This window comes from Opisthocomus hoazin, chromosome 4 (genome assembly GCF_030867145.1).
Source record: "Opisthocomus hoazin isolate bOpiHoa1 chromosome 4, bOpiHoa1.hap1, whole genome shotgun sequence".
NCBI classification, from domain to species: Eukaryota; Metazoa; Chordata; class Aves; order Opisthocomiformes; family Opisthocomidae; genus Opisthocomus; species Opisthocomus hoazin.
The window spans coordinates 80186009-80258097 of record NC_134417.1 but is presented as its reverse complement, the minus strand read 5'-3'; the positions used below and the strand labels follow the sequence as shown (position 1 = coordinate 80258097).

General features: G+C 38.9%; 1 long non-coding RNA gene and 1 other non-coding gene across 2 annotated transcripts; both read right to left on the bottom strand.

The window, feature by feature from the left end:
• Positions 1-11997: 11997 nt before the first annotated feature.
• Positions 11998-32626, bottom strand: LOC142361063 (uncharacterized). The gene is made up of 3 exons (XR_012763597.1): positions 32499-32626; positions 15420-15487; positions 11998-12268 (listed from the first exon to the last, which is right to left on the bottom strand). It is a non-coding gene; the product is annotated as an uncharacterized LOC142361063 (long non-coding RNA).
• Positions 32627-58451: 25825 nt separating this feature from the next.
• On the bottom strand, positions 58452-58523 carry TRNAG-UCC (transfer RNA glycine (anticodon UCC)). The gene has a single exon. It is a non-coding gene; the product is annotated as a tRNA-Gly (tRNA).
• Between the last annotated feature and the right edge of the window lie 13566 nt (positions 58524-72089).

Sequence of the window (72089 nt, the reverse complement as noted above, 5' to 3'; positions counted from 1 at the left end):
CAAGCTCACTGCTTTTTGTTGGCCCACAAGCCACAGCAAGTGTTGCTGTTTGCACAGTGATATGGCCCTGAGTGAGGAGGAGGAGGAAGAGCCCAACTGGAGCTTTCAGACAAAGTGCTGTCATTTACTTTTCCATGTAAGCTGTGCTTATAGTATGAAGACTCCAGAGAATTTTACAAATCTCAGTTAAATCTCAAATAACTTCTACTTAGGAACGCAGCTGTTTTTCATTGAGTATTGTACTCTTTGTGGGAAGAAAGTTACTGATCTCCTCTTCTGGAGACCTTGAAAAATGTGGAGGGAATATCCGTGATCCACATTGCATTGACCAAGAACAGTAGATGCGGTCAGCACGTTCCCAGGGTGGTCAGCCCTGCCCACGTTCGCAAAGTGGTGGGTTGCTTACAGCCCTTGATGGAAGTCAGGTTGCCTATTTCACCCTTGCTCCCCTCCTCCTTGCTGTATTTCCATGACATATTTCCATGCGCATAAAAAAGACCCTGCGGTAACCAATAGAGCTAGAAGTCTAGCTCTAAAAGCCAGTGATTCTTGATTTTCCTCCTCTTCCTCAGCAGCAGCTGATTATGCTCCTCATTTTAGTTGTGTTTACTACTTGTGATTGACCGTCATGAGTTTAAAGCCCCTGGCAGTATAATTCTTAGTTCAGTGTAGAACTGCTATCCAGTCATTAGTACAGTTCAAATACCTGTTTTGGATTTAGTGCTACCCACTTGAATATTCTGTAGCTTAAGGCAAGTTATTACCATTGTCCCCTGCTTGCAATAAACCTGTTCTGTCTCTCAGTTCGTACCCCATATAGATTTTGAGAATTACGTACAAAACTAGGCACTGGCTGTGCAATGCAGTTATGAGACTGGCCAAGGCTTGTACTTTCAATTAATCTAAAACAAAGAATGAGAAATGCTGCATCGGAGGGCAAGTGCTATTCCATTTCAGCAAAACCAAAATACTTTTATAGCTTTGTAGCCTGCTCAGATTTTTGGACTTCTAACTTCACACTATGAATTGGAGTGTGAAGCTGGAGGCAAACTTATGCTGAAGGCTTAAGGCAAGGCGACACGCAGACAGGGCACAGTTTTCTGCTGAGACAGATGGGTGTGAGGTAGCTCCAGTTTGGAGCCCATCCAGTCGTATTAGCTCATGCTGTGATTGAGCTAATTAGTTCTACTAAAAGCTTGAATCTGACAATGCCCAGCTTGGGAGGAATTGCCTGAGAAAGGTGAATCCAACTCAAACCCCAAAGTTGTACACCAATTCAAATGGGCATCATTTTTTTCTATAACATACAAACCCAGGGTTCATATCTGTAGTGGGGCATATTGATTGAAATCTGATGTCTGCTGGAATAAACAGATTGCTCCCAGAAGAGAATCTGGCCTTGTCTTTTCCTCTTTCCAAAAGTGAAAAATGTAAATGAAAACAATCAATTCCTGATGTGTGACTGACTAAAGGTATAAAAAGGATTTTTAGGATTTTTCTTCACCCATTTTCTTACTAGTTATCACTAGGTATCAGTGAATTATCTAATTTTGATATATGTGTGGTCTGTATCCATAGGCTGTGTCTGACATTTTAAAATGCTTTCGTTTTGTAACACATACTCTGGACAGGAATCATCCCATGTAACACACGGCTTACAGGAATACAGGAAAATAGTGGGTTTGCATGGGAGTTCTGTCTTAAAATCAGGAACTGCCTCCACCTCCCACACTGCCTTAAGTATATAATAGGTAGCCTGCTAGTTCTGTTTGTTAGTTAAGACTAAAAAAGATAAGCAATACACAAAAAATAAAGCTATCTCCACTTGGACGGTTGCCAGTTTATCTAGATACTTGCTTTACCTCTTGTCACTCACATATATGTGAAGGAAAAGGAATTTTGGAAATACAGTATCATGTAGATTATTGAAGTCCCTCAGTTTCTATCTTTTTCTCTGCCTAAGTAAGCACACATGCATATGTAGGTATTTTATGGGTAGCAGAAGTGGGAAAAGGGCAAGAAGGAGGACCCAGAGAACTACAGGCCAGTTAGCCTCACCTCCATCCCGGGAAAGATGATGGAGCAACTCATTCTAGAGGTCATCATCAAGCAAGTGGAGGAAAAGAAGGTTATCAGGAGTAGTCAGCATGGATTCACCAGGGGGAAATCACGTCTGACCAATCTGATAGCTTTCTACGATGGTGTGACTGGATGGGTCGATGAGGGGAGAGCCATGGATGTTGTCTACCTCAACTTCAGCAAGGCTTTCAACACTGTCTGCCATAACATCCTCCTAGGGAAGCTCAGGAAGTGTGGGCTGGATGAGTGGTCGGTGAGGTGGATTGAGCACTGGCTGAATGGCAGAACTCAGAGGGTTGTCATCAGCGGCGCTGAGTCTAGTTGGAGGCAGGTATCTAGTGGTGTCCCCCAGGGGTCAGTACTGGGCCCAGTCTTGTTCCAATTATTCATCAGTGACCTGGATGAAGAGTTAGAATGTACCCTCAGCAAGTTTGCTGATGACACCAAACTGGGAGGACTGGTGGATACACTAGAAGGCTGTGCTGCCATTCAGCAAGACCTGGACAGGCTGGAGAGTTGGGCAGAGAGGAACCTGATGAAATTCAACAAGGGCAAGTGCAGGGTCCTGCACTTGGGGAGGAACAACCCCAGGCATCAGTACAGGCTTGGGGCGGACCTGCTGGAGAGCAGCTCTGTGGAGAGGGACCGGGGTGTGCTGGTGGACAACAGGTTGACCATGAGCCAGCAGTGTGCCCTGGCTGCCAAGAAGGCCAATGGGATCTTGGGGTGCATCAAGAGGAGTGTGGCCAGTAGGTCGAGGGAGGTTCTCCTCCTCCTCTACTCTGCCCTAGTGAGGCCTCATCTGGAGTACTCTGTCCAGTTCTGGGCTCCCCAGTTCAAGAAAGATGAGGAACTACTGGAGAGAGTCCAGCGGAGGGCTACGAGGATGGTGAGGGGAGTGGAGCATCTCTCTTACGAGGAAAGGCTGAGGGAGCTGGGCTTGTTCAGCCTGAAGAAGAGAAGGCTGCGAGGGGACCTTATAAATGCTTATAAATACCTTAAGGGTGGGTGTCAGGAGGATGGGGCCAGACTCTTTTCAGTGGTGCCCAGCGACAGGACAAGGGGCAATGGGCACAAACTGAAGCAGAGGAAGTTCCATCTGAACATGAGGAAGAACTTCTTCCCTCTGAGGGTGACGGAGCCCTGGAACAGGCTGCCCAGGGAGGTTGTGAATTCTCCTTCTCTGGAGATATTCAAGACCTGCCTGGACAAGGCCCTGTGCAGCCTGCTGTAGGTGACCCTGCTTTGGCAGGGGGGTTGGACTAGATGATCCAGAGAGGTCCCTTCCCACCCCTACGATTCTGTGATTCTGTGAAAAAAGAGCTTTTAAGTAAAATTTGAGTTTGTTTTCTGTGTTTGCATCTGGAATTCATGTCTGAACCATAAAGATGTTTTTTTTCTTTAATTGATAAGCCTCATGTTTTGGTTCCAGGCAGATAGTTCAGATAATTGATCTTATTTTTTAGGAAATTTACATGATCTATAAAAATGTCTGAAGAAAAAGAAGATGCAAAGAAGACTTCATAAAGTAGTCTTGGCTATATCTGGAAGTCTGAAAAAGCAGGTCAGTCTTTGAATTTGGTAGAGACAACTTTGAATTAGAAACAAAAGGTTTATAATGGGACTGGGTGACATCAGTGCAGGTAAGTAATGGTTATTCTTAATTTATTGCTTGTTCAGAACAAAATGAGTTTCTTGTAATGAGATATGTGGGAATTTGAGAGTCTAATTTCAGTTAAACTTCTGCTGGACAAAAACTGTAAAATTTGAAGTTTAAAATTATAGGATAAAAATGCTTCTGTAGAGGCTGAATTTTATCTTGGAACTAATATGTGAAGTGCCCCAAAAAACCTGACATTTTGTATATACCTAATAATAAGCAGGAGTAATGATTCTTCAGCTAAAGATAAATTTCATCTTCCCATATGATTCCAAAGGTAAAATTCACCCTTCTAAAAGCAATAGGTACTTGAAAAGAACAAAATGCCCTTGAAATTTTCAGAACTCACATCTTCTATTAGAGTAGAAGATTCTTTTTTCTTTAAAACTTGAAGAAAGTAATGAAGGTATTGTAAAGGTATAAGACTAGGCCCTCATTGATGTGGTTTCTTGTAACTTCACTGACTCCAGGTAATCTGTATTAATTTACACTAGGAAATAATGTTTTCTGTGATATTTCAAATAATTTCTATGGCATGAACTTTAGAAGAGTCCATGGGTTCTTCTGGTCCTTAAAATAGTTTGCCCTTAAACCTCAAAACTATTTTATGTCAGAAAGGCTTATAAGAAGCCTATTATTCATCTTTGGTGTAATAATTTTTATATTTATTTTTTAAAGGAATCTTGAAATAAAAGTGTAATTATAACTGACTTAATGTTGGCATGTTCCATTTCACAGCTTCTAAAAACTCTTAAAGACAGTGTTAATAAGAAACAGCTGTAGACTTGATTTCTTTTTCATACTTTTCTCATGCCATCCAGAAACCTATTTTTCATTTTTTGGTGTATATAGCATTCCCAGAATTGACAAGAGAGTTACTCTTGAGAGTGGTTCCCCAACCATTTTGAAAAATTTCAGGCTCTGAATGGGATGCACTTCCAGACACTAAATGAACACCCAGGCTGTTCAGGCTGATTTCATGTAAAGTATGCATCTTGTGGTGTTCTGCTGAGGGGTGTATAAAATATACCAACCTATCCGCCGTGTGCAATTTTCTCCTCAAACCTGTTTATCTTGATTTGAAGACTTCTTTTTCAGAGACTTCTTTAGACATGTCTTTGTTTTCTACTTACTTATATTTTTAGTTTTTTCTTCTCACAGAACTATCACAGAAAAAGCAATGTGTTCTTTTTTTTAAGTATCTTTCCTATACAGACTTCAAAAAGCTCCTCTGTCTCAGCATCTGCCTCAGTGCTAGTGACCAGCTCACTTTCTTCTTCAACCCTGAGACAAGAGAAGAGAATGGCTCTCTCCAAGCCCCAGGGAGGGCCCCTCCCTCTGTGACTTCACCTTTACATTACAAATATGCTCAGTAACTTCCCACTGCCAAAAATCTTGTCCTTCTTTCCTTCCTAGCTGTTCTTTTCTCCATGTTTTCCTGCCAGAGGGAATTAATAGTAACCCATTCCGGTTCTTTCTATGTTTCACTGCATCAGTTTTTCCCAAACTGACCAAGTTTTCTTATCCAAACCTCACAACTGATATTGAGTTCACACTTTCCTTTAGACTTTGGTGACCTTGACACATGTTCTTCTTCCAAAAGTCTTCTTGGATTGTGATATCCTTAGCGTTGTGCTCCCCAGTGTCACCATCTGTGATTCTCCCCATGTGAACCTGGAATGCCTTAATTCCTCCCTTCAACTTCCACTACAAAATACCACACAGAACTCTGGTTATGGGCTCTTTCTTCTGCCACACACCTCCTTGGATTATTTTGTATACAAATTCAATTTCCGTTTCTGTCCTGATCATCTGTAAGGATACATCTCTCCTTCAGACTGCCTCCTGTTCAGTTTAAAGTCTCAGACTGTCTGTAACACCTCATCACAGCTATCTAACTATCCACAGAGGCACAGCAGGGCTAGAAAAGTCCTTCTCCAAACCCTCACTCTGACTCAGTTCTGCTTGATTATGTTAAACAGTAGTGAACTATCCTGCAAGTCACTGCAGTCACTTGTCTGGGAAACTTCTCAAGTAGATTTTCCGCTAGATTGTTTTACCAGGGTATGCTTAATTCTCAAATTTTTGTTTCTTCATAACTTCTTAAAGACACAGGATTTAATGTCCTCTCTCGCAACTAAATTTTCACCCAAGTTCTCACTATCTCACTTCTCAGTTACCCTGGCGTTTTCCTCAGATACTCACACATGGGCTCTGCTTCTGCACATCATTCTGGGATGACTACGCAAAGATGATTTTCCTGGTGTGCTGCTTTGATCCTGCCATCCTTTCTTCTTTACATCTACCAGTTTCTTAGCTTATTTTGCCTCAGCCATGAGCCATTTGTCGTGAAGTCCTCACAAAATATCAGTATTCTGAAAATATTTTTCAATTGTTAACCATAAAAACACTGTCCTGGCTTTGCAGCTTTGTGCAATTTTTTTGAAACGTCTTCCACATTATCTGGCCGACCTAACCGTATTTGTTTTGTGAGTGTAATGGTCTCATGACTTACACAGAGGTTGTGTAAGCATTACTGAGGTCACATGCTGACAGATTTTTATCTTTTGTGGATACATTTTTCATAAGCACTTGTTTTGAAGCTCCTATATCGCACAAAAAAGAGAGAGAAAAAAAGCACCTATGCTGACTGGTGCAGTTTACGTCTGTTTAGTTCTAGAGCAGGAACACCAAGTTTGTTCTGAAGATAGGTTTACTTGACCAGATAAAAGTATGTCAGCATACATTCAAACAGAGTAAACATTACAGTAATACACATTTATAGTTGATTATTTAACATATGCAGCATTTCCTCTCAAATTCTGTGTATGTAAAACAGCCTCCACAGTTTACAACTGCGATCAATCAAAGCTGATACAAAACCACCCTGCATCTGACATGAATTTAGGCACTTCACTGAAACACCTACATTTTGGCAATACTTACATTTGACCTTTTTCCTTGATGAAAGGAGAAAAGTAAGTGTCTGTACAGAGCGATTCAGTCACCTCCATTTTCACCATGGACACAGGCATTTTAGAAGGTCCCATGCCTCAGTTTCCTGGCTTAGATGAGTGCCTTCAATTACGGGAATAAGCTTGGATCTTATGGATTTCAGTAAAACTGCTGTCAAATATATTTTACTTTGCTTTTTGTGAAACAAACCAAATATTTTCTAAACAACTTCAGCAGTATTCAGATCTACTCTTTTTGGTTTTCCTAGGCAGAAGTCACTGCATACAGGACTCTCAGTAGTGCGTTGCCTGAGTTTTAATCAGACGTGGCTCAACGTGTACCTGGTGCTGCTTTTCCATCATATAAAGTTTATGCTGGGTTTGTGAATACCTGCATCTGTATAGCATTTTCTCTCTCTTTCTCTCTCTGTGTAAAACCATGATAGTTCTTTTTGCTGAGAAATTTTGGCCTTAGCTGAAGTCAAATTTATATGCCAATCTAAGTCTTGCAACATTCAGTTAATTGTATAATTCATCATTGTGAGTTTGGATGAAAAGCCTTGAAGAATAGCCTTTCTTTCTTAAAGAGTGCATATTTAGGAGTCTCCTGGCCTTGATAATTGATTTAACTTCAGTAATCAGATAGCCAAACATTAAGAGAATACTTGGAAAAGACACCAAAACTAATTATTTTCTCCCCTCTTCATCTCAAAATCTAAACTTATTTCTGTTTTTCATATTGCACATACCTGTGTATATGTATTTTAAATGTCATTTTGGAAAATGAAGGTTGCAGGCTTCTTCTTTAAATTTTCCACAACATTAATACTGTTAGACTAGAGATAAATGAATTATAAAAGACACATCAGCAATCTTTTTCAGAAGATTTTTTTTTTCCTGTGCATATATATCCTTTTTTTTGTTTTTCAACTGTGCCTCTACAGTTTCAGTCATGACTGAAAGTGCTGAATTACCTCAAGATACAAGAGCTTGCTTTGCAGTCATGACTAGAAGTGCTGAATTATCCCAGGAGAAGAAAGCTCATTGCTGTCAGGATTCCAGTCCAATTTTGCAGTCACGAAAGGAGACAATCACTCAAATTTGCATGTGTGCTTACTGGAACTGAGTCCAAACTCTGAACCTTTTGAGGTTTGCCTATCTGTAATACGGGCCTTATTAGTTAAAATTGCACATAGAAGCTTGAGAAAGCATTTTTATGTCCTCTGGCTAGCAGTATCTCAGTTAGCAGACACTCATATGACTAAGTAGTTACTGAAGTTGCAGGACTGCTAACCTTAGTGATTTTTTCATTAGGCATCCAGTTCTTCCAGTAAACACTCCCTTTTTATTTTTTTTTTTTACGGTTCTCTGCCTCATATGGCCATGAATGCAAAACCAGGACTGTTGTTATTATAGGAAATGTGCATTCCAAACAATATAAATCTCTTAAATTCTGTTTCTGCACTCTACTTTCCTAATAATTAGTCATGCTTACAGTTCAGTAAAGGCCACTTCAGTCAGCCAGTAAAACTACAACACTAAGTTTCCTGGCAATGGGTGACTAGATGGTAAATCACCATTAAAGTGAAATTTAGATCTGCACATAAGACCAATGGTAAGACTAAAATATCTTTAGTTTGGAACTGTAAGAATTAAAATTAAGAATGTTTACTACCATACGTTTTTGGAGCCTTTACACTGACAGTAATCTTCATTTCAAGCCAGCTTTCGTTATCCAGGACAGCGATGAATACAATCTTTTAAACACAGAATTTTATTCAGAGCGTGATAATTCACCTGCTAACTGAGCAACAGAAGAAAGATTATCCTGACCTGGGCAGGGGAACATAAACCTCTTCTACGTTTGTGACTCACAGAACTGGGAGACCAGCTACGGAGATTATTAACACTTTTTTTTGGTTTACATTAATCTCTAAGGCTGTACAGACACCTAATAAGGTCGAGTTCCTGCCCTGATGGCAGGCATTATGTTATTCTTCTGCACTTCTAGGTACAGGAATCGAGATCCAAGAAGGCCTTGCTTTGAAAATATTTCCTTTGAGCAATTATCATCCAGTGGAAAATAATGCTGGCCCCATCTCCTGGCAGTAGAACTTCCCATATGTTGATTACTCTTTCCTAGACTTTAGGGCCTGCCAAACTATTGCCAACCACAAAATTGTATCTTAGAACTTGAATACATCCACCCAGAAATGCAGCTTCTAATTTTCACCCTTGTACCTGGTTAAATAGGAGATAATTAATCATAAATAATTCTGACTTGAAGGATTAATTGGAAATTCTGCTTCTTTTAGAGCATGGGACTATATGAAGCATTATAAAATTTCTACCAGGTACATAACAGGTCATTTAATCAGGTACATCTGAAGGTTCCTGTAGTGTCATAATCTTGTGACATACAGGGCTTTTGCCAAAATATTTGAGAGATTTTGTCTTTGTATGTTTGTGGTGATCTGCTAGCATAAAACTATTCACAGGTTAGTCTTTGGATGCCCACAGGAAAACATTATTGAAACACTTAAAATTGACCAAAGGTTTACTCTTTGGTTTAGTCTGGGCTTCCAGATCCTTTTGAGTTGGACAGTTTTCTTAGCAAGTAGGGAAAAATAGTCCAAAATATTTATATCAAACAAATAGTTATATTTTTCTCTGACAATGGGAAAACTTGATATTTCTAGCACTGAGAAGATAATAATAACCACTGACTGTGGAGCTGGCCAAAATCAAGGAACAGCCGTAGTCCTTCTCTGTGTTACAATGAGACTGGAAATCTAATAGAAGTTTTCCAGTCTAACCAAAACTACTTTCACAAATATGTTACTCAAGGTTCACAGATCATCTTCGCCTTCATTTAAAAAAACCCACTATATAAATACTATATACTATATACTATATACTATGTACTATATATTTCCAATGAATTGCGCTATTTTTCTTCTCTTGCCCGGATACTTTGTCAATGAAAAGCTGTTATTTACTGATTTACATTGATGAGTTGCTTAACATAAGAAAGCAATTCTGTCTCTTATAAGACTGCCACATATTAAAAAAATTATTGTTCTGAATTATATTTTTTCTTTGTAATTCTGTCACTAGAAGCTAGTGGTTTCTGTTGGTTTTCTCTCTTTTCAAGTTGGGTTTTTTTGGGAGTGGGGTGGAGGGGAGTAAAAGTGCATGATAGTGCAAGAAGGATTAGTGTTTTGGGTGGGATTTTTTCATTTAAAAAAATTATACATTATATGTACTTAGCTTATTTTATTCACAATTATGTAAAGTTAATTTAGAAAGTTAAGAATGAGTAATTTCTACTTTTTATTTATTTTTTAAAGATTGCAATACTGAAACAGTTGAAAACTAAGAGTAAGACCTAATAAAATCATAAGATGGTTTTGAATATACACTGATTAAAATAATCATGAATTATATTTCACTCTTTTTCATTAGTTTTTTTCAGCCTTAGCGATAAATTTACTTTGTATTCATAAACAATTTACACTTGCGTGCTGTTTAAAACATAATATATTTTTGTTTAAAAAAGTGAGGAGTATCATGAAGTTGCACAGTTCCAAGAAATGATTGCTTAAGAGAAGCACTATAAACTCATGACAAAACCAGAAGAGTTAGCAGCAATACATACAAGTTCGCTTAACAAATCAGCTAAGCACCTCATTGCTTAAAACAACTGAAAACTTCTGTCTTTTCCTTGCATATAACTCAGAGGCTTAGAATAAAATAGAAATTATTTTATACACAACTTATCGTTTAACACTGAAAGGCAGCCACCAAGGTTTCTGTATCAAGAGTCAGCAAATGTTCAGACGGGGAGGTTTTTGACCTTTCTTCAAAGAAATTAAAAAGAAAGCTGTTCTTCTATAGTTGTAACATTTTCAATGGCAGACTAAAGTTGTCATTTGGTTTTCAATATTTAAACAGCAAATTTTTCAAACAGTTTATGCAAAAAACCTTTTTCAGTTCAAGAGGAACATTAACTTTCTGAGGAACTGTTAAAGAAGATAAGAATGTACCAAGTCCTTGCTCTCAAGCCTGATTTGAGATGTATGTGGGCACAGTTTCTATTCCATAGTGAAGGAGTTTGGCCTATATTTTTTAATGTATGCAAATGATAGTGGGAGAGTCAATACAGTATTTGGCAAGTTTCCCATGGACATGGAAACAGCTGAGGCTGAGGCTTTCAAGATAATTTTCACTACTAAACAGTAGAATCAAGCCGGTCTGCTCATTTACACTTACTTTTACTGCAGCAATAAACTTACACAACTTGTTCCTGTTGAAGAATTGAGCAGTGTCTGGGTTACCATGTTGTCTTGTAAACAGTGATGCAGACAGCAAAGCTTTCTTCTGAGAGACATGGCTGTTTGTAATGACGCATATACCACCTACGTGAGATAGGTAAAGCGACAAGAGTAGGAACTAAAGGATAACCTTTGTAGTTAGCGCTGTTGCAGTTTTTATACGTCAGTAGGCACAGACTCCAGAAGAATCAGCCAAGGTGCATGCACAACACCGTTACTCAGTGATTTCTCTATCCATATTTGTTGAGACTTTAAGCTGCTGTAATACTTTAAAGTGCTGCAGAAAAAATTAAGCCATGCAGAGCTGAAGTTCTGTAACTGCTTTAAGAGATCTCTCCCAGGAAAACCGTGAGGCCCTTCAAGCGGTCAGTGTGGTTGCTTCCTCACAGTGCGAGCAGAAAACCAGAACTCTGAGGGAAACGGGCCAGCGCGGGCAGTCCCGGTTTCCCCAGGCCCTCCCACCACCGGGGCTGCCGTGGCCAGTGCAGGTGGTCCGGGGGCCTGTTTTGGGGCACAGCGGCGCAGAACCAGAGAACGCAGCTCCACCTCTACCTGCCAGCCGTGCGGGGCTTCGTGCCGAAAACCGGATCCGCTGTTCACGCTTCTTTATTCATTCTGACAGTTTGCGGGCTGGAGGCAAATAACCAAAGACAAAGGGAGAGAGAGCCAGGTGCCCTTTTTACGCGCGAGTTGCTGGGGGGGGGAACAGAAGAGAGAAATGAGGACATAAGCGAAAACAAACAGCGAGAGCACAGCACACCCGCGGCCCCATCCCGGCGCAGCCCCGGACAACACCCCGCCTGCTGCCCGGTGTTTCCGGCGGCGGGCGGAGCTCGGCCCCGCGCTCGCTGGGCTGGGGGGCTGATCCGGCCGTCCCCACGCAGCGTCGCTGTTGAGCTGTCCCGCGCGGCCGCGGCGCTCCCGGCCCCCCCGGGAGAGAGAGGCGCCGCCATCACGCGTGTTTTCCGACGCGGAGGGCGAGCGGAACGGCTGCCGCTCGCCGCCCTGACGCCGCCGCTCTGTTTCGTTCGTGCGCCGTAGGGAAGAGCGGAGCGTGGCCGGGCGTGGTGTTCGCAGGCCCACCGAAGGGACGTGCCTGTGGGCTCCCTTGCTCCGGCGGGGTGTGGCGGCGCGGCCGGGCTGTGCGTTCCGCTGGGGGGGACAGCGAGGCGGAGTGCGGGCCTGGCTACGTGTCGCAAGGACGCTGGCGGGAGCCGCTGCTCGGAATCCCCTGCTCACTTCTGAATTCACACGGTGACATGGAGGGGAAGATAAAGATGTGTTGTAGTAGAATGGCTTAGTGGAAAAGAAATCAAATTTACCACGCACTTGGACAACATGTGGCCAGCACTAAAATCCAAGGTACAGGAGCCTATTTTTTTAAATCTGAAATATTTGCAAGAACTCCTGTTCCTAAGGTGTCTTAACTATACTTGCCTTGTGGAACTGGTCCTGTGACAAGAACTGTTTAACCTAAGTGTCTCAACAGTTTGTGAAAACAGTAAGAAGAGCGAGCCAGTTGCAGGTAATCTTTGGCCAAAGCAGTGGGGGTTCTTCAGGACTTACCTCCAGGTACCAAAGCGGCTCCACTTCGCTCAAACATTCATTTGGCTTCCACTTGCTAACTTGCTCTTTCTTCATCTGAGTATCTGGCTTATTGCCAGGGAGTCCCAAAATTTCAAACACATGAACAACAAATCTTGCAAAGTGACTACTCTTTTTTTTGTATTGATGCTGATAAAGTATTATGTGATTGAAGCCTTGAGATTTTAATGCACATCACACACCTTCAAGCAGCTGCAATGAAACCGGCACATGCCATCCCAAGCAGAGCCGTTCAGACAATTAATGCCGGTCTGGACAGTCTAGGGGATGTAGAAGGAGCCCCTCTGTATCAGCAAAGCAAGCTACAACCTCCTAGCTTTTGATACAGCTACTGTGACTTTCTCATTGTATTCTGAAAGTCGGTTTACAAGCCAAGTCAAGATGTAATGCTGTTCAAAATTAGACAAAATGAGTCCTCCTGACCACAGTAACATCCTTCCTGAAAATCAATTGTAAGAAGTTGTCCCTATTCTGAAGACTAGGGTACATCCCGCATTGGTTGAGAAATGAGACTAGCATCATTCCTATCTTTAGAAAAATAGTCTCCAATACTGAGGTATCTGATTGTAGCACTCAGTCTCGTATGGTTTTACCGGGACGATTAGACCCTAGGTCTTATAAGCAGCATCCTTACATCTTAAACCTAAAATTTTTTCAACCACAGTGTGTTCACATTGGAAGTAGCTTCTTTGTATATTGCAAGAAATAATGAATTAATTCTCCAGTGCTGTGAAAAATGCTCGTGCTTTCTTAGAAAGTTTTCTGAGAGGGTCTATAGTATAAATATTAAATCTTTCGTATTACTAACCAACCACTTTGGCTCAGTCTTGTCTTGGCTGCTGACTCCAGACCAGTCCATGTTTATTAAAATCAATGTATTTAATATTTCAGTCTTATCTAAAACTTCTTATTTCTTTTCATGACAATGTCCTTTCACTTCCGTTACGTACTTACATTACTCTATCAGGTCTGCTCACTATGTCTACTTTGGATGATTTTTTTCAAATAGTTTATAAGTCAATATTAAAGATTTTGCATTTTAGTTTCCTGTTAACGTTCCCTTTCTTTACTGAAGCTATTGCACAAGAGCTAATGTATTCCTTTACAGCAGTTCCTGATAGTACGCTTTTTAATGTAGTGTCTGTGTACTGTACCAAGCAATAAACTCCAAACTAAGCCAAACTGAAAAATCGGAATTAGTTAGATCTAATATTCATCTGTATTTGGTATCATTTCAAAAGCCATACATTTCCCACACTTCAGATCCTTGAAACTCAGGCTATTTTTTTCTCAACAGATTCACAAAAAATAGCAGATCATTATGAGCTTCACTTGAGTTTTGAATTTACAAGGAAACGTGAAACAGAAGAGTCATGGGTGGTTTCTTGTTTCACTGTGAATGTTTTACACAGCTGTAGGGGGTAAAAAGTTGATGAATAAGATCTACCAGTGCTGTGTCATTCCTCATTGTGACTCAGAGTCTGAGAACTCATGCAAAGGTTTCTGAATAGATAACCTACTGCATTTTGGTCACTATGTATGAGGCTGGCTTCATCTTCACAAAGCTGAGTGAAAGCATGCATCTACATAGACGCAGAACCACAGCCCCACCATGGTCCCTGAACTTCTGCCTGCATGCATTTCTCACTGGTTCTGTACAGCACAAGCAACATTCAGAAAGTCCCCTGCAGCCCATCAGTTCGGCTTCTCTCTCCATCTCTTTCTGACATTTTACAGCAGGCTTACAGTCTCAATCTGAGGACACAGGAATACTTACCCCGAAACTGAATAATTGCATTTAAGAAACTGCCCATAGAAATGGCAGAGGCATCGATTGCAATCTTCTGGAAAAACAATTTAAATTATTGGAAAGTGATGGCTTCGGTCTTTAAATACAATCCATCTCATGAAGTGTTATGCTCTCAGTGACATAGGGGAAAATCTTTACATAGAAAATGGAGATGCAATTGTTTTAAAGGAACATTTATTATTAGGGCAGAGGAAAGAGAGAAAAAAATCAAGAGCTGCTTTCTTAAGTGACAAGTGAATTCATAGCTGAGCATCTGCTCAGAGAGGAAAGTACTGAGGTCAGATCTTGGCCTTGGTTTTAAAGTGGGCCCAGGGAGTTATATATCTACTTCACAAGCAGCAAATATGTGTCTAGTGACAATATCTTCTGCCTTGTTTCTATTTTTTTCTTCAGAGTAGATTTTCAGCTGGTTTATATTAGAACCAGGATGAGGCTTAGGTCAGTCAAGAAAAAACCATCTGAGAATGATAGAGGGCTTGATAGTGAAAGATCCCCATCTCTACATATGTGTACCCAAACAAAAGGGGAGGAGGGAAGAAATAAACACCATTTTTCTATGGCTACTGCTTTCTTGTTGCTTTCTTATTAAAATTAGGACTAAAAATAAAATGATTCCTCGGTCATACGAGTCATCTTTGCTGTACAAAATACTTCTGTGTATAGAAATAAATCAGAAGTCCTTATTTTAATATGACTCAGACTACTGGTTTTGTAAACAGAGAAAAGATACTCCTGAAATGGGAACATTCAACAAACAATTGTACGTCCAGATGACCTGACAGCAGACTTCGATTCTGTGTGGGAATATACATTTGGAAAGAGATACTGGAATGACTGGACGACTGGAGTTGTTTTGGCTAGTGGATGATACACATCAGCTTCTCAGCTGCTGTAAATTGGTGTTGCTCCACAAGACCGATTTGCATCAGCTGTGCAACTGGCCCAATAACTGTCACATGAATGGTATGTTAACTCACCAATGGATATGTTGGTTGCAGTAATAATATTCCCGGCAGGCTGATCAGTACACTGATAGAGCTGTGACCTGTAGAGGAAGGCATGTCTGTCATTCTATCAAGAGTAAACAAGCCATGGTGGAAATGAAAAACAGAAACCAAGGCCCAAGGTCAGGCAACAAAATTGTCTATTAAAACTTGCTGAGGCCTGATCTGCTTAAGAATTTGGAGCTAAATTTGGAACACAGCACTTCGCTAGAGGCATGAAAATTTCTGTCTGTTCGCTGTTTTATTGGCATGCAAATGTGTTTCAATGATTTTAATGTAAATATAGCAAAAGCATAGAGGGTTTGTAGATAGAATTACAGCCTTCAGTTGTCTATGCTGTTTTTAGTAGATTTGCTACTTCCCTGATTTGCAACTTTTGCTGGGGCTTTTTTCCTCTCTTTGTTTCACTATGAAAATTAAAATGCTGTTCTGGAGAAACACTAGCTGCAAAATTGTCTGTTAAGATTCAGAATCATGTTCTTTTTTCCATTTTTACCTTCCTGGGTATTTCCAGAAGAGATCAAAAAGGAGAAAAGACAAGACTTGTATGTGTATGATGAAACTCTAGTATCAGAAAACCAGTTTTGCAAAGTGTATCATACACGAATGCACACTCTTTTTTTGGCAATGAAGACCGAAAGCCTTATAATACTTACTTGCTTTCAGGTTTCACTACAAAGCCAGCCAACCTTTCACCAAAAGCCCCTAAATTTTAAAGATCTGGCTAACACTTAAGCAAGACTGAACGCAGCTCTGAAGGGAAGGAGGCTAGTTTTTCTGCATTTCATAGACAGTGAGTAGAATTTTGTTGGTGGCAGTGAAAGAGTATCAAACATTTTGACTGAATTTTGTTCTGAAGTTTTGAATATTCTTGGATAAACGAGCTGAAACTGAAGAAAGTATCATTAGTATTCTACTTTCAAGGGATTGCACTGAGAAGATATCTAAGCAGAGCCCTGGCATGATAGAAACATGATGGGTAAGGAAGGGTAGACATGAGGAAGTGCTTTCTGTGAGCTGTTCGGATGTAGATTATGAAATAACTGGGAAATCTAGACACATCTGTTTCCCTGTCTAACTATATCAGCATTAGCCTTCCATAGGAATGTGTTTATCACAAGCTTGTGAGCACACTTATGTCCAGACTAGGCTGAAGGTGTTACGCCTCCAGGCTCTGACTTGGTTACCTCTTATGTGCATGCTTATCTCCATCCCTTTTCAACAATGCATATAGTAAAATCCAGGTTACGTGCTCTAAAATGAGCCTGAAAGACATACCAATAAGTTGCTCTCTGGAGTAGAGAACAACATATATTTGCATGTGACTGTACTAGTGTTCCAGTACCTTCTTCAATACAAAATTTGCCCTTGTTATATTCAGACAAGCATGCAATTCTGTCTTTACTCCACTTGCCCTCCTGTATTTTGAACACTGCATAATACAAACCAAAACCAGTGCAGACTGTAAAACAGAGAGGTAATATCTCTTTGTGAGGGGGGTTTCTAACTGAATTTATTAAAGCTTTCTAAATCATAGGAGGTGTCTAACTATGCTATCACACCTTAAAAGACAAAGTGGTGGGGAGTTGCAAAGCAAAATGATACTTGTGAAAAACTTTCATCCTGTCTTAAAGTCAGCAATGCAGCGCTACCCGAAAAATTTCAACATACCGTTCATTGATTTATTCTGAAGGGTGGTTAATCAATCTACCTCACTAGTGTCAGTCCAGGACTATAGGACTTAACATTTTTTAAAAGGGTTTAGATCTCTGAAAGTGCATTTTAAAGTAATATTCTGTCACTTCATAGAAAGAAAAGGAAGAATTTAATTAATAGCTTCACTGCTTATCACCAAAAAATTACCAAAAATTTATTTCAACAGGATTTTTAAAATTCTATACTGCTGTTAAAGTCTGATCCTGCTACAAAAAAAAAGAAAAAATATATTTGGTAGCTAGGTTTTAAAAACACTACTTTGCATTCAAAACTAGTCATTAAAAGTCTTTGGCTTTTCTTCATATGCTTAAAATAGGACAGATTGCTGTCATATTAGGTACATCACAAAACACTACAGCTCTGTCTGAGGCCTTGGCAAGGAGTGGTTGCTCCCATCTGAAAATTTTGTTTGCACATAACAGGTGACCAAGTCTGTAAGTACGATCACTTGAACCTAATAATAGAAAATATTTGCAAGTCAAAACACAATCATCGGCAAAACTTGAAAAGTGTTCACAAGCTTATTTTGTCCTTTTGTTTATCAACAAAGCAGTATCAAATGCTGTTTCTCACAGATAAAAAATGACAAGTCTAGTAACTCTGTGGAAGAAATTCTTAAAAGCTGAAGCATTCTTAACTGGAAAATGAATAAGTATAGTAAAAATGGATATTTATAGTAATTACTTCTGAAGGGTCATTTTGCATACATCAGTGGGACAAAAATACGGCTGCAATGAAGAATATTTCTCCTGAGTAGGAAGTATTTTACATAGATTGTTGGTTTTAATCATTTTCAAGTTTTAAGATAGAAACGGGAAAAATCAGTGAAAAACAGTTTAGCTTTAAAGATACTTTGCTGTTCTGCAGTATTTCCCTTTACATCTGCATGCTCAACATAAACTGCATGTGGCACAGAAAGTGAAATCATTAGCAGATCTGACACATTGTTGGTGCTTATGATGTCATGCTATAAATTACCAAATATGGAAGCTTTTTAACCATCCTGCCTCACGCTTAACTGAATATGGCAAAATTCAAGATGTGCATTGATTGGTTTTAAGCAAAGATAATACTCTTTACATGTCAAAATAAAAAGAATCACATGAAAAAAGGTCTCACTATCATTAAATCTAATGTGAATAATAATTTCCTTCCGGGCACTGACATTCTCAAAAGGTCCGTTGTTGTTTCTTAAGGTGACCTGAAAGTATTTGTCATGGCTTTTTCTATGGGACTTAAAACAATAACTTCAGAGACAGATGGAATGAGAGGCCTGGTCAAGAAAGCTGTCTTACTTGAAAAATACAGGAAGTTTCTTCTCACATTGAGAAAATCAAAATTATATCTCCTTGTAGGAAAAATATTTCCAAATGGAGAGCCAAAATCTACATAATTAGTAAAAAAAAAACCAAACTGCCATGTTTATTTCACTATTGATATAAAGTATAAATTAAGGCTTCAGAAGAAGAGGGAAAGTGCATCTTTCAATTCGGCAGCCTTGGCATCAGAAGAAAGTGCTATATTGTTCTTCACACAAACCGTCCCCATTAGAGCTCAAGATGTTCTTTTCCTTTTAATCCTCATTTGTACCCCTTAGCCATTTGTTTAGAATTAAATTAACTGCAATTTGGAAAATGTGGATGAAAGGTAGTGCATTGAGTAGATATCACATGTTTCCTGAATAGTGCCTGTTCTGCCTCTTTCACAGCCATTCATTGTGCCTGAAAGGGTGTAGTGTGTGAATTGTTGGACTGTCACTCTGCAGTGAAGTCTAGTAGCCAGTATCGCCATGGAAACAGCAGGAAAAAGACAATTAACAAAATGGTTCTGATTTTCCTTATTTCTTGGGGGAAGGGGTGTTCATTAGTGATTTTTTTGTTTTCCTTTGTTATTTTCCAAGAAGAAACACAGGGGAAGGAATCTTCTTGTTAAATTAGATATTGTCATTACTGCAAGCCTAGTAATACAACAGAAATGTGTGTTTGTGTAATAAAATCTGAGTTTTTAAGCATTGTCTAGTCTTATTCCTTTCTTTTCCATCACAGAAAAGAAATCTCTAAATATTCTTAGGTGAGTGACTGTTAATGAGCAGAGCCTGTGAGTTTAACCCTCACACATTCATTGGACTTTTAATTAGTCCCTCACAGAATCACTCCTATGACAGAAACACAATATAGGCCTGAGCGGGGTTTAAACCAAAAGGGGGCTCTCTTTAGATTTTTAGCATTAGTTTAAAATCAAATAAGTTGGAGGAAGGTGCTGAGGGCTTCTGCAAAAGGCAGATTTCTCTGCCTGAAGGACGTTCTAGCCCAGGGGTCTAACTATGATTTCAAGGCAGTCAAGTTCATATTCTACATCCAGAAGCATGTAATACAAAGGGGAGAAACTCAGGCTATTAAACACACATCTGCCTTTAAAACTGTTATTTCTACATAACAATACTACTAAACTTCACACATTGTAATTAAAGGAAAAAACAAGATGCATTTTCTATACTAACATTTTATGTCAAACATGCCCGAAAGACTGAACTCCAGGTTCTGTTCATGTCGCATGATCTAGGGACTTCGGAAACAAAAACAACTCTCCTCCCACTTAATACAGATGCAGTCGAGATCAGTACTAGGCTCATTTTCATTTATTGATCCTTTCCGTAGTAGGAGCAGTAGACGTAGCAGGAAAACTAGTGGAGAGCATTGTGATTAGAAAAACCCTAATTCTTTATGCTCGTTCAGGTATATGACAACATAACTTTGTATACTACTCGTAGGTTTCACCACTGATACGCTAAAAAAAGACACACAGTAGTCTAGGGTATTTGCCAAAAACACCCTGGTAAATGTATGTTGCGATATTACAAGCTTGTTGTTGGAATAGAGCTGTCCTATACTGTGTATTTGAGTAGTACCTATTCCTTTGGGAACAAGGGCTCGTCTGGATCTCTAGACTCTGCTGAAGTGCAATTAATAAACAATAAGAATAGCATTTTTTTTTAAGGAAGAATTTGCTATGAAGTCGTACATTTTCTCTCTGAATAGCAACATGGAAGAGAGATTTAACTGCTTTGCTGTCTAGCACACTGTAATGTCTCTCATATTCTCTTTATGCCAGAAATGGTATTTGTTTTCAGATCCTAATGCGTATCTCTTTTTCACTCTATTATGCTTTTGTTTTCAGATGTTGGTTTAAATAGAAGTGTCGATTCTTGAAAGAGTGATGGCTGCTGGTGAGTAATCTGCAGACAATTATTTACTGGAGTGTATTATATTGGAAGAAAGGTGAGCAGTGCAGGAATAAAATAACATAATATATACTAAGAATGTGGTGCAGAGATTTGGGATGGGTTAAAAGAGGAAAGGAGAACAACAAGTGGGAAAAAAATTAGATGGAAAGTCCTGACCACTATTGTCTGTCCTAGGTAAATGCAACAGTCCTCTGAAACAAATCACTAGAAAAGTACAGGGCAAGCCTAGGGAACATACGCTCAAGGCATAGCCTGACTGAAAGGATATACTCTAACAGTATTCAAGTAGATGGTTAACAGGTGAAAAGGAATAAAAAGGCAGTTTTAAAAACAGAAGTTGAGGCAGCCATTGGGTTATCTGATAACGAAAGGTGTACGGTCTCAATAAGTCTGTGAAGTAGAAAGAGGAAGGGGACTTGTGGACATTTCTTTGATCCACAGCGGTACAACTAATACCATGTTTTGCATTACTAGGGTACAGGACATGCAATGAGCAACTAACTGTAAGTGGAATTCAGCACTGAATAAGTACAAAATTATTTTTGGTGTCATATCATGGAGAAAACTAATTCATCTTTTTATTTTTTAGTCTCTAATTAAGGAATTTTCTGTAGTCCCTGAGCTCTGATCGAAGAGCCTTTTAGCACTGTTGTTAATACTAATTTCTGACAAATGTTCATTTCCAATCAACAAGCAATCTTTGCTATAATGTCACCTATTTGGCTTTATACTACAACGTAGATGCCAGCAGAAACCCAAGAAATGCAAAGAAGAGCAAACTGTTTACTTAGAGGTAAACCATCTTAAGGTAGGAGTTTTTTTCCACTTCCCTTCACTGTCATTATGATTTCAACAATGCTCCACTCAGTCCCACAGACTGTTTTACTTTTATTATTGGTGGAGGTAATTGGTGTTTTCATTGGGCTCAGCATGTTCCTTGCTTTACTTAGTCCTTAGCATTAACACTAATGCCCTTGGAATCCAACACTTTGTAGGTTTTCCTGGGGCTTAACTTCTGCAGCAGTGAAGTGTAGGCTCTGGCATCTTCCTTAAAGATCACACCAACTAGAGAAGAATTTTAATCCAAAAGATGAGAAAAAGGGGAAAAAAGCACCAGGTAAAAAACTGAAGAGGTTGTCGTAAGCTGACTTCAGCCCCAGTCAAATAAAGCGTGTTTATTTGTTTGCTAAGTATGCAAGGTAGTTAAGGCTGAAAGTAATTAATGAACTTCTCCAGGGCCAGTTACACCAAAGTACGTGCATGTTTTTTGCCTACTTGGATTGTGGACTCAAATATTGAAAGGATTCACAGAGGTCTGTTACTTGGGTGTGTGTGGAAAATCACATTATTCAAACTGGTATTCATGTATGTAGCTGTTCTTCTAATCAAATGTGGCAATTTATACAAGAAATTGCTTAAGCCTGACCTTATGAAAAGAGCCTTTAGATTTTTTGATAACTCTTCTTTGGAATCTGCAAATCTGACTAAGAAGTTTCCAGGAGCAACTTTTCTGGTGAAATTTCTCATTACTGACTGAGTTGGAGATACTGAAAGAGCCTTGTTATATTTGTGCATTTAATTTCTAGGCACAGACAAAGAGGAGAAGTGTAGTGTGGGAGAAATATTGTTGAGCTCTTGCTTTGCTAAATGCAAAAGTTAGTAGAACTTATACAAGCCTCCAGAACGGTTTGATACATGTTGGGCTTGACACTTATTTGGCTGAATTGTTCCATCCAACCCAACCTGCCTATAGAAGTAAAACCTGAGCTTTTTCAGATGTTTTGATTTCTGGGGACCCCATCTGAAGACTGAAAGTTTACGCAGAATTCATGTACAATGAAACTGGTAAACATGAGGAGTTACTTAGTACAAATACACTTTTTTCACTGTGCCCATCATCCATTAGGCAAGGTAGTAGGGCGTTATTATTACATTGACTGTAAAGGAAGCATGACATAAATCTTGGTCAGCTTGGCCATCATATGCTTCTGACAGCAGTCATAGTCACTTTCCAGATAAAAAAGAATACCAGAGGTTCTTTACTGATGAGACGAAAGAGGACTTTGAGTTTGCATTTCATTAGTACATCAGCTCGCAATACCGGCAGAGCTCTTTCCTGACATTATGTTGAGGCATTAGTTAAACATTGGCATTGATGAAAGATGGACATAAGCTTAACAGATTTCTGCATGTTTGCTTAGACTCTGATCTCTTCACAGAGCATGAAAGATTTGTAAGTTCAGTTCATCACGGAGGTTGAAGTAACATGACTGGCAGCTGACAAAATGATTTTACATATTTATCATTTGTTTTACAACCTATTGTGAGAACAATATGGTCAGCCAGCAGTTGCCTGTGTCCACAAGCATTAATCTCTCACTTAAAGCTGTTGTATTTTCAGTCAAGAAAACTATTAAGAAAATACAAATGCATCTGTGCATATATTTAGGCCAGAGAAGATCATTGATTTCAGCCCTAACCAGAAAATGCTCATAGCGTGTTCAATGTGCAGTGTTAAACAGCCGAGATGCCAGACACTAAAGCTTTAAAAAGACATGTGCATTGTGTGTGCTTTGAAATTCAGCAAGTGGTTAAGGACCGGGATTTGCTGTGCGACAGTGTCGTGTTAAAAGGGGTAAGGGAGTCTGATAAGCGGCAAAAGGAGAGCCCTCCCATTGGGTCATGAGGTTCAGAGCAGATCCCCTTGCATTCTAAACTCTCTCTCAGAGAAGAGTCTAGGTGCGGATGGATCTACTCCTAGTCCCAGACTTGCTCAACTGTTTATGTCTAAGGGGTTAAGTGTGTAGCCACTTCTCACATTCAACCTTTGCCTGTCAGAGCCCTTCCAAGGACTTTCACTGAAACAGTTTTGCAAAGTTGAAACAATAGGTAGTTTATTCAAGTGACAGGTATCACGGATTCGGGATTGCCGTTGATAAACATGCTGTCTACAAAAGTTGAGCTCAAAGTAATGGTTTAGCACTATAGTTAACAATGTGTTTCCAGGGATATGTTTGACAAAGTCAGAGGTGCAACTCTTACCAAAAAGGCGTCCCTTCTTGGGGGGGGGGGAAAGAGAGGTTCAGGCTTGTCAAGCCATCCGTCAGGTAAAGTTCTCGCTTGGCTCCTCCTCCCAAAGTGAGTTTTCAAGTGCCAGTTTTTATACATTTTAAAATCTTTTGGTAAGGTGGGACTAAGTCAATTATTATGCGTCAATTGGCTCTGGCATGGAATGTCGTGTCATTACAAGCGGGCTTCTTGGTATGTGCTCAAGGGGGCCAAATGTTTAAGCAACCTCTGGCTGCGCAGCCTCTGTTGCGTCCCAGAGATCACTTGATTTGCAGTGGTGGGCTATCCCCCTTTTCGTCTGTCTGATAAGATAAGCACAAGTCAATTGCTCCCTCTGTTAACTCCTCAGCCTGGAGAAGGCTGTGAGGGGACCTTACAAATGCTTATAAATATCTGAAGGATGGGTGCCAGGAGGATGGGGCCAAACTCTTTTCAGTGGTGCCCAGCGACAGGACAAGGGGCAACGGGCACAAACTGAAGCATAGAAAGTTCCAGCTGAACATGAGGAAGAACTTCTTCACTGTGAGGGTGACATAGCCCTGGAACAGGCTGCCCAGGGAGGTTGTGGAGTCTCCTTCTCTGGAGATATTCAAGACCCGCCTGGACAAGGTCCTGTGCAGCCTGCTGTAGGTGACCCTGTTTCGGCAGGAGGGTTGGACTAGATGACCCACAGAGGTCCCTTCCAACCCCTGACATTCTGTGATTCTGTGATTCTGTGTGATTCTGTGAGTCCTGGTGGATGACAGGTTGACCATGAGCCAGCAGTGTGCCCTGGTTGCCAGGAAGGCCAATGATATCCTGAGGTGCATCAAGAGGACAGTGGCCAGCAGGTCGAGGGAGGTTCTCCTTCCCCCTCTACTCAGCCCTAGTGAGGCCCCATCTGGAGTACTGCGTCCAATTCTGGGCTCCCCACTTCAAGAAAGAAGAGGAGCTACTGGAGAGAGTCCAGTGGAGGGCTACGAGGATGGTGAGGGGACTGGAGCATCTCTCCTACGAGGAGAGACTGAGGGAGCTGGGCTTGTTCAGCCTGAAGAAGGCTGCGAGGAGACCTTATAAATGCCTATAAATATCTTAAGGGTAGGTGTCAGGAGGATGGGGCCAGACTCTTTTCAGTGGTGCCCAGCAACAGGACAAGGAGCAACGGACACAAACTGAAGCATAGGAAGTTCCATCTGAACATGAGGAAGAACTTCTTCCCTCTGAGCGTGACAGAGCCCTGGAACAGGTTGCCCAGAGAGGTTGTGGAGTCTCCTTCTCTGGAGATATTCAACACCCGCCTGGACAAGGTCCTGTGCAGCCTGCTGTAGGTGACCCTGCTTAGGCAGGGGGATTGGACTAGATGATCCCCAGAGGTCCCTTCCAACCCCTACGATTCTGTGATTCTGTGATTCTTATTAGGTAACAGTACTCTTTTTCAGAGGATCTATTTCTCATCATGCCACATGATTTAATCAGATGATTGGAAGCAAATATCTGTAAGGGTTTCACAGAATCACAGAATCACAGAATAGTGATTACCTTGACTTCAGCAAGGCTTTCGACACAGTCTCCCATGATATCCTCCTAGGGAAGCTCAGGAAGTGTGGGCTGGATGAGTGGTCGGTGAAGTGGATAGAGAACTGGCTGAATGGCAGAACTCAGAGGGCTGTCATCGGCGGCGCTGAGTCTAGTTGGAGGCTGGTAACTAGTGGTGTCCCCCAGGGGTCAGTACTGGGCCCAGTCTTGTTTAACTTCTTCATCAACGACCTGGATGAAGAGTTAGAATGTACCCTCAGCAAGTTTGCTGATGACACCAAACTGGGAGGTGTGGTAGACACACCGGAAGGCTGTGCTGCCATTCAGCGTGACCTGGATAGGCTGGAAAGTTGGGCAGAGAGGAACCTGATGAGGTTCAACAAAGGCAAATGCAGGGTCCTGCACCTGGGGGGGAACAACCTCATGCACCAGTACAGGCTTGGGGTGGACCTGCTGGAGTGCAGCTCTGCGGAGAGGGACCTGGGTATCTAGTTTCTTGAAGCTATATGCTTCCCCTTCAGAGAGTGATTTCAAGCCATTCATACCCAGTTTTGCTTTAAGAACTTCATGTCATACAAAGTCACCATGCTCTTAGAGAAAAGATCTCTGCTGTCCCCTGGACCACAACATTAAAGAGGAAAAGCTGTGGGAAAAATCATACTTTTTTCTATCCATCATGGTGTTTGATAGCCTCAATTTTAACATTTTTTAACATTGTTTCGGACTCCAGTGAACTTTCAAGAGTCTCATCAGTAACATACTGGCTGAAAATAATGTTTAGGTAGTAATATCTTAGAATTCTTATTGTTTATAAAGCCCTGAAAGCAAAAAGATAGCTATACTAGAGGAGTGACTTAAAATATTCCCAGGAACAGTAAAATAACAAGAATCTTTAGTCTTCTATCATGACCTGTTATGCACAGCAGTAGGTAAAAAAATGTGTCAATTCTGACAACGCTTTCATTAATGCAAGCTTCATGAAACTCTCATCCTTCACGTAGATATCCTCTGCAGGAGGAAAACCTCAAGCCAGTTAGTTGGCATCAGGCAGTAAAAGATTAACTAGTGTCAGACAGCCTCCAAAGGAAACAGTAAACTTAAATCCGACTTGAAGCAATTGGTTTTTCCTTTTGTTTTCTTTTTCTTTTTTTTTTTTTTTTAAAAAAAAGACTGCCCACAAAATACTGTTTTACACACCTTCCTGTGGAAAAGAACGTTGCATTTTTACACGGAAACCTATGCAGTGATACCAGTGGTGTAAAAGTGATCTCTTACAGCATTAATTTGATCATTGTTATTGTGAATGAGGTGGCCTGTCTGCTTCCAGTGAGCGGGCATAGTGTGATTGCTACAGCTTTCTCAATTTGTTCCATAGGCGTGAAGGAACTTATTCCATTTTGCATGTGGTGGAGTAGACACATCCCAGGCCTATCCATGAATGTGTGGGAAAGGTTCCTCCCTAGTGTTTAAAATATAATTCTCATGCGCACTAATGCCATTTTTCACCATATAGACATAGGAAAGTATCATGACGAGTGATATTTTAAAGGTCCTTTATAATGCTACAGTGATGTAAAATAGCCATAATGTGAATGAGAGGTATTCCCCAAGGGTGTGGATGAAACATCAAACACTTAACAGAGATCTGGCAGAGGTCCAGGAGAGAAGCTGATTGTAGAAAGATCACAAAGGTAGTTTTTATGTGTCAGTAGCACATATGTAGGATTCTATGCTAGCAGAAGTCCCAAGACTTGCTGTCACAATTCTATTCATGCAAAAAAAGAAAAATTGAACTAATTGGAATTTCTCTAAAAATAGACTGCGTTATTCATTCACGTGGAGGCGTTGTGTTAACAGAAACCATTACCTGTTAAATGTGCTCCTACCATCCTGTAGATTTTTATTCTTTTCTCAAAAAGCAGTGCCACTCCAAAGCAACATTCCTATGTAATTATATATTCAATTAAAAAAAAGCTGCCTTGACAACAGCTGAATTCTCCGTAATTGTTTGATGTCACGAAAAACAAACAAGTCCCCAAAGAATAATGAGTCAACATCTGTTCTTTCCCCCTCTTTCACTCCTGGTTCTCCTGGTAGCTGAGGAAAACTTCATCTGGGGCTGCTCAAACAGCACTGGGCCAACTTTATCCTTGGTGTAATTTCAGTGGAGTCAGTGTAGCTGCATTAATCTCATCTTATTACTTAAAAGCAAAATTTAAATGTGCTAGAAAGAGTAATGTAAGAACCAATGTCTATAAAACTTTTATAAAACTGTTTTTGAGCCTCTCTGTAGTCAGAATGAAGTTTTAAATAACCACGATAGAATCCAGCAGAAACTTAGACCTTACACAACATTGCATTTAAAGAGTTTGTCTTCATTCAACGCTACATTTATGGGGATAAAAAAACCTCTGGTCATCCAAGCATACAAACGTTGTGAAATTAGTTTTTTGGACCAGTGTCAACATTTTAACCTTGAGGTAATGTCTGATACACTTAGATTAAGAGAGATTTGATTAAAGAACAGAAGACCAAGGCATTCTCCAAAATTCAAACAACTTAATATGGAGGTGTTGCTCTATTTTAAGGTTTTGTTAGCTGTTGTTATTCAGGGGAAAAGGAAATAATCTTTTTACACCTCTGTTCAACAAGAAATCAAAAGAAGAATTGTTAAATATGACCTTTTTACTGCATCTGGACCTGTATAAGGAAGCACTTGCAGTGCCATGCAAAAATGTGTCTTCAGTCCAGTTTTATAGACTTCAGTGTTGGAGACTCTACAGTTCTCTGCAGATGCTTTCCAGGCTTTCTACCATTTTGATATTTTTCTGACACCTACTATGTCTATTTCTTGATTCATTTTAAGTACATTTCATTCTGTCATGGGCTGAAGAAAAGGGTATTATTTTCCCCCCTGCAACAGTTTTTAATACAATTCTCCTTCTCTTTCTTCTTCACACTGGAACCGTTCTTCCACGAGTCTCATATTCAGCTCATGATTTAATCTTCCATCTCCTCTTCTGAAGAAGTAAATCAACCCTTGATTCTTCATTCCATGCTACACTGTGCAGCCAATAATTCCTAAACTGGGCACTTTCCATTGGGCTTTATTCCATTTTGTTCTACTTTTCTCCAGTCTGCTATTGAGGTTTTGAATTCCAGTCTTTTTTCCCAATGTATGTTAAAGTCCCTCTCACTTTCATGCCACTTGTGGGCTTAACACAAGTTTCTGTCTACTCAGGTCATTGCTAAAGGCCTGAGTAGAAACAGATCTGGACTGACCCCAGCAGAACACCAAATTGTGTGCTTTTGCTTGACAGTAATTCACTGTTATATGTTCTCTGAGCTAAAATCCTGACTTCTTTCTCTCAGTCGTGTGTATCTGAACACCTATGGTTCAGAATTGCTGACAATTTCCAGAAGGTTTAATGACCTGGATGCTTTTCATCTTCTAAAATCAGGCCTTATGTTTTCACTCTGGCAGTTACTGTATCTTTTCATATTCCATATTAATTACTACACATAGGCTGTCAGGCATAAATGTTCATCTTTTTTATTCATTGCTTTTGTTGAGTACAAGAGTCTGCTGCTTTACACAATTAAACTGCACCGGTACTTTATAGCCTTTAAAGAAGAGAGAAGTGTTTGCACTTTTTTTCCTTCTATTTTCCAGGGTTCCTACAGCCCGGTAGAGGACTTTAACTATAAACTGTTGCCCTATTTATGCTTGGTTTTTTAAGTTATTTGTGGAGAAAATTGCGTAATGTTGTCTCTAGGTAAATTAACATACAGTGAACATTTACCAGCATGGATTACTTGTTGGGCAGTGGAGGACTTTTTCAACATACGGCCAGAGCTTCACAAGGGACAAGAGTAAATGAAAAAGGAGGCAGCAACAATATGATTATGGAAATAATGTCAATTTGTAAATGAAAAGCTTTGAATCTTTTTTTTTTTTTTTTTTTTCCCCCTGAAGGCTAGTACCCATGGGTATGTCTGAGTAGATCTGGGCAGGCCTGCAAATAAATCAAAACTCCAGCAAGCCAAAGGCCTGGCTGTTCTCCATAAGGATAAATACAAGCCAAGCTGTTGAAGTTGGCTGCCCATTTAGCAAAAAACAAACAAAAAAAAAGAAATTCTGTGTAAAGAAAGATAAATAAATTCTGTGTGACCATAAAGAAATCATACCAAAGGGTTGTCTTTATTCACAGATCTGAAGCCAAGGCAAAGCTTGTAACTCAACAGGATCTCAAATTAAACTTTCTTTAAACTAAGTCTAAGTTGAAGTTCTGTGAATTTGTATAGTTAAAGTAGGATAACAGGTACTTTAATGCCAACATGATTAGGTCCGAGGAACAAGTAAATCGGCTCTTTATTGGTATAAATGATTCTTAAACAGTGTAGAATTACACCTTTTACAGAAAAGGAAGTTAGAGACACGGAAAGGATGAAAGAGGAGCCTATTAGAGAACTGATAATTAAAAGGGTCTTTTTCAAAAACAAGCAGAAGATTGTGACTTGAGTTAAAGAAGTGGAATGCTTATATAGGCACTTATTATCAACAAAGTTCCTTGCATTTAAGTAAAACAATGCTTGTGAAGAAAAATAAGATGAGCTATGAGAAGAAATGTTTTCAAAGCAGAATATGGTTCATGGATTTCCATAAAATAATAGTGACTGTTTAGAAGTGTCCCTTTAAAATTATCATGGACTGAATCAGAGACTAGAACTAAAATGTAGCCACCCTCTGAAAAATAATGGTAGTGAAGGCTGCTGTTCTTTATGCATGTTGTTCACATTTACTCTGCAAACATGTAGTTCAGTTTAATTAGCATGTGATTGAGAAGTGTTGACGTCTTGTGTTCTGTGTTGCTAAATGGATTTCCTCATGCTGAGGAATATGTAAATTCCTTGAAGAATCATTTATGCTACCAGGGCAGCTTTGAAATAATTTTGATGACAAGAATTAAAGTAGGCAGTCAACATAGTTATTCTGAGGATTTAATATATTTGTGAACACAAGAGTGTAAATAACTTTTTCAAGGAGCTGAAGCAGTCTGTGAAAACAGCTGTACAGATTTTTTTTGTTTTTCATTTCATGGAACAGTAGAGTTTAATTGCATCTTCTGTCCCTTCTCATTTCTGGCAGCCAAAACCAAGATGAATAAATGTGAAAAAAAAATACCTCTCATTCAAAGCACTGAATATCATTTAAAAAAAAAAAATGAAGTATTTCTGCATGATTCTTCTATGAGCTATAAAAACATTAAATGACTGTAGCTTCATTTATTTCACAAAGTATATTTCTGATTCACTGTGGTTATATAAGAGAAAAATATGAATTAAAGTGTAAATTACACTTCTTTGAAAGCTACATATTTTTAATTGCCAGAATGGCAGAGGCAAAATACTGTCAGAAGCTTGCATAGTTCAGACAAACCTAGAAGTATATGGGCACTGAAATTTCCACTCCACAGAGAGATTTACAGCTTCAGAATCAGTTTTATTCTGAACCAGAGAGAAAAAATAAAGAGCTTTCCAAGAAACGTAATTTCTGGGAATAAAAAAATCAGATTACTTTTTTTTAAGGAAAAATTTAAATGTTAGACTGCCATGTTTTTCTGGCTTATAATATTTTGAAAAACACTTAGAAAGGAAAGTTATTGCAAGATGAAAAACCTGAAAAACATTCCTGACATGAGAGTATCAAATGTCTTTACTATTTGTTTTTAGATTGGAAATGTTATAAGTGAAATCAAAAGAGATTGGAGAGTTCTTTAGTTCTGTCCTAATGTACTGATATTAATAATCATGAGCTGTATGGGAGCATGCAAGAGCAACTAGCAGCAGCAGCAGCCATCAATTTAAAACCACAGAGTTTTGGGAGGTTACCGGCAACCCTTCCTCATTCTTAAAGGTGACTTCTTTCATTGTCCCCAAAATTGACCTACCAGAGTCACATAAATATATTACCATTGGAGAGTCTTGTACCTTTATAGGCAGAAGATTATGCTGTAATAAAGATTAATCTAAACTGAAGTATTCACCTGACTTCAACCTTTTAAAGTTTCTAATCATGAGGTCTAAGATAGTTTCCTAAGCTCCCTTAGGACAATGCAAAGAGTAATGCGCTTCTATAGAATCTTTCACCTGTTGAAGCCAGATGCCTATAGTAGTAGAGATTTTTTTTTCCATTAGGTCTATCTATAGAGGGATATGGACCAATAGATGCTGTACTTTTATGTGGGTAAAGTTAGGTGGAGTTAGTGTCCCTTTAAATGTCAGAATAAACCATATAGAAGAGAAAATCCCATTTCGGTTTGTTAGCCAGATAATGCTTCTTTGAATCCATTGTGTTCATTGTGTCACATCACACTAATTGATGATAGTGTTGAACAAAAAATGTTTTTGCTCAAATCCAATGTTAACATACCTCAACAAAATGCACATTTAAACTAGGTAAGTACTATACTTGCCAGGCCCTGTTGTTTTCTTCGGAAATTCTGTGAAATTCCTTCTGCTTATGAGGTTGAATCCCTGCCACTGAGGTATGGTGAAGTGCAGGAGAGTGGAGTTGTGTCCCCAGCCTTGTCATCTATTCCCTTCATCATACACACTGGTGTATGTTCTTCAGTAATTCTTCTCACCAGACACATGGATTTAAATAAAACTTCAGTATTATCATAACTAGCAATATACTCTCTGAACAAAGGACAGTTCAAAGAGCGAGTGGAAAAAAATTAATACCATGATGCCTTATTATGAGAACATAAATCAGATTGTGATAAAGGAGAAGGAAAAAGACAAGGGAAGATAAGGGAAGCAGAGAAGACTGCATCAGCTCTCTCAACTAGTTCTAGAAAATGTGAACCCAGAAAACCAAGGAGATCCAGCTCATTAAAATCAGTGAAAAGTATATTGACTTAAGTTGTGCCACATCACAGGCTCTTTTTATCCTTAAACCTTAGGGAGATACCAGGAGAAGACAGCTGTCTAACCACATGAAACTAAACTCTGCTCTACTAAAACACAGATTAATTTAAAATTAAGGAGTTTCTGCAAATGCTTAAGTTGCCCTGTATCTCTTACCAGACAGATATATAATGAATGCAGGTGATAAGAAGTAGAACAAAGGATTAAAATCTATCCAAATGCAGACATCATTTTGTTTTAATGTTATCAATATCTTAGAAACAAACATAGACACAAGCAACCAGTCATGACACTAACAATAAAAAAACAAAATAGCATTCTTTGTCCTTGCAGCTAAACTTTCTTTTGTTCACGTAGAAAACTCTACTGTTTATGGATTGCAACATAGAAGTAATAAAATACTGTCTGACATTTTATGGACATTATGTTGGCTTCCAAAGGCATTTCTTAAAACTTCAAGCTTCTGATATTTCTGAGATTAACACATTATATAAAATGTACAGAACAATTTCTGATCTTTTCAATACCTATTGAATTAATGGGATTTGGAAAGAGAGGAATGAAAGAAATCCTACCATTAATCCTTTAGTGTTGATCATTCAGATACATCAGGTTTCAAATTTGGTAGAGGAAAATCCAGAAATGCTTTAAAAAGCAGGTTGACTTTTACTAATATGTTGAAGAAAGATAAATCTTCTGGATTTAGCTGTGGCCAGCATAATCAGCTGGTTTCTATTTCCTTCAACTATTTTAAGATACCAACTATGTCTCCTAGGTAACATAGTCACCCATACATAGGTTCCCGAAAGCAAGACAGAAGTCATGGAAGTTCAATGAAATTTCAGGGATCCGCTTGTTCTTGGCTACTTTAGTGACCCAAGCAAGACTTGTATTTATGACCGAACAAATCACAAATTTTTCCACTACAGAATTGTTCAGACTAACTACTGTTTCCTACTGCATAGAAGTAAATAAACTTTAGTTTTAGAGTCTTGTCTTTGCACAATATCAGCTTTTGTACCTGTACTACGAGAACAGATGGAGTATGGGAAAAATTTGAAGTGTTAATTGATTTTGTTTGAATCCTGTTACCCTCTGTTTGGTGTGAATTGTTAAGCTGTCAAAACATTGTTATATAAGGAATGGAGCAGAGAATAAACAAAAAGATAATTCTATTGATATCAGAGATGTATCTTCAGCTAACATACTGTATTCACACTGGTTATCCTGTTTCAGACTGCTGAAAAATAAGAGGAATATAGAAGAGCAATTAAAATTAAACAAAAAGCCTGTTCTCAAAAAATGAAAACTAGCCTTGGTTTCCCTGGAAAATAAATTAAAATGCAGCATTTCTGTTACAGGAAATTTGTAGAGTTCAAGAACTTCAGTACATTGAAGTAGAAAGAGAAAACAAACATGTACAGGAGTATCCAGAGTACCTTGGGTTATGATAATTATCCCCAAAAACATTAAAGGGAGCATTTATGTTTGTGCTTCACAAGTGTAACTGTTAGAATTTAAGATCTAATATGGGGGAACAGATTACTTGCTGCTGCTGTGAAGTCATGTCACCTTCCTCAGAAAAATCACGTATAGACAGTTGATATGGATAGTGTTTTGGAAAGATTGAGAAAGATCCGGTATAGCAATTCCTGCATTTATCAGGGGCACAGGTGGTGTTTTCCTCAATCCCATCAGTGGCAGGGAAGAACACTGAAAGGGTCAGGAAAGCTCACCTGATTAACAGGTGGCTCGGAAACCGGTGCCGTCGGTGGAATTATGGTTTCTTTGATCATGGGGAGGTTTACATGGCACCGGGCCCACTGGCAACAGATGGAGGCCAGCTGTCTCAAAGCGGAAAAAGGATTCTTGCCCACGAGCTGGCAGGGCTCATCGAGAAGGCTTTAAACTAGGGTCCAAGGGGGAAGGGGATATAACCAGGCTCACTAGAGATGAGCCCAGACGTGGCATGCCAGGGTTGGGGGTGTGTTCGATAGCCCAGCTCAAGTGCATCTACACCAATGAACGCAGCATGGGCAATAAACAGGAGGAACTGGAAGCCATTGTACAGCAGGACAGCTATGATTTGGTCGCCATCACAGAAATGTGGTGGGATGACTCTCACGACTGGAGTGCTGCAATGGATGGCTATGAGCTCTTCAGAAGGGACAGATGAGGAGAGAGAGGTGGTGGGGTGACTCTGTGTGTTAGGGACTGCTTCGATTGTATAGAACTCGATGATTGTGATGACAAGGTTGAATGCTTATGGGTGAAGATAAGAGGGAAAGCCAACAAGGCAGACATCCTGCTGGGAATCTGTTATAGACCACCCAACCAGGATGAAGAGGTAGATGAAATTGTCTACAAGAGTCTGGCAGAAGTCTCGCAATCGCTAGTCCTTGTTCTCGTGAGGGACTTTAACTTACTGGACATCTGCTGGAAATACAACACAGCAGAGAGGAAACAGTCTAGGAGGTTCCTGGAGTGTGTGGAAGATAAATTCCTGATGCAGCTGGTAAGTGAGCCTACCAGGGGAGGTGCCTTGTTAGACCTACTGTTTACTAACAGCGAATGATTGGTGGGAGATGTGGTGGTCAGAGGCCGTCTTGGGCTTAGCGACCATGAAATGATAGAGTTCTTGGTTCATGGTGAAGTAAAGAGGGGAGCCCAGCAAAACCACCACCATGGACTTCCGGAGGGCAGACTTTGGCCTGTTCAGGAGAGGGTCCCCTGGGAGAGAGTGCTGAAGGGCAAAGGGGTCCAGGCAGGCTGGGCATTCTTCAAGGAGGAAGTCTTAAAGGCACAAGAGCAGGCTGTCCCCATGTGCCGCAAGACAAACCAACTGGGAAGATGACCAGCCTGGCTGAAGAGGGAGATCTTGCTGGGACTCAGGAAAAAAAGGAGGGTCTACCAATTATGGAAGAAAGGGCAGGTGACTCAAGAGGAGTACAAGGGTCTTGTTAGGTCATGCAGAGAGGAAATTAAAAAGGCAAAAGCCCAGCTAGAACTCAGACTGGCCACTGTTGTAAGGGACAACAAAAAATATTTTTACAAATACGTCAGCAACAAAAAGAGAGCCAAGGAGAATCTCCATCCCTTATTGGATGTGGGGGAGAATATTCCCAACAAGGATGAGGAAAAGGCTGAGGTACTCCATGCCTTCTTTGCCTCAGTCTTTGATGGTCAGACTGGTTATTCCCAGGATAGTCAGCACCCAAGTGCTGAAGGATAGGGAAGGAGAGCAGAATAAACCTCCCATAGTCCAGGAGGAAGCAGTTAACAACCTGTTATGCCACCTGGACACTTATAAGTCTATGGGGCCGGATGGGATCCACCCAAGAGTGCTGAGGTAACTGGCGGAGGAGCTGGCCAAGGCACTCTACATCATCTATCAGCAGCCCTGGCTAACAGGGGAGGTCCCAGATGGCTGGAGGATTGCCAATGTAACACCCATCCACAAGAAGGGCCAGAAGAAGGATCCAGGGAGCTACAGGCCTGTCAGCCAGCCTGACCTCGGTGCCAGGCAAGATTATGGAGTGGTTCATCCTGAGTGCACTCACGGGGCATGTGAAGGACAACCAGGGAATCAGGCCTAGCCAGCATGGGTTCATGAAAGGCAGGTCCTGCTTGACCAACCTTATCTCCTTCTGTGACCAGGTGACCTGCCTAGTGGAAGAGGGAAAGGCTTTGGATGTTGTCTACCTGGATTTTAGTAAGGCCTTTGACACTGTTTCCCACTGCATCCTCCTGGAGAAACTAGCTGCCCGTGGTTTGGATGGGTGTACTCTTCACTGGATAAAGAACTGGCTGAATGGCCAAGCCCAGAGAATGGTGGTGAATGGAATTAAATCCAGCTGGTGGCCGGTCACGAGTGGTGTCTCCCAGGGCTCAGTTTTGGGTCTGTTCTTGTTTAACATCATTATCAGTGATCTGGATGAGGGGATTGAGTGGTCCCTCAGTAAGTCTGCAGATAACACCAAGTTCGGTGGGAGTGTCAATCTGCTTGAGGGTAGGAGGGCTCTGCAGAGGGATCTGGACAGACTGGATTGATGGGCGGAGGCCAACTGTATGAGTTTTGACAAGGCCAAGTGCCGGGTCCTGCACTTTGGTCAAAACAACGCCATGCAATGCTACAGGCTTGGGAAGGAGTGGCTGGAAAGCTGCCCGGTCAAAAGGAACTTGATTCTGTGACTCTACATGTACCAAGGAAAATATCAACAGAATAAAATAAAACACACGGAAATCTCCCAAAAGCTCTGACTAAATCCTATGGGTTAGGTGTTTGACCATGTGTAATTCAGATTATGGTCTAAAGCAAGAAATAATGTCTCCACAGGATTACATGGAGTTTTCTCTTGCCAAGCATTCATATTTTGAAGGCAGGAAGAACAAAAGAAAGTAATAATTGACCAGGTTGAGATGAATTCTTCTTCCATTGTCATGTTGGGTCTAGCTGCAATGCAATGCATCATTCTCATATCAAAGTACTAGAAAGCAAATTTTAGGCAACACTTTAGCTCAACTTTATTTCGGTTGTAAACAATTAGGTTTCCCTTTAGGAAGTTTGAAACTGAAGTTCTGTCCTGAACTTCTGTCTGAAGTTATTTCACCTCCCTAATAATAGCTTTGACCCATAAGAAAGATAAATGTTCTTTTACACAGTAAGAAATCAGACAGTAAGTATTGAAGGTAGAAATTAATAATGCTACTTGAGAAAAAACACACTTTGCCTTTGTAAGACAAGAACATATTACATCAATGCAGAGTAGTGTGTTAGTATTTAGAAATAGCCAGTTACACTGCTAGATGATAATATTGCAATAGATATAGACAAACATGTGGATTAAGAACTCACTGTTACAACCACCTCAAAATCAATTGCACAATGTAAAGCAGAACATTTTGCAAGATAGCAAGTCAGATGACTTCTACTGTAGCAAAATTGACCCAACAGGCAAACACAACTAATTGAACCTTACACATATAAACTCTTAAGGGGTGAATTATCACAAATTCAGAAATCTTTTTCTTTGTCTGGAATATTTCTTATTGTTTGCAGGCATTTAAACATAGAAATTTTCTGGAATTTTGTAATATTTCTTGAATGCATTCTTTCCATTAATATTTCAATAATATTTCCTTTTAACTTTAATGAGCAAAGAATGTGAAATCTGCTGGCAATTTGCTTGCTACTATGCCTGAGCCTATATATTGTAATTAACTTGTGTCTTGTTTATTTAAAATGTTTTCTTTGTGGATGCAAAATGAGTAACCTGTGGATCACAATTATGTGGGAAATTCCAACTTCAGGGACACTCGTTGGTTAGTAGAAATTTGTGGGAAAAAAGTTCCATTACAAATTAACCATTCTTTGATTGTCAGTTAACGTGGTTTTTAATCCTATTTCTGCATGTAGAAAATATGCATTCATTCGGTTGTAAGGACTGTTGATTTTCTCATTGTTTCTTCGTGTCTTTTATTTCTTGAATGTCCTTCTTTGCAAGGTTGCTTGCACTCCATAGTGATATCCAGAGCATGAATCAGCTGATGACAAGTGATACACATGAATGAAATAATCCTGGAATCTGCTGGATGCATTTAGGGCATTTCATAACTAAATGCATAAAAAATATACAAAATGTTTCCATTACAGTGACATTCTGAGTGAGAAGATGGACAGTCCAGAGAAGCAGATGATCATACAACAAAGCAGATGCCAGATACCTGTGTTAGATAATCTGCTGTTTATTAGCTTCTATTTTGCTACCTCTCTTCCAAAAGAAACACAGCTATTTTATGCCTCATGTACTTTCTCTAGTAGCAGATCTACACTGGACGTCAGAAAGTAAGCTACATCGGCTGTACAGCTCAAATACCATGAAGCAGATGTACAGGTAAGGGAGAAATATAATGATTTTATATTCCAATTTTTTATGAAAAGACAAGAAATTATTTTATTTGCCAAAGGAAGGAAGATAAACTATGCAATCTGTAGGCTTCTGTAAGAGTATCACCTAATATTGTGATAAAATAGTTAAAATAGTTATGTTTTTTGTTTGTAATGGCATAACAAAATTACCTAGTTTGAAATTTTCCTCTTTAAGCATCCGTTTACACAGTGGTATTTTATAAATTGACCTAACAGGTTTTTTTAGTATCTGTAATCTATTGCTGGATGAGAAAGACCATCACTACAATTTTAATGATATGGGGATTTGGCTTTTAGGTTAATTCTGACAACCATATATTATAGAAATAGAGTATGTTTCATCACACTTCTGATTACTTGACACTGGTAAAACTATTCATTTAAGAAAATGCTGAGCCTTTTTAAAGCTGTATTTTACTTGGCAATAATAGCTTTTAAAAGAAGCTGTACTGGCTGCAGACAGACAAGTGAGTTAAATTCATCTGTGTTGGTAAAGAGCTACTGATTTAACTGGATAGACCACAAAGATGAAGTTGGCCCAGAGTGCCGCAGACCAGTTGCTTGCTCTTTTTTTGCCAAGAGAATTTCAGTCCAAAAGAAAGAAAACATTCCCCTTGTGGTCTAGCCTGGAAATCTCCATAGAGTTAGAGAAGTGCTCAAGTATCTCACCTTGTCAATATTCCCTTTCTCCTGCCCTATGAGAAACCTGAAATATGTCAGGCAGAACAACTGTCAGATTACTGGTAGCAAAGTGAAGATTGTTCCTGACCTTAGTGCTATAAAGAGTCTTTACTTCAGTTTGTCTTTCAGATTTGGAATAGTGAAAGGATGAAAGTGTGCAGAATGAATCCCTGTGTAATCCATTTTGTAATCTGTTTTTATATCTGCCCGTTGATTGAGAGCATGTTTTCTCAGTCCGGGAAGATGAGTCAACTAATGTAGTTCATTCGTCTTTCTTCTCACCCTCACCTCCAAATGTACACAAGAGAGACTGATTCCTGTCCCAGCCATTACATAAGGATCACTGCACGCTTACCTAAATAGTCCTTACGTTGTTAAGCACTGTAAGAAAATTGTACGGGACAGGACATTATAAGGACTACAAGCATGTCTAAACGCTCGTGTAGTGTATGTCTTCATAATCTCTCCTGAACATTCAGACTGTACATGACCAAATTTGATCACTGGCAATCTGTAAAGTGATTATAACAAGCCTTCTTTGCAAGGTTTATAAGGTATATTTTTTCAAAGTGAAACATGAAACCCTGTTACTCATTTTGTGCATATAATTACCCATGCTTCTCATGTGTGCTTCATCAGCTCCGATTTCATAAAGGTAGCTTTAAAAGTAGTGAAACAGGAAGCAAAAGCAGGTTTTGGTCAGCCTGAGAAAACACCACACCTGCTGGATTACAATGCAAAGTGACAAGTGGAAAAACAGGTTTGCTAACAGAAAGTAATTGAGAAAAGCTTCTGCATGTATCTGAAAGAAACGGAGAACCAAAAATTATTTAATCCTGTAGAAAATCAGATTTCCTGTCTTTGATATTGTCCCTTTTAGAGAAGATATTAACAAGAATGAAGGAAACAAAATCCTGTAGTTCTACTGAAGCTGAACGAGGAGGTTACATTGTTTAGTAAAATGCCAGCCAGGTATTTTTCCCCACTTCTGAGGTTTGGTTCTCATGCAAAATACAAGAAACCAAGCAAATGAAAATGTGGAGGTGCCTTATCACTTTAGTTTCCCATTTCATAAGGAAATCTAAATTATACTGGTGAGAGAGAAGGATGCTAATTGAGCTGAATCATCTATGGTAACATATATGTTTTATACCAAGATCTGCAAACTTTCTTGCTGTTGTTCAAATGATGCACCTAAACTGCTCTTGGAGCTTCAGAAAATAATCATGCAATCATTCTTCAGACTGCACAAAGATGCATAATTGTAAAGTATGATCCTACTTCTATTGAATGAATGGGAAATGTTATCTGACTTTCAATGGGAACAGAGTCACACCTTTAATTACATGAATTGTCAGGCACTTTCTTCGAACTTTAGTAATTACATTAGTGATATCCAGGGAAATCTTCAGCATTTAGCTTGATAGTGAGGATGTAAAATTAGCAAGCTAGGTCTCAAAGGAAGTGCACGTACTTTTAACACTACGAAACATATTTTAGGGTTTCAAAAGCTCAGAAAAAAGAATTATTTATTTTCAGATAAGATAGGTGTGGTCATGCAAATCTTAACGTCCTGCTCAGAGAGCCAGAGGATACTTCAAGAACTACATCTTTCCAGAACCTGTCTTTCACCTGTACAAAATGGACTTTTCAGGGCTTCCTGTCAAGGGACGCCAAGTTGCTAATTTCCTATGGAAAAGCTGTGTCCAAACTGAAAACTAGGGAATGTTTGAACATAAAAATATGGATCAATCTTTAATTGTACATGAGCAAAGGACCATCCTGGGGACCGCTTTCTGGACCTCCTGCTTCATAAAGTATTTCAGCTGTGACTGAAGAAAGAGTGCAAAGTGTTTACAGTAGTCAATACAGTGTTGCGGTCAACCTAAAAACATGTCAGGAATTCTAAAAGAAATTAATGAGCAAAATGAGAAATTATCAATAATTGTAACATCATTTTTTTAAAGAGTAAAAGTAGTGCTTTTATAGCTCATTTTAAAGTGTAAAAAAAAATCCCTTGAGAGGGGAACATGGAGGGAGTGAAAAGCAAACATTTTCCAAGAAGCTAATTTTAATTTAATTACAATATTTTAGAGAAAAAATACTCATTATATTTGATTTGAATATATAGCATATATACTTTATGTTTAATAGTCACTTTCAGTAACAAAAATAAATTAGTATACAATATTACTTGAGTGTCCAATGCTTCATGAAGGGAAAATGAAAAGAGATTGTTGAAGATTTACATGAAAATATCTATAATAAACAGGAACAAAAATTAATACAATCATTTAGGGCTTCTTTTATACTACCTTCTGAATGTTCTTATCTTTTCAGATTACAGTAGCTGCAGAAGACTTCTCTGAGGGGCTTTACCACAGACCTGCTTCTGATGGATGAAGCACGTATTTAAAGATACACAACATGGCCTATAGATGAGTCTGCACTGCAGTCAGGTGTCATTTAAATCTTGGTAGCTTAGATATTCAGAGGAACAAAAGTGTGGGAAGTTGACTCCAGCATAAACTACAAAAAGTTCTCTTGAGATCCTAGGTGTGTATTTGGCAGCTAAAACCCTCGTTTAAATCTCTTCCTTATGGTATAGCCATGCCTTGGAGTAAAAATACATTGCATTCACAAACTGGAATCTACAGCAAAACAACTGCTAATCTCCTGTCTTTTCTATACTGAAAGGGCGAGCTACTACGAGAGCACATTGGGAAGTTTCTTTCACCTAATTTTAAATGTCTAAGCTGATCCCCTTAGACTCCCTGTACAGCCTAGGTACCTCCAGAGGTATGTCGCTTCACTCCTTTCACTCTCCTGTGTTGCAGTGATGAACAGAATCACACTCTGCAGATACATTCTTTTTTTCCCCCAATCAACCAAGAAGGAGTCTTGTTTCAGCCTTGGCTGTCTAAGTTAAGGCAAACTAACCCCACACAGTACAGCAGCATAAAGCTTTGATAATAGGAGTGTTCAGTAATGGTTGCAACAACTGGAAATTGGTGAGAGGGCATTTGGTTTTGGACTTAGTAAGGGTCAGGAATCTGTATAAAAGAGTTCAAATTATATTGTCACAAAAAATGCATCTGTTTAGTTACACATTTCATTTATTATGATTTGTATATAACTGAAATCAAATCTCTTTTCCTACAGCAACTCCTTCCTCTGCTGGGGTTTAATTATCTTATAATCATAGTACAAATTATCCAAGTGAGTGGCTGACATGTTTTACTTTATCAACTTCCTGACAAAGTCCCTGGGATGTAATCAATTTAACACAATGCCAGAGCAGTCTAGAGGATTACATCACTGATAGGTTTGACTCCTAACTGAAACCTCAGAAAAAAGTTTTTTTGGTGAATAAACCGTGACCTATTCAGATCGGATCTGTAGATGTTAAAAAAAATTAAAAAGCACAATGCATCTTAACCAGGTGGGGTGATAACAAGCAGACAGTTGTAAATGCTGGCTTTCACTTCCCAAAGCTGATGAGTTTCACATTCAAAATCTGTGTAGGAAGAGCAGGAGGTGGTCTAGGAAGTGTATGCAAAGAGATACAGATCAGTCTGAGGGGTCGTATGTACTTCAGACATGAAGAAAGACTGCATACCCCCAAACCTGTTAATTTTTACCAGCTATAAAAAGTGATCTAATAAAAAGATATTTGCTTCACCTGCAAATCCTGCCTTTCCTCTAGAAGTTTGTATACATATTATAAGCAGTTAGCTCTTGTAGTCATTGAGGGAACTTATCCACCTCACCTAACATTAGCTAGTAAAGAGCTATATATCTGCTCTAAACTGGTGTTTGTCCTAAACAAAACCTGGCAAAGTGGGGAAAAAAATAAGTAATATGATGACTGGTTAATTTTGGAGAGCAAATTCTTGACTTCCTATAATAAAGCACTCTATCTTCTCACTGATTTACAGAGAGATCAGTCTATTACACTGCTTGCATGAGAACATAGAGCAATCAGCAAGAAACATTTGGAAAAATCTTCATCTCCTATTTTTGACTTTATAATCTTAGTCACATATGCCCAGATATACTTATGAAACAATTCAGTCTCTAGTTTTGTGTAGTAACACACATGTTCTAGTCTACAATAAGTACAAGATATACCAAAATATAGAATTGTAGAGTTACAGCTACAAGAAGAGCCAATATTAAGTAGTAGAGCTGTGCACAGTAACAGTGTCATGAAGGAAAGAGGCAAAAGATTCACATCTTATTTCATTACAAAACCCCTCCAGCTGGGTTTCTTGGCAAGAAGCAGAAGAAGAAAAGCTACATGGAGGATGCAGCTTAAAGTGACAAACCTGAAAATGAAAATCCACTTGTAAGAAAATGCATAAACTCTATAGAAAAACTGGATTCGGCCGAGTGATTCATTATTTTAATGACTTCCTGCTTTAATGCACATCCTCTCTTGTCCTTCGTGCAAGCTACTTCAATCCCTGTCAAGGATTTAGCCTTACAATGAAGCTTTTGTAACTTTCTGGATCTTTGTCATGTTGGCATATAGGTCATTCCTTTATGTTAGCACAAGAAGAAGGTGGAGAACGGTTGTCCTATGGGATAAGGAAAAATTCAAACCTGAACTGGCCAAGTATTGCTCTGAAACAGAGTAAGTTGTTTTTTTCCGTTAGGAGCTAAATGCTGGCAGGTAGCAAGTGTGGAGGAAACCTGAACATGTTTCAATGCTACCTGTTCCAGCAGATGTCACTAAGAGGCAGCAGTGTTTATAGGATGGCCAAATTGGAGACAAGCAGATATTTTTAAATCACAAAAGTATGGAAAAGCTTTTCCTAGCTACCAAAGTAGTGTTTCACCACTGAAACATATTTTAGGTCCCAAATAGGACTTTACTTTGGATCCAGGTCTGGAAATAAACTCCTGTTTTCCACTGCATGTCAAAGGTTATGGTAATATATACTTTTTATAGGAAACTGTATGGAGATCAGGAGACAAGCTGAGTGCCATTGCTAAGGAAATAGTGAAGGTTCAGAAGAAACAGAGGTGTATTCAGCTGCATAAAATGTATATTTCTGAAGAAGGAAATGACAAGAATTTTTGAATGCTGCAAAAATTTAAACCTCTTAGAGTCAGACTTATTATTATTGCTATGACTATTAATATTACTGGTATTATTATTACTGGTGGTATTATTATAATAATAATTATTGGTATTATTTACAGTCTTCTGATTATTAATCTCAAAAAAACCCCCAAACATTTGGAGTGTGGAATAATAAAGAAAATTATGGATTCCGAGGTGAATATCATGCTTGTGTAAGCTCTCTGAGACAAGGAACACCTCTCTGCTGTGTGGCTGTGCAGCACCAAGCACGCTGAAGTCTCAGTCCATGGCAATTGCTCTGGTGTTGCTGTGATATCCATTAACAGAGTCAATTGCAAAACAAAGATGGACCATTACGTCAGGTCAGAGATTGATTCCCATATGGCTTTAATAAGAACAAAGCATAGGCTACATTTATATTTTCTGCTGTTCAATCTACTCTCTTTAGAAAACACACAATTTGCACGAATTTTTCTCATGTTTTTGTTAATGGGCAGAGCTTGAGGTCAGAGATGGGAGCAAGGTACGTAAGAAGAAAGAAAAGGAAACAGAGTAAAAAACTTCCGCTGCAATACTAACGCTTTCTCATCCAAACCAGGGGTGCAGCCTGTAAGCCCAGCACTACACCCAGATGTTTAGAGATATGCAATAGAAACACCCAGATGACAGTGCAAGAGCAGCATGAACAGATGGTGCTACAGCACTCTCACATTCGCTATTTCTCCACCCACCAGCACCTGCTATCTTATGCCCTTTCATTTTTCAGCTTTCTAGTAACAAATCATTACATTCTCCCCTTTCATTTGTTTTGATATCACATCAAGGCCATCTATCCTCACAGTCTGGATTTATACTACCAAACTATATGTCATTTTAGAACTCCTGATTTCTATAGTTGTGAGAGCAGAGGCAGGCCCTCAGCTTCATCAAAAATATATAATTCCACGTGCAAGAATTCTCTGCCCTTTTAAAAAACATACAAGCAAACACATACCACTAACTAGAAGGGAAACAGAAAGATGTTAAAAGTATGCTATGCAAGGGTAATAAACTTACTGTCTTGTTTGTGCTGTCTGTAGCCTCACAGAATCCTCAGCACAACTAGAAACGCCAAAACCCCTGAAGACGCCTTGAAGAACACAAATTCAGCTCCTTGGAGTTTTTTTAACAAGTGTATGGTCCTGACAAGCATCTGTGTCTCATCAAGAATTTGTGCTTATAAGAAGGTCCTTAGTAAGCCCCTAATTGTGGGTTATGACTGTCCAAATTTTGAAGATTGCGAATGTCAGTGGTTTGTAAAAGCATCATAGCCTCTCAATTTTGGAAAGGTCAGTAGGACCCTATTACAGTCAAATGTTCTCTGCAGGCTTCATAGTTCAAACCTCTATTATTTCTTTCTTTCTACTCTTCTTCCCTATTCCTTTTCCAAATACCCTGTATAAATAAAAGAATCATCATCTCAGTGCAATGGAGCTACCCCTTGGATGGAAGAAATCAGTTCTGGGCCAGTAGCACTACAGTACACAACAGTTTCCAGCAGCCAAAATCTGCCCTTGGACGCGAGTCAGTGGAAACGTGCACATTCAGTGGTAGACTCTGGCCCCAGAAGGAGAAGCAAAGAGTAACTAGAACAGCTGAAATTGCCAAAGGGATTTATGTTGGCAGAATTTATTTAACCTGATTTGGCATCTGGTCAGGACAAGAGAAGCTAATAGTTCATTGCTTTAAAAAGCTGGTTCTTCATTTAATACAAATGTTGGTATTGACTTCCTGTCTTATCTGTCAGCTTCAAAATAAAAAGAAATACCAGTTTACATAATGCTATTATGTGTGAACATTTGCTTTTTTGGCTTGTTGCAAATCATGACATCAATGAAACCACCAGCATGCAGGTTCTCCTTGAAGGTTCCTCACTTACTGGCCTGGCCTTCAGACCTGACCTTCCCTGTGGAAGCATTGGTACGATATGAGTGAGATGGATGTGGAACCTCGCAGGAGCCTGTGATTCTGCAAGGGCGCTGGAGAAGCACACACTTACAGAAGAAACTACTCACCACACCAAACATAAACACTAGATAACACAGTGTCAGAAAAAGACTGGAAATGTACATATTATCAAAATTGCGGAGTGTCTGTATCATAGAACCATGGAATCATAGAATACTTAGGTTTGGAAGGGACCTTTAAATGTCATTTAGTGCAACCCCCCTGCAATGAGCAGGGACATCTTCAGCTTTGAGAATGTAACATACATTACCAAAACCCTGTTAAATGAAATAAAACAGGTTTTTGAGTAATAATTTCATTTTTATATAATAATCAGGACATATATTAAGTCTGATTTCCATTATTTTACTTCTCCTCTCTTCAAAGCAGTCGTTACAATCCTCATTCAGTTTAAGTCTCTACCATGCCAATGCATTTACTCGTGTCTCTGCTTACATCTGTGAATAGTCCCACTGATGTCAAAAAGAAAGGATATAAATAATAAATGTGGAAATGCTTGACTAGGGTCTTCTGAGAAAGTGTAACATTTGGCTTCTGAAATATTTTTAACTGATCATAACTTATAATAAGAAAGCTGGACTTTCTGAATTGAGCAAAATTTTCCTGGTATATGAATATATATGTTTCTTTATTCTCCTTTGAAGAAGGTTTTTTATTTGGTGAATAAATATGACAGTATTGCAGTCATATTAGATTGTATGTTTTCAATTTGAAGGACCATAGAGTCCCTGCTACAAAAATTATTAGAAGTAATTACGGAAAGTACACTTCTTGCCTGTAAACTTAAAGTCTTTCTGCAGGAGTCTGTATTTTTAGTGGAAGATAGTCTCTAACAATCTTCAAATTTAAAAGTGATGATCTTAGATTAAGCTGCTAAGGCTGACTCGCAGAGGCAAATCAACTGTCTGAATCCCATGAAGACAGCCCGGTAGTAGAGGGCTGACCCTTTCCAGAGTGCTGCGCACAAGCTTTTCCACTTTTCTCTGTACCTAGTACTAGTGCATCTGCTTAGTGCATTGCCTTTGTGGATCCCATTTAGAAGTGTTTAATTCTCCCCACACAGACAACACAGAATTTAGAGAAGTAACCCAGAGTTGGATTTAAAAAAATGTCAGGGTGCCTATAAACTACATATAACCTACAGATTTCCCTGGTAACAGAAAGCAAAATTTAGCCTCTCCATTTTTAGTTTGAAAGACTCAGTTGATAATTTTATTTTTAAGTTGGTTTATATGAGGAAACATTTGGCCAATTTACCTTTAGTTTTGCTGAAAATTCCCCAGATGAAATCTGAAAATTTTGATGTGAAGAAATTTTATTCTTTAATTTAAAAGAGATCAGAGTAAATATTTTAAGAAACATAACATTGTGATATTAATACTTGATACAGAAATAACAAAACATCTGATACATAAATATACAGTTGGATAATTCTAAAGATGTACACTCTTAACTTCATAGATAAATTCCTAGATCTGCAACAAGAAATCTTAGAAGTCGAAATTCCACCTCTTCTTTTTAAGATACAGTATTTCAAGACCAAATCCATGTTAGAAGCCAATTCTAAATCTCACATTTTTCCTTACCAAGCACTTATCCTGACCTTGTTGTGCCTTGTCAAGGCTTGGCCTTGATATATTCTATTTAAAAAGCAAACAAAGAACAAGAACTTGTTCAAACTCTGGGAATATTTCAGCCTACAGCTCAGCAAAAAACCTTTATCTGAAACCAGTGAACTTCTCAGGACCATTGAGAATTGACCAGAGGGGCCAATTAGCTGCTGCACAGTCTCACTGATTCTGTGTCAACAATTTATAAATTTAGAAAGCAGGCAGGATTTTGCTGCTGGTTTAGAATTATAGTGTCAGTTCTCAGAAAGTCTGTGCCACTCAACTGAATTCAGTGGACTAGCACAGACCTAAACACACTGAGGATCTAACACAAATAGGTACTTCATATTTTCAAACTTATTACTTCCTTCCAAAGCCAAAATGTAGTTCAGCATTGAAAAAACATTAATTAGATATCCATACTCTATACATAGTGATATAACTACTTTGTTTTTCTTTTCTTTTCAGGTAGTGTAGGAAGATGGCAGCTAGCTGTCATTGGAAAGAGCACAGATCAGTTTTACAGCAAAGGTAGGCACCTAAAGGATCTGTTTTCTGCCTCATAACAGCAGCAACCAGTATCTTAAGGCATCTTTGGTCCCTTTCTGGTTGCACTCTGTGTTTTTTTCTGACTACCTAAGAAGCAAATTTCTTTCAGATGCAATAGACTGCTTTTGTGTTGGCTGAATACTATTTAATTGGGAATGTTTTATTACCCACAGAATGTATTGAACGAATGGATATGGTAGGTGACTGTCCACACAGGCAGAAGATAAGTATCATGGGTATCAGAGCCTTCATGGTCCGACTGAGGTCACTTATTTCTCGCCCCTGCTGAACCAACTGTTAATCTGCTTCTTTGCCAAAATTGGAGCATAGGTCCGTAAGGGTATCGAAACCAAAGTTTTTTAGGCTATGCTGCACAGAAAATTTGCTTTTTGGCTCCAGACCTGGCTGGGCACACACTGCTGCTCTTTCCAGCTGCTGCTGAAATCTCGAAGCTCATTTTTTGCCAGAGTATGCGTAAAAACTCCTCAGTCTTTCATGCTGATCACTTACAAACCAATTAAAGTGTACTCATGCATTCCAAACATTCATTTTGCTTATAGACAATTACTTTTTTTGCCACAGTTGAAGATTCTCTGCAGTGGCAAATATGACAGAGGTTCACCTTTATGTCCACGAAGAAAAAAAAAGGGTCAAGTGCCAGCTCCAATCCAGAAGCATCACCTAAGAATTAAGGTAAATAAGTCCCCTGACTATTGTTTATTAGTATTGCAAATCTGTGGTATCTTAAAAAGGCACTGCAGGCAACAGTTTTCAGGAGGCACAAGGAAGAGCATGCCCTGCTTTGGACATGCAGTTGATAGGGTCTGTTATAGTATAATTGTTTTCTGATAGAGCTTCCATTTAGTATCAGCCAAGAAATCTTGGGTTTCTTTAAATATGTGACCTAGGAGAAACTAATTTTGTTTGAAGGCACAGTAATCCTTTCCTGAAGCTACTGTATCTCGATATCTCTGGTGAACTCTATCTGGTTATTATGCTGTAGCCTAGGATGAGACCTGACTGAACTCATTTTCATTAAGTGTAAAAATAATGTATTAAGCTCATTGCACTGCTGAAATCCTGGTGTTGCTGACTCCACAAAGATTCTATTCATATTTTGCCATTAGAAGATAAATTTGCTTTAAAAAAAAAGTATTTGGCTTTTTTTGAAGAGAGCTTGACGGATTCAAGATGATGTCTTTTTCCATCAAAATCAAAAGTTAACTTGGAAATATATAAAAGAATGTAAATTAAATTTAGTGAATACCATTTTATGATCCATCCTGATGCATGTAGTTGCCATAGGTAGAAAATACATCTGTGGTGAAGAAGTGGAAAATTGGAACATTATGGAGTTTCCACCAGCCTCCCTTGTTAGTGAATCTAAAGTAATCTTTAGTGAATTCCTTCGAAAACATGAAGAGGTTTCTTCTCTGAAAAAAGGTGCTGAGCAAGTGAAAATGAAGCCAGAACAGACACTACCACTTTGCTTTAAGGATTTGGATATGTTATTCAATTTGATTTCTGCAAAGACAAAACTAAACAGTGATGGCAGCTGATTCTCCCTGGAGTATCTGGTAATCTATATTAAGTAAACCTAATATAGAATGTAAAACAAAAACCTTTGAATGAAAAGTTGTTCCATACTGGTGGTCAAACTGAATTATCTGGACAGACTCACAACACATAATGTGCTACTTAAACTATGGCAAAGTTTACTCTTCTGTAACAGCAGTATAGTATATTCATACGTGATACGATTTTAAATTAACGAGCCAAAAACCTGCAGCCAGTCATCTGTGGCAGCACAGAGCTCAGTGAAGTCTAATTGACCTAGGTATTTACCCAGATTTTTGGACAGATTTTTCAGTCTGCTTAATGCCATGCTACTAACTTCTTTTAACCCTTCTTTGATCAAGCTATACTATTGAGTCTCCTAGGTGGGTATTATTAATATAGAAGATGAGGAAGGGCTTCAGGAGGGCACAAACTGGATCGAGGCCTCACACAACAGTCGATGGAAAGGAGGACAGAGAAGGAAGATCTGCCCCACTCCTTGTGTCACCCAAGCCCCTCTCTGGCAGCACAATGCAAGACTGGGCTGACACCCAAATGACCTGCTCCACGTGGGCAGGGCGATCCTCTCTGGTGGGAAACCACCAGTGTCTGGAGAGGGTCACACATTACAAAAGTATTGTGACTCTAATGGGTTACTGGTTCTACCATTTCTACCATATACGAAGGATAACTGAAGGCTTTAAACACTGCAGTCAGCAAAATAATCTATACCTAATTAGAGAGCCAAGAGCTTGATGCTTCTAACCCTGTTTCCCCATGAAAATCTGTCATGGATTCACAGGGCTCTGTAGTGAATTTTTGTCTCTACCACAAAATTGCTGGAGAGATAACTGTTTCAGCATATTCATCCAAAGACATGAGACTTATAATTTTACACCAAATTGGCTCTAATTGCCAGAAAAAGCATTGCCTGTGCTGAAGCATTCTCTAAGTGCTTGCCTTCGCTGCACAGAAGGTCAGACCCTCCCACTGACCACAAAGCCAAGCCCTCTGACCTCTGGCTTTAAATATGGATTAATTTATCTGTCTAGGATTACCTGCTGAGAAAACCATTGAGAACTAATGATCTGTCCTTTCCTCTTCCCAACGTTGAAAGGCAGGATGGGAAGCACGGGACCAGGTTCCAGCTAGAACTGGGTAGAATGAAAGATGTGGAGGGAGGTGTCTACCAAGCCACAGGAGAAATTAAGATAATGGAGAGACGCACCAGAACACAACGTGCTGGTGGAAGCTGCTGAGGGGAAACTGCTCTGAAGCACCAAGAGGTGTATTAGCAGATTTAAGATACCTTTTCCAACTGCGAGAGAGGGAGAACAGTCCGCTGGACAGACCATTAGAAAACCTGGATTCACATAGCTGTTCTGCCACAGATTTTCCTGAGGCAGTCAGCTGCCTTTCTTTATGCCTCAGAGACACAAAATGTAGCTACATTGCCTTTTTTCCCTCATCTGCAAAACTGGGAATGACAGTTCTTCACTAGTCCACAGAATACATTAAAGACTTCGAATTGCTCTAATATTATGGTAATAGGAGCTGTAGAAGCACTTAAACCAACGTGCTTTTTTAGTTACTAATAAATGTAATTCTTTTAAGGAAGCAGGGTTTTTTTCCTATACATGACTCTCCAATGAGTAGAGATCTCAGTGTCCATTAAGACCTGCAGAGTACAAGTGTTTGTCATCAGCAATTTGTCCTAAAGTGTAACTGTAAAAATATGAAATTCTATGTTAATATAAGGAAGTTATAGAAACATCCTTTAAATATGACACAGACATCTTAATTTCACAACCTGGAGGAAAGAATTTCCAGATGACAACTTGCTGCTCTTAAGATACCTGTTTTCTCAATGGCAGCTACCAAGGATCACTGTCTTTACCAAGAATGCACAAAGAGAAATAAGAATGATTTGACAATAGCATTATTTATGCTTTTAGTTTTTCTGTGTAAGCACAGAAAAATCTCAGTTCCTATGAACTGACCAGAGAATGAGTAAAGGATCTAATGATTAATGGCTATGTTTGCTCTGGGACAATCTCTTGAGTGTCAGAGAAATATGTACAACAAAGCAGTGGTGTGACTGGGAATATTTCATGAGAAAAGGTTAAGCACACCGTGTTTCTTTTTTTTTTTTTTTTTTTTCCTCTAAAAAATGATCACATGCCATCCAGGGCACATAAATCCTTATTTCAGATTTCATTTTCTTAGTTGCTTGAAGACCTAATATGGGTCAGGAAAGAGTTACTGATGCTAGTTATTACACTGAAACTGTTGTGAAGCATGAGACAGAAATGTAGAGAAGATAATGTGAGAGGGATTTAGTTGTCTGATAAACCATTCAGACATACTAATCTGTTTATTTATCAAACAAGAACAAAACATTACTTTCTGGGATAGAGTGAAAAATAATTAATATGTAAATAATATGTTAAAGTGTCTCCCAAATGGAGATTTGTACCTGGGATTGCTGAACATTCTTGCAGCTAAAGGTGACAGCCAATTTCCAACGGAGTCAGTGACTGTGTCATTTCACTTGAAGCAGACTTGGATCAGGCCCTAGGCATCTGCATGGAAGTGGTCCATCAACAGTCAATTGTGTTCTTGTGCTATTGGAAACTGGATTATGCCATTTAACTTTAATAGCTCTGAAGTAGTTTGACAGCCACTGGTGAAAAGGAAATACATAAATGCAGAAACAGGACTAATAAGTGGAAACCTATTCAGGATTTCTGCTTTCTTTGTGCTACTGATTGTTTCTATCAGACAGTTGGTGATCCTTTATGCCCAGCTAAATCAGTGTTTAGCTTTGCATGACCATGAAAATGCCAGTCCCTAGGGTAACTTATGTAGAATAAAACATTAATGACTTTTTCCTTTTTCTGGATGGCCTTATACTCATATTACCATTGTTACATTGTAAATGTCTACAAGAAGAAGGGGAATAAATGAAAAACGTCTTTACGTTTTCACTTATTTTTCACCCCCTAAACTATAGATGAGACAAGGAAAGAGCAGAAGTCTGATTAAGTTTATTTCATCTAAAAAAAAAACCCTCAACTGATTTCAAGTCAAAAATGAACTACTGTATAGGTAAAATGGCAGGAGACTTAACCCCAGTCTTGTGCACATGGCCATTTGTAAAATAAATTACCTTCCTGATTCTGCATTTCTCATTCTGCACATCTTGATGTTGAACTGGCAAGAAAACGTGTCTCCCCAGCAAGCCAGATTCTAAAGGTGGGATCAGTTACTGAGTCAGCTGATGCTTCATGCCCTGGAGGAGAAGCTCCATGCTCCCTGGGGAGTACATTTCCTCAGCTGGGTCTCAGTTTAGGTAAGCTTACTTGGTTCTATCTTCAAGTGCATCCTGAAGCTCCGCAGAAATTAAAATATATATAAATATATTTCCAAGAGCATAAGACTAATTATGAAGATGAGCTGGTAGCGATAAATTAACAAGCAGTGTATGCTAGCTAGGAACACAAGATTCTTCTCCTCAAGATACAGAAAAGCAAACTGCTGTGTGAATTCCCAGCTGAGATGGTGGGTCCCTGCCCTTTCTCCCAGAATTACTGAAGCAAGACATTTCTCTGCAAGTATACTATGAGCATATCCTACTCATTCGCCTTTCCATTGGATTATTCTGCTTCCATCTTCACAGACAGGCCAGAAATACAGGATCAGACTTCTTTAATGGTAATTCTCTCATGTTTGTGACATTAAATTTTAGACCAGTTTCTGTCTGTGGTACAGCACAAAACCAAACCTCAGACCCTGGTGTCTGGCCCATATGCTATCAAATGTGTTGGAATTTGTCTAAGTGTGTAAGTATAAAATACGCTTCCATCTAGTCTTAAGCAAGACAGAGTCATAACTATAAAAGCTGAGTATTCTTCATTAGCATACAAAGGTAAAATAACTAATTATTCCAAAATATCCCAGATTACTTTTAGGATTACCATGCTATAAATATCCTTTTTTAACAATCTGTTGTTTGCTATTGATCACCTAGACATTGACCTTTAAAGGCTGAGTTTATATTAAATTCTAAGGGATTTTTATACAACAAACACAAGAAACTTGAAAAAAAGAAGAAAAATCCTTATCGTGACCATTTTCCTTTTCCATTTTCCCCTGCTTCATCCACTGGACTGCAGAGGAGATCACCCCCTTAACAGAAAGAAAAAGCGTATGTCATCTTGCCTCACCTACTGAGCCTTCAGGCAAAATACATCACTTTTTTGGGACTGTCAAGGACTGAATAAATCAGAGATAAGTGGGTTAAGATGTCAGCATCCACTGGGACCAACACAAATCTACCACATTTTTTCATCCAAGTGAAATCCTAACTGCAGTACCACCAGCACTTCATTGGTTCATTTAGGAAGACAACAGAAAACTCTTAATGATTAATTTCCATTTTTTAGAAAGAGAAAAAACCACAACAAGTTGTTGGCTTCCCCCCCCCCCCATTGTAATAAGCCTGTGGAAGTCATCTTGTGCAAAAAGGTCAGATAAGCATGATGTGAAAAATGGTGCTAAAAGGCTTTCAAACTTTGTTTATTAATAGATATAACCCCTTCACCTTTGCTGCATCTGTCACCGCTAGGTTAAATATCATCTATCTTACTGGTCATCTGACTTCTTGTTATTAGTACAGGAAAATGCCACAAAACCCACTGAACAGTCGCAAATCCATTACATAAAAATGCAAGAGAAGAATGTCCTGAGCCCTCCTAATAAAACATAACCTAACATGGAGTAACTAAAGGCACTGAGGGTAGCCTCTGACTTTAAAAGCATTTACTAGGCCATTGATCATTGAAGACATCACACTCTGACCTCACACAAACACAATGTAAACTCCCAAACTCATTGATGGCATTCCTAGAGCTCTGTCTGAATTTATGTTGCCTTTTTGTAAACTGTTTGACATAAGCAGTGAAAGATGGAAACAAAAAAGGGCCTCCTCTATACGATGAGCATACCACCAAATGCAGCTGGATGCAAGTGAATAAAGTTGTGGCTTACTTTGATGTTCAAAGAAATCTCAGGCCAAGATGTGATTTAACAGAGTTTTTGTAAGATTCTTGGAAGTACATTTTTCCTTCTGGATAGCCCAAATATATGCTGGAATATAAAACTTCCTGAGTCTTTTTTGAGGAGGTAAAGAAGTGGAAAAAATATGTTGTTTTATTATGCATTTATCAGGCAGAAAGTTATTGCTATGTAAGTCAATTCATGAACTCAGAAAGGCATGTGGGTGTATGTCTGTTGGTGTATATATGTGTTCCTCCTTTCTCTGCCTTTATCTCATTCCTTCTTTTCCTTCCTTCCTTCCTTCCTTCCTTCCTTCCTTCCTTCCTTCCTTCCTTCCTTCCTTCCTTCCTTCCTTCCTTCCTTCCTTCCTTCCTTCCTTCCTTCCTTCCTTCCTTCCTTCCTTCCTTCCTTCCTTCCTTCCTTCCTTCCTTCCTTCCTTTCTTTCCTCTTCCTATAAACACCCTCAGTATTTTTGCAGTTACTTTCACCAAGTGTGTCTCAAACACTCCAGCATTATATAAATTAATTGCAAGGCAAAAGCCAAAATGTGAATACATAGAAACAGAGTAGGAAACAGAAGGAAGGAGCAGAATGATACCAGTTATCATTTTAACTGTTTAAACAATTTATTTTTTTAAAAGAAGTTTCAATATTGGTGGAAATAATGGACCCTCTTGCTTGGATTATCTACATTGAAAAGCTCAAGAATTGCTCCTTTTGAAGAGGGATGCTGAGAAATTTTGTAGACACATTATTTTTGAAATTTTAGGCTTTGTGCTCTTGCAGTAAATGCACAGGAAGGAGATATTACTGGAAAGTTCTCTCTTCTGTTTCTTAACCCCAAAGCAGTGTTCTGAAGGAGGCTTACTAGGGATTTCTTCAACGGTGTTAAAATCAAAGCTGCTTGCTCTGCTTTAAATCGGAGTGACGGAAAAGTCCACTTTGTTTTTTTCCCTTCAATTTTTACATCAGCAGAGGACACTTCTGTCGGGGTTTCTCTTTGTGTACACCCCAGAAACGGCCTCCAGTTGCCTCAGGGGAGGGTTAGGTTGGATATTAGGAAAAAATTCTTCACTGAAAGAATTGTAAGGCATTGGAACAGGCTGCCCAGGAAGTGGTAGAGGCATCATCCCAGGAGGTGTTTCAAAGACATATAGATGCGGAGCTCAGGGACACGGTTTAGTGGTGGAACTGACAGTGTTAGGTTAATGGTTGGACTCGATGATCCTGAAGGTCTCCTCCAACCTAAACATTTCTATGATTCTAAGCTATCCATACTAGCGATAGGTAAGTTCTTTCCCTGTTCACAAAAGAAGGAAGAAATCAAAGAGAAATAATGAAGTTGCATCTGAATGTGGTTTTTACTCTGCTCACGGAATGACAAATGCACCTTTCTTGGGAGCTGATTGCAAAGTTAGATTACAGCTTATTGCTAATGGACTGTAAGCTGCTACTATCTGATTATGTCTAGCATAGACTGCTATCATTATGCACAACACAGGAACAGTTATACATCTTATGACTTTATACTATTCTAACTGAAGTGTCAAAATAAAAACAAACAACAAAAGGCAACATTGCCTTCCTGTGCAGTAAAATGTAAAGAATCCAAAAGCATCTTATAGCTTAGAGGTTTTCAGCAAAGTTACTGCTTTTAAGCTATGAGAAAATACCTAGATTGGCATTCCCATTAACTACAGAAGACCACAGCTATAAGGAACTGTAAGGAGCACATCTGGGAAGAACAGATGTATCTATGAGAACAACTGCTACAAAGACAGGTACTGTCTTAGAATTTGAAGCTGAAATAACAGACAATTTTCTCTCTGTATTGAGCATGTAGGACACTGAGACTAAATCTCTCTTGCAGTTTCTTATTGTTGTTGTCTTCCTCTTCACCCCTCATCTGAGAGCTCAGCCTAAAGCCTGAAGCTGATAGGAGTGGCTATGAATGGACCTTGAGTAGCCCATGTACTATGCAGCGTGATGCTTTGGTTGGTCCAACCAGCCACTGGCCTTACTCTGAAGTGAAGCACGCCTTGTGTTCCTCTGCGTCTAGATGTCTCAGCAACCCTTTTTGGAGCATTTTCCAGGCTTTCATGTGAAGATTTTCACTGTAGTGTGATCCAGGCTGCAGCAGAAAAAGAAAATAAACAACTTAATTTTTTTTTTTCCCAACTACAGTCTAATTTCATTCAAGTAGAGTGGCTAATAATTTTAACCCATCAGCTTAGGTTTAGGAACATACAAGTTTCATTGAGAATCTGGGCAGGTAAAACCCCTCTGGTTTGATTTTCAATCCATTGCCTCCTGCTGGCATAGAACCCATCCACTGCATCCAGAATCTCTTCTCTTCCAGAAGCACATAAAATTTGATCCTCTTTCAAATATCAGCCTTTTGTAAATCTATCTATCTAGTTTATTTTAACTATGCAGCCTATATCTCCCTTTCTCTACTCCTCCTAGGAACTCTAATCATTGCCCATTCTAAGTTAGCTATGAAGTGCAAATGGATAGAACTTCTCCCTGGGCTAGCTCAGTTCCTTTAGCCTTTTCCTTCTTTTGATTGCTATAAACTTATGAATGTGTTTTCTCCCTCTTGAGAAAAAAAAAAAAAAAAAAAGAGAAGTGACTGAAACAAAAGAAGCAAACATTCAGTATAATCAAATATTCTTCCATATTCTGCAGCCTGTCATGTGAGTAGGTCCTGTCTGCAATTGTCATATAAACAGGCTTTGGAAATATAATACAAATTATTTTCAAAATTACTTTGGGATAGAAAATTTTCTCTAAAAGAGTTGTTAAGGGTCAAATTTCAGGTACAACAGGATTCTGAGCCAGGGACTTGACAGTGATTAATTACATCACCAAAACTGGTTGGCACTCTCAGAGACCTGGAGGGGCACTCGAACAGTGGGACGTTCTGGGAGGTACTTAAGCCTAGACTTTGATGTATCTGTTGACTCCTGAAAGCACTAGCTATTGGTTCCATAGTGAACCATAGCTTGTGTGCATTCCTCTAGCTCTACTGCAGTAACACTGCTTCCTTGGGCTGCCCTGCCTCTCAACCCAGCTCCTGGTGCCCTGCCCACTCCTAGAGAAATTGCTAACATCTCGTACTGGTCCTCTGCCCTCAGTTTTTACCCTGGTTTGACTCCTTGGCTTGACCCACAGAATCACTGAATCACAGAACGGATGCAGTTGGAAGGAGCCGCTGGAGGCCATCTGGTCCAATCCCCCTGCTCTAACGGGTGTCCTGGAGCTAGTTGTCCAGGACCAAATTCAGACAGCTTTTGAATATCTCCAAAGATGGAGACTCCAGAACTCACCTGGGTGACTTGTGCCAGTTCTTGGTGACCTTCACAGTAAAAAAGAGTTTCCTGATGTTCAGAGGGAACCTCCTGTGTTTCAGTTTGTGCCCATTGCCCCTGATCCTGTCACTGGGCATCACTGAAAATAGCCTGACTCCATCCTCTCTACACACTCTCTGCAGGTATTCATATATATTAAGAAAATCACCCCTGAGCCTTCTCTTCTCTGGGCTAAACAGCTCTCTCAACCTTTCCTCATAGCAGAGATGCTCCAGCACTTTAACCATCCACTGCAACCTCTCTAGTACATCCATGCCTCTCCCATAATGGAGAGCCCAGCACTACGCACAGTCAGTGATCCAGGTGTGGCCTCACTGGTGCCTAGCAGGGGGGAAGGGTCACCTCCCTCGACCTACTGGCTATACTTGTCCTTGTGAAGCCCAGGACAGATGGCCATTCTTTGCCACAACGGCACATTGCTGGCTCATGTTCAGCCGGCTGTCCACTAGATTCCCAAGGTCCATCACTGCCAATCTGCTCTCCAGCTGGGTGGCCCCCCACTTGTAGGTCTTGTTCCTCCCCAGCTCCGCCGCTGCAGAACTTCGGACTTCTCTGCTTGTTAAACTGCGCGAGCCTCCCGTTGACTGGTATGGCCAACCTGTGGAGGTCCCTCTGCGTGTCAGCACCACCGGCCACCGTAGGAACCGCTCCGCTGAGGAAGGCATCAAAACGCATGCTGCGTTGGCCGGGAATCGAACCCGGGTCAACTGCTTGGAAGGCAGCTATGCTCACCACTATACCACCAACGCCGTGTTGATTTTAGTGCTCTGGTTGCATTCCTCCTGCTCTTCCAGTTTCCGTCCTTTCCTGGTTGTAACCACAAGGTTTACTAACTGCTTGCCACAGGCACAAAAAGGGGCTACTCAGGCAAACTTTCAAGTTTTCTCCGCAGCTGCCAAGACTACTAGAAAACTTTTTTCTTTTTTTCTTTTTTCTTTTCTTTTCTTTTCTTTTCTTTTCTTTTCTTTTCTTTTCTTTTCTTTTCTTTTCTTTTCTTTTCTTTTCTTTTCTTTTCTTTTCTTTTCTTTTCTTTTCTTTTCTTTTCTTTTCTTTTCTTTTCTCAATGAAAAAAAAAGTATCATTCACTGAAATATTTCCAATGTCATGGTTTGTTTAAAAGAAATTCCAAATAAAAGGACTAAAACCTTCAGAAATGGCATTGTAGATAACAGCACAACTGGAAAAAACGTGACAGCTCCCATCTGATGAAATGAACACTCTCATTTCACCATCTTTGGTAAAAGAAATACTCTTGCCAGCATTAATGTTGAACTGTAATGAGCTTCTTAGTTCATATTTGAAAGGTTAAGTAGGAAAAAATTGTAATGAATGACATATGTTGTCCTTTCCCTCAGCTACTGCTTTTCTCAGTATCATCTAAAGAAACTCAAGACCTCGTGGAAAATGTAGCTGAAAATAAACTGAATAGATTTACATATATATGTATTTATAACTAAGACTTAACAGAACTAGCTAAGATTTGCAAAAGGTTGATATTTGAAAGAGGATTATCTGGAACACAAGTATGACATTTTTTATCTCAAACTTAAGCATGTTTTTATCACATAATGTATAATGAAAGGTTTTCTATTACAGAGGATAGAGCCAACAAACTGCTTTAGAGAGACAAATTCTCAAAACTCACATGCTGTGAGCACATCCTATGAGTAACCCAACACGTTCTAGGACATTTGTGATTTCTCTTCTGAGAATGTCCCATTTACAGACAGATCTGGTTCTTAACATGCAGGAACGTATTGCTCTTCTCAGTAAACTGATGGATGAAAACATTGTGTGCCAGCTCTCAGTTCCTTAGCAAACAGACCTTCAGGTCTTTTTCAGTCTCAAGTCTTCAGTCTGAAGCTTACTGCAATGGTTGTCAGAAAAGCTGGAAGACCTAGTATTGGTTAGACATTCATTGGTCTCCTGATTCCTGACCCTTTCTGCCACTTTGACTGCATCCAAGGAATGAATAGGTCCATAGCAGGTCCCCTAGTCCTGTGCATAGTCTGGCCATTTTACCTAGAATTGTCTAGTGTTTGTATTGGTGAAATTTTATGCACAACCTTAGAGAAAAGTCTATGGAGCACAGCTACACCATAGTAAGGATATCAAGTCTTCTCTCATTTTCTACTCACAATTTACTTTAAAAAATGGCAAAATCAGCCAAATCCTATTTCGAAGGCTCTGCAAATAGGTTGTGAGTGCATACTGTCGAATGTATTTATAACTAAGACTTAACAGAACTAGCTAAGAGGGCTCTGCTGAATGATATAGAGTCTATTTTCACTTTACATGCCATGCACTGTGCATGTATTGCTTTGCAAACGCACACTTCAGTTACATGGTTCATGCACAGCAAACCATTCCTTTTGCCATCAGATTTTCTGTTGTGGAACGCTTTTACATGGGGCCTTGGCCCTGAGCCAGCAGGCTAAGGATTTAGGAAGATGATACCATGGGACACATCAAACTCACTAATCATAATCACTTCTTAAAAATGCATATCTTATTGTAATGATTTTCGTGCTCATCTTCTAATCTGTAGACACCATAAATATTTTCTAGTAAAACTGCAAAGGTGTGAATAATAAATTTAAGCCCAGCAACAGTTGTTTCCAACATTACTGAAGAGTGTGGTTTAGCAATCATCACAAAAGGCTGTTCTTGACACACTTCCCCACAGAAATTTTCCATGGACCCTGAAAGTGTGCGCTACCATTTGAAAATCATTACCTTACCTTTTAGGAAATTTGAGTAACTTTAGTAAAGAAGTCAGTCTGGAGGAAGTGTAGATGTCTTTCTTGCTAAGAATGATGTTTCTCTTTCTTAAAGTTGAAGCCTTAACTACGTCTTCTTTGTGATCTCACCATTCCATATTTTAAGGCAATACAGAATGAAGAGGATGATTTAAAAAATGTGTGGTAGAACTGGAAAGAGAGATGGGTCCCTATTAACTAGAGAAAAGTGCTGGATGAGGATTACCTGCTCTGAGGAATCTGGAAGCTGAAGTGGTTGAGCAGAATGGGACAGGGCAGCGGGACAGGCTGAGGGGAGCTTTGTGAACCGTAGTCTCCACAGTCTCAGTTCACAATGCTGCTTAAACACCCGTGAGATTCCTAAAGAATTTAAGCACCCAGCGTTGCAGATAAACTCAGAGGGCCACGTTCCCAAAATCAAGGTAGTCTTATCCTGCTTAAAGAATTCTAGAAACACTTCTGAACATCTGTAGGCACCTGGAAATCCATTGAAACCTGAGCCCAGTGTTCCAGCCCTGAATGCAAAGCCTTCTTAACTTCAGCAAAACTTGTACGTTCAGACAACATGACACACACTGCCAAATCAAGGGCTCTGCATGAAATTTGTCCTGATTATTTCTTGTTTTCCTTCTCTCTCTCTCACACACACATATGTACACAGATTCCAGTAGCACTTGAGGAACAAGCAGATGAAATTAATCCTTATTATGTCTTATCAGAACAAGATGAGCATGCAGTGGTAGCCTTTCCTAATCTGGTTTTCATTCACTAAGCAACAAATCTGTTGACTGTGAGTCTACTGCATATAGCAGAGAGGAAGTATTTTACTATGGCATAATTAAAAGAATTCCTACCACACACGTAATGACATGCTCTCTGCTGTCTTATTAAAGGTTTCCTTTGTTTAGGTTTACACCAAATTAGTTGCATATGTGACTGTTTTTGCTGCAAGATCATCTTCAACTACTTAGTGCATCATCATGCTAACCTCTCAACCCTTGTTTCAAAGACTGCTCAGTGCAGGTGCAGCAAGATTTCTTTTCTGGCAAAGGACATGCCTTGCTCACTGCTAGTGACCCCTGTTATTGTTGAGGATCTGGGCATGCTACATATGCTTTTTGTTTACAATGCAAGGCCTCAGCTAATTGTGTAATTGAGGTGCTGCAGATCCACAGCCTGTAGATATCTAGAAGCTATTCAAACATGAAAAACAAAACCTAGATCTAACCAAACACTGAATTCATCGAGTTTTCTGGCAATAAGATTCTCCCCAAAGTATAGATCTCACTTTAGTTGATCTGGAAGGCTAATATGCTTATACTGTAGGTCAGATGGACTCCTTAGTCCATATCACAGCAAATGTTTAAAACAATAAGAACAGATCCCAAAATTTTTGAGAACACTTTAGCGCTACCTTCTGAACAGAAGCTATTACCCGTGACAAGTTTTATGAACATCTCCGGTAAAGAAACAGCATCAAATCTTCAAAATAAAGCACATCTATGTTTCACAAAGTAAAACTGCCTAAAATATGTTAGGCAAATAGTGGTGTAATAATATCAATTACAGAAACATGATTATTTTGAAGCTATTTGACAACTTTACGCATTTAGATCTAATACAACAAAAGAAAACAAAAAATGTTTTTATAATTCTTTTACTTAGGATAAGCCAAGTATAAATTAAATTCTAGAAAAAAACAATAACACCACTTTATGAGGCTCTTGCTTGAAAATCTTATCTACTTTTTTAATAACCTGATTGTCTTAGCTACTGACTTCATTTTGACAAATCTGTTCTCCAGTCCAATTATTCGCATAGTTACATACTTTGATGTATCAAAGTCAGTCTCCTTGAGTGTTCAGTCCTTAATAAACAGTAAAGATAACACACACATAGACACAGGTTTACTTTTGGCAAAGAAGATAACAACTCAAATTTAGTAATACTTTAAAAGGGACTATAAGGATGTCATCAAGAAGTCTTGCAAATATTTTTTAAGATTTGTAACACTTTTTAGCTTGCTTGCTCTTGTCATTTCTAACAATCACAAATTATATTTTCTTTAGTTAATAAAATTATAAGATTCCAGATTTAATGGAAAATATTAGTAATTCTATAATTTCTCGTGATGATTACTAAATCTTTTTTATTAACATCAATAATAATGTTTGATTTTTCAAAAAGAAATTAAATATTCATTTCTCCACCAATAACTAACAAAATTAATGGCAAGCAATAAAATTCTTTCTCTGGTGTATGTAAAATTTGTAACGCTATAATTGATAGTAAGATGTTAACTTGAAAAAATAAAATCAACCTTCCTGAGAAATACAGTTCTTAGTGGAAGTAGAGCTCACTGTCCCAGATGCAGTGGAGCCCTGACGAGGCTGGTATAGTACAAGTAAAGTAAAGAACTCGCCAGTCAGCTTCTTTCTAGCCATCCTGATGACGAAATCAACTGAAAGCCAGGCAACTGTCCCCCCAAAAATAAAAAATTGTTTAAAAAAATCTTAATTCCTAAGCCATTATTGTTTTTGTTCTTTAGCTTTTCTTTGAAGTATCAGGGGATAGAAAGTTAAATGAAAATCTGAACTGAGATTTTTTTCATGCATTCAGTTGGCTTCAGAAGCTGGGATGCTATGTAGAAATGTGCATGGGCACCTTCAGAGGGTGATTCATGTCAGCCTAGGATAAGAGTCTGAAATAAGCTGGTGAATCACTTTCTGGAGGCACATTTTTTTCTGTTGATGTTAAAAATATGAAGAGTTTAGCACAAACTTATAAGTTTTACACAAAGTGTCATTCATCTAGCCTAAACTTTTTTAAGATTAATGATAAATCACAAACTGTCAACTCCCATTTTCTCTAAGTTGTTCTTACTGGCACTTATGTTATTTTCAGAACGGGAGTATCCTCTGAGAAGACGAAATTTGAGGTTCTTTAATGTATGGATACTGATAATTTTTTGTGCAGACCAGATACAAGATATTCAACAGTGGTTTTGATGTTTTCAGGATGAGCACAGTGAATGCCTCAGAAATTGTTTAATGTTTGGAAATGAGGTACTCAATCAGCAAGAACTTGACTGTCTCTCTATGGTGCCTCAAGGAAACAGAAGTCACAGAATTTGTTCTGTTTGATGAGAACACAAACAAACATTAACAACCAACCCCAAGCAAAGAGAATTATGAAAAAAACCTGTTTTTTCTTTGTATTTGTGTTGCTGATTCAAGAAATCTGCTGCATAGCCTTCGGTTACAATTCCAGATTTATTAGCCAGATCTGACATCTTTAAGCAGGTACCTTCAGACACTTTAACCCTTATACTTGTACCACTTTCCAAAACAATGCATTCTAGATTATAAGATTTCTAGGTATAGCAACAGAAAAGAGTAGTAAATGGACCTCTTTCTTTCCAGAGATGGAAAATGTAAAAGTCAGGTACAGAGTTTAGCATCATATATGATTAAAGAAGCCCAAACATTCAGTAGAGTGTTTTTCCTTGCTTTTAACCTCCAGCACGCTCCTGTTCTTCATTCCCATTCCTCCTTGCTTCAAAACTGCTTTCTTGTATGTTTTTAAGCAAGGCAAGGCACACCCACAGCCTACATCTAATGTCAGAAGATGTCTCTGGAAGATTTGAATGTGAAGGCTGAATATGAAGACCTGACTGAGAATAGGAGTTTATTTTTTAGTAGACGAAGGACTCAGACTTCATGGACAAAGATTCAGATTTATTTTGTCAGTTCGTTTTATCTTTCTCTCTTACTATCACTTCTAAGGAAAAGTTTCTGCTTTTGCTTTTAAGTAGGTTATCCTGACAGATTTTGGCCACAGAAATAATTTATCTTTAAATTTTCATCCTGGCTATGTAATTTGTCTTTGCTGTATAATATTGGACATGTGTACAGTGATCTGGAGTCTAAGATTCTACTTTACTCCATCTCCATCTTTCTGGGAGTTGAAAGGGAATAATAGGGAATTACTGAATAAGTTCTGCCTCTTTAGCAAAATACGCACATGGAAATATGTATAACATGGTACTTGTGTTTAGCTGTGTAGGGATTTCTTTCTTCCCATCACCTTCTGAAAAATTTGGCATATTTCATTTGTTATGGTCAGTCCAAAAGATTACGCTTTCCAGAACCCTGTCAAGTGAATATGATTAATGCACCAGTGGAAAATAAATATGGGGGAAATTACTCCAGAGTATTTATGCATTAAATAAACTAACATTCTCTATCCCAGAGGCTTACAGACAAATGAGCAATTAAGCCACTTGATTCCTGCACTTCGATGCAGAAATTGACTTCTATGGAAATGGAGTGCACTATTTAAGGTGATTGTGGGTATTTCTCTGTGCTAGGTCTTTTTAATGACTTATGTTCTGAGGTTTGACATGTTCATTGGATCATATGACCCATTCCTGATCAGAACTGTCAGTTTTAATAATTTTACCGTGGAAAATTTCTAAAAAAAATTTAGGTTTCAGAATAAGTATTTATTTTGGAGGGAAAAATTTTATTGTTTCTAATTCTGGCTGCAATTCAAGAAAGCCTCTTGCAGTTCTGTCTTGACACTGTTATTTATGACAGACTAAGGCTGAATTTATAAAAATATGTGCACAGTGATAATTTTATCACTTATAATTAATGTCTTTTATTCTCTCAGTGTCAATTTCTGTGCTAGTTAATTTGGAATTAAAGTTTTCATCTGTCAGTACTCTGCATCTGAAGAATGGCAGAGCTGTTCTAATATTCGAGTAAACTAATGTAGCTTTGTATACCGATAATGACATTATTTTAGTCAAAACTTTCTGAGGCTCTTGTATAGTTCGTAGATATAAATTAAATTACATTAAAAGTCACACCAACATTACACTGGATTAACTGTAAATGCTTTTTAGAACAGATTTAGTACATTGGATGCCTTTTATTATCTTCTCTTTCTTATGATTTGGTCTAGAATTTAATTATTTTGATAACTAATCCTCCAACTACTGTAATTCACCACGCTATCAGACATCAGCTGAGCTGTAGAATTGTTAGTTTGTTCTTCATGCATTGGCCATGATCTGCAAAAGCAGATCACACCATGGAGTATAATTCACATTCACTGCAGATCAAGTTGACCTGCATTTGCTCTGGCTGAAAGAAGATATAGAGAGTTTCAACAGATCAGATGTTCTACAGTAAATTTAAGTTATCATTATCTAATTTTTAATTTGTTACTTTCTAACTCTGCTTATGGGTAAAAAGGGGAGAACACCATACACCTTAAGCCTAGAATTATTTTTAGGCCTACTAAATTCTAGCTAAAATACAAAATAAGTTATCATTATTAGTCCAGTTACAATGATATTAACATTCACCAAATTCATCAAAAATTCAATATTATTCTATTCCAAATTCTCTACTTAATAGAAATAAAATGTCATTAATATTACCATTAAAAATTGGTATACAAAACTTATTTTCTACACTTTTTCCCTGGAGATGCTCTTTTCCACCACAGCACTCTATCCTGAGGGCAACAGAGCCGATCTTCCTCAGGATAGCTGCAGTGAGTCAACAGCATCTCTGAGGAGAGTGAAGTTGATGGGATTTCTTCTTCTCTGTTGCTGGGAGCAGTATGTTGCTGATGGTTTTTTTCATCTTCCCTTAGTCAGTGTGGGTTCTGCAGTTCTGTTCATGAATGCCAAGCCAATAAATTCTCCTGAGTTTTCATGCTATCATAAGTTTTCTTTGCCTAAAGTTTCCATCTGGTATTTCTCAGATTTAGGATCATTTCTTACAAAGATTCAGCATTGCCTGATTCCTTTGTAAGCTGTCAACATAAAGTAAAATGTCTTCATTGTACTTTATTTTTCTGTCCCACATCGTATAGGTTATTTGGTTTTAATAAATGTTATGTAGTTTTAACTCCCTCCGTACATTTTCTTCACTCTGTGTCTATTTCATATCATCTACTGTAGTTTTTCCAAATAAGCCATAGCCAGCAAGTTGGCCATATGGAAGGAATAGTTAATACAGGATTAGATAAATGTCAAGTGGGCAAGCATGTTATGCTAACACAGACATTCCCTTTTTTTTTCCCCCATGAATCCTCATGTGCACCTGTTTTGGGATAAATTCATTTAGTCTCATTGTGGGTTCCTGTTGTGTTTGGCACAGACGAGAGAAGTGCAATGGAAAGGCACTGTGCTAATTTTTCAGAGATGCCTAGTATGCACATAGTCCTCTGAAGTTAGCAGGAGTTGCAAGTGCTCAACACATTCTAAAAATCATGCTTTAGTAGGAAAATGTATCCTCTTTCCTAGAAACACTTAGTTTTAAAAATCAGATAGAGATCTTCTGTCTCATCTGAGCTTTTCTTCGATGAATTCCTTCATCCTTCTGGAAACAAAAAGAAGTCTAATGAAAGAAACATTGTTTAATTAATGTCTTAGAGATAAACTACAAAAAAAACCCCACATATAAGAGAAAGAAATGTCCAGGACTCAAACCCTGGATGAAAGTGAAACTTCTGCAAAGGAGATAATTCTGAAGAGAAAGGTATTTCAAGAACGTTAGAGTGAAGCAGCTTCTCTACAATTACTTCTCTGACACACCTGAAATGCTCTTCTGACATATTTAAGCTTTGCCCCTAAAACCTGAAGAAGTATAAAAGATGAGAAATAGTAAGAATGACAGAACAAAATGAACAGAAAACTTATGAAAAGAAATTAAATAAAAATACAATGCAATAATCAAAGAACAAACTAGAGAAGAGAAGGCATTTGAATAAATTAATTCCTGCTGGGACTACAGTTAACTAAATAGGTTCAAACCAGAGGATGTACTTGTATTATTGTCATTACATTTCCAATGTTTCTCACTTTATTCCTTCGTTTCTTTTTGAAGCCAAAAAAAGAGGAAAAGTAAAACAACAAATCAAGAAGGGAAACAGATAGTACAATTCATGAGTAAAATTTCTAAATATAAGTAAGATTCAGGTCAGAAAAAGTAGCTGATTATTAAGATCTCACTGAAAATACTGACGCTGCTGTTCAGAGAAAGCAAAGACTTGTACTTTTTATTCTGGGCAGTGACAGGAATGGTGCCTGGTTTCCCTGTAATAGTCTCGAGCAGAAGTAACATGCTTTTTATGCCTGGTACTAAGCTGCTTATGAAAAACATGGTGACCTATTGCTGGGTACAAATACTCTGGTGGGTACAAATCCTGCTTTGCCACTGTTAGTCCAGTTAGTGCACACATTTTGGAGTGCTCTGGTCACTGTTTATTCTGTACAAAAGAGATAAGAACCACAGTGCCCAGAGGATGAAATAGTGCTTCCATTACTAGTCTAATTTTAAGTGCATAAAAGTATATGGCATGAAAGCCCAGCTTCACAAGAAATCTTGAGAAATATGTATTGCTAGGCTTCCCCATGAACTAGAGGTTGAAAAGTTTTCTTGTGATGTGGACGATACAGATTCCAGACCCCTTCATGATAAAATAAAGGAAGATCATGACGGAGCTCCAGTGCAAACATACAGGAGGAAGCAGGGATAGTTTAGAAACAATTTCTGAGTATGTACTGGTGGTGTTAGGAAAGCCAAAGCTCAAATACAGTTGAAACTTGCACAGACATCATGAACGAGAACTTCTACTGTTACGTTCACAGTAAAAGGATGGACAAAGGAAATGGGTGCACATTGCTGAAAGGAGCAGGTGATTTACTGACTGCAGACACAGACAAGGCTGAGGTACTCGGTATGTTCCGTGTCTTAGCCTTCCCCAACAAGGTCTCCCATGCCTCAGCGCTGAGAGGTGACAGTCAAGGAGGAAAACTACCAAGAATGAATGAAGAAGGAGTCAAAGATTGCTTGGAGAATTCAACGCATATACATCCACAGAAACTTCCAGGATGCATCCAAGTGTGCTGGAAAAACTGGCAGATGTGTAAGGTGGCTCTCTAACACCTTTGAAAGATTGTGGAGAACACAGGAGGTTGTCTTTTGTTACTCCCTTTTCAATAAAGGCCAAAAAGAAAATCTAGGTAACTGCATCCTGGTTAGCCTTACTTCACTTCCTGGAAAAATTGTGGAACAAGTCCTTTTAGAGCACATTTCTGGGCACGTGAGGAAGAAGAAGGTGATCAGAAACAGTCAGCTGGGTAACCGCTAGTTACTGAGAGTAAATTGTGCCCGACCAACCCTCCCACACAATCTCCCACAATATTCTTGTAGTGAAAGTGGGCTTTTACAGTTTGGGTGGGTGGACAACTGAAAGGATAAAAAAATGATTAGATAGAGGGGCTCAGAGGGCAGTGGTCAATGGAGATTCGTAACAAGCAGAGTATCACGGATGTCTATCCTGTTCTTCTTAACCTCTTTAAGAGGACGAAGGCAAGTGAGTGCACTCCATATAGAGCTCTGATAGACTCTGTAAAGATGCCTCCTCCATTCTGGAGGAGGTGAGTGAGTGCACTCTGACCAAGTTTGCCTGTGAACTCAAGTCAGGGACAAGGTAATATACTCCAGGACAGACAGGGCTGCCATCCGGAAGGATGTGGACAGGCTAGAGGAATTATCTCTCCAAAGACGGTTAAGAATTTTGTCAAAACATTTTAATACCTGGAAAAAAGGAACAAGAAAGAGAAAATTCACAACAATATTTTCAATTCATAAAAAATAACAATTGTTTATGAAATTTTTGATTTTTAAAGCATAAATTGCATAATCTCTTACATTGTTTTATCAAAGCTAAGAGGCCTTAATTCAGAGGTATGTTAAGAAGTCTTAGTGTTTTTGCTTAATGTTTCTGGATCATAGAGTGGGAAGTCCCTCCTTCCAGAGTTGTAAAGGACTGTTAAGATCATTAGTATGATCTTCAATTTGCTTCTTATCCAGATTTTATTTATTTTAAATAATCTTGATAGAAATTGCTAAAATAATTATATAAGAAATTTATAAATAGGAAAATTTTAACTCTCTGGGCTGAATTTTTGCCTGCTAGACACCAGCCTGAGTTTTGGGAGGGATATTTTTGGAGACAATATTTCAGCAAAGCATTTTCACTCCTTTCCAATAACAAGTTGTACATTTATATGTGCTGTTACATACAGAATGCTATGACATGATGAGCTGTTCTACCATTTCACTGCCTGTGTCAGGGATGTTCCTTTTGTGCTTCAAAAAAAGGAGGTGAGAAAATTAGAAGTAGGAGCAAGGAAAGAAGGCATGAATACAAATAGGGAAAGAAAAGAAATCACAGCAGAGGGATTTATAATTCAGGTACAAATTTCATATTCCTGCTGATGCCTATGATCTTGCTGAAACTAGTACAGATGGTAATATCATCTGCAACTCAGTATAATCAAGACATTTTTCAGTATCAAGGTGTCAAAAATGTTTTGGTGGTAGGGTGACTCTATGCTGTATCAGGTTTGATCATAATGCAGTTACTGGTTAAATCAGTTGCCCTTTCCCTCACAGCCACTGATTTCTGTAGCTGGTTTTATGCTGTAAATAGAATTGAACTTTGGTTATTTGGAAAAATATGAACTATTTCACACAACATCTACAACTATAATAGGTAGGACAATCTTGTATAGGTGTAATCACAAGTACCGACAAACATTTTTTGCCTTCGCTTACAGTATTTTAAAATGGATACATTTCCAAGCTTCCTGACTTCCTGGCTTTTATTCCCTCTTACTTACAGGTGAATTTTTTTTTCTGAGAGATGTGTTGTACTATGATGACTAAATATATGTCTTATTGTTGAATACTTAAGCACAGTTTTAATAAGCGGTCATTAAATTGAATGGATGAGGCCTCTAGAAACAATGTAATCTGTCACTCTACGCTGAGTGAAAGGAAGTAGAACAACAGCTGGTTTCAGCTCTCATGAGTTTCACGTTTTCCTTATTTCTGAATCACACAGGATAAATACCTATGGTTCTAATCTGGCTTTTTAGTTGCAGCTGTAGCACAAAGGAGAATTTATACACAACTTGGTATGTTTTGTCTAGTTTTGAGTTGAGAGTATAAAAAGCTATGAAGCTTGAGCAAGTATTTTCTCAGAATTTATGAATCAGCCCATTTCATTTTAATTGGTAGAAGCTTGAAAATATTACTAGATTATGCAGTCAAACATTGATAACTGCTAAGTATCAAAAAAGCCTTAAATGAGATTTTCTTTCACCTGATTGCAGGTTTGTTTATATTATGATTCCAGCCAGAAAAACAGAGTATAATCGATCAGCTTTTAGAAAAGATACAAGATGCCTCATCTATCACATTAGTGAAAGCCTACCTAGTTAATTATTGACTCATTGCTGCTTATTGCTGTGAGAACAACCACAGTGTTAACAGCGTATCATTACTCTGTAGACCCTGAAATAATGGTTAACTTGTAATTCTGTCATTAATAAACCAGATTCTTAAAAATAAGTCAAAGACAAAAACAAATACCAAACAAGCAAACGAAAAAAGGACATCATTGTCCTAATTAGTCTAAAGAAGTCTGCATTATGAAATATCCTCAGAAAACTAGCAGGACAGCAATGGGCTGAAATAAAACATAGACTAGATTCTAGAAGGTTTTCGTGATTTGGCCTAACGAACATACCTTTGTGTCCTGGTTTGGGTTAAAACAGAAACAATTGTCTTCTGGTGATTTTTTTTGTTATAGCTAAGTTACTCTAAGTAACTGCATTTTTCTGAAGTTGGCTGCATGTTTTTCAGACAGTGTCCACTCCAAATCTGATTAACACCTACTGTTAGTAGTTATACTGAGCTAACGGTAGGAATGGAAGGCAGAAAAAGGCCCATGTTTATAATTATTGCTATAGCAGCCAAGGTCGCTGATAGACCTTTTATGTCCCCCAAGTGAGGAGTGGTAAAGTGTCATACCTGCAGGGAGGGGAGACAGAACAGGGGACGCGATATTGACCTACACGGTATTCCATGCCATAAGCGTCATACTCAGTTTAAAGCTAGGGGATCACAAGGGTCTCACTCTCTTCATCCATGGTGGCTTCTGAAGAGGACCTTGCTTATTGTCCTGCCTGTGATCCTGATCAATATTCCAGTCAGCGCATTCCTGAATCCAGTTTCCACCTACTGCTGAGGCCAGTCCGGGACTTCCTGGCGCTGCCTGGCAACTGCTGATGGGACACACCAGCCCAGGGCACCCATCTCCAGGAAACTCCGTATCAGTTTTGTATATTTTGCCTTATTAGTAGTATTATTAGTGTTGTTAGTAAAGCTGTTTTAATATTCAGTTTGAAAGTCTCTCTCCCTTTTCCTCCTTTTTCCTTTCCCCTGGTGGGGAGGGTAGCGCTTAATAGAGAGTGTCTGCCACTCGGTTTATCGCCACCCTGCTCTAAACGGTGACACCTTGGACTAAGCAGGTCTGCTTCCTCCATCCTGCCTTCCCTAAAATACCTTCCTTATAAAATGTGAATATAACGGAACTTTTTATAACCTACATTTGATTTTTAATATCTGTAAAGTCAGGTTACCTGGACCTAAAAAGTATAACTAACTGTACCTCTGACCAAGA